Source organism: Dermacentor andersoni, chromosome 6, assembly GCF_023375885.2.
Source record: "Dermacentor andersoni chromosome 6, qqDerAnde1_hic_scaffold, whole genome shotgun sequence".
In the NCBI taxonomy this organism is placed as follows: domain Eukaryota; kingdom Metazoa; phylum Arthropoda; class Arachnida; order Ixodida; family Ixodidae; genus Dermacentor; species Dermacentor andersoni.
In genome coordinates, this window is record NC_092819.1 from 142,295,707 (window position 1) to 142,367,795 (window position 72,089).

A 72,089-nucleotide genomic window follows, 5' to 3' on the forward strand; every position below is an offset into this window, starting at 1 on the left:
AGACGTCCTCCAGTTCGAGCTGGAATGTTGTCGCTAGCGAGTACGTTCAGCTTGCTCATAACCGCTATAATGCAACAATACTGCGTTAGAGTTATACCAGTCACGGCCTAAAAAACGTTTACTATGGCGGCAGTTTCATTATAAGGAGAGCTTCATACAAGCTTACAGTGTAAACAGAAAATTGCTCTAAGCAAGCAAGAAGCATTTAAAAGCTAGTAAGAATGCTTAAAGCTTGAACCTAAGCTCGTTATGAGGATCTTTATTCTAAAGTTTGCGCATCTAAGTGAAATAGCCCGAATGGGAAACAGCAGTTTGCAGCGGTGGGCGATGGCGGTAATTCCTCAGAAAACTTCAGAACCTTAGTGATAGCTTGCACGTTAAACATGACCTAATGACATCAGCCAGTATGCGGATCACAAACGGATATTGGCGCATACCGGACCTTTTATTTAAGACCACTCATACTTTCTAAAGATTACCTATGAGAAATAGCACAATTCTAGAGGTTAAGTTCGGTACCTCAAAGAGGGGAACGCAACTTGAACGGGAAGTTCAAACTAATAATTGCAGGGTTATCTTAGTCCAAATCGAGCAAGAAAATAAATATAAATAAAAGTGTTTTAACGTACATGGTGCAATCAACGAATTTCAGCCAGTGTGTTCGCGGGTGAATTTGCTTAGAACAAAATGTCATGATGAGCCTAGATTCGAGAAACCATTTTCAAAGCGACCGGCGAAAATGCGTTCCAGTTATTTTCGTCCCTGAATGTATAAACAGATCTCTGTGCAAGGAGGAAGTTGAACAAACAAATTTACAGCAGCTGCAATGACGCATCTCTCGAAACACTTGCCTGCCTCAGAATTATTTCGCAGTCGACGTGCCTTGCAAGTACGATGGTACATTTCGTAAATTTTAATATCTGCTGTGAAGTAATCAGAAAACAATTCGCGAAATTTTGTAAATTGTCGAATACGTGCTTTCATTTTTGTGTACATAGAGCTGACCACCTTGAGAAATGCCACTCGAGGACTAAAATTGTGCTATCTGCGACTCCTTTATTTTAAAATTTCACATCAAAAAGAATTGAATTGTGTAATCACTGGCGCTCCAATGTGAAAAAAAAAAGAATTACAACCATTCCGCCCTGTGATTATGGAAAGGCTGCGAAAGCTGACGACAGTCAAAGCTCTCAAACGAAAAGCAAACTGCTTTCGCTGCCATTCCATCTTCACAAAGTGGAATGGTTGTAATTTTTTTTTTGCTTTGCGAGTATGGCGTCGTTGCGCATTCGGAGGTGAGCGGGCTCGCGATTGTCGTTTTCTTTCAGCATCGAGGGAACGTTCTTCGTCGGTGGGCGTTTCGCGCCGGTGCTATCTCGCACATTCTCTTTGCTGTTCCTTCCGGCGCTCCTCGTACGCATGTGCTTATTAGGGTGCACGAAACATACGTGTCCGCTCCATCGATAAGGCAGCTGTTTTTAGCCCCGACACCTCTCCTTCTTACTGCGATGACCCTTACGTCATGCTACTGTTCACGGCAAGCGTTCTAATACACCTTTCATTTTGACATCTGCGCCGCCGCCGTACTGCACCCGTATGGGTTTGTTATAAATCGTTAAGTTACTTTCTGTTCTCAGACTACGAAAATGCTACGGAAGGTGTCGTATATAGCTTTCGCTGTGGAAGACTCTCCAGAGCAATGAGATGTTATCGCGACAGACGAGGCGCTCAGCACGTCTCCCCAGACAAACTCTTCACAAAGTGTTTCTCATTTTCAAAGTGTTGACGCCACATTGCAATGCGCACAGTCTGCTCATTCACTGGCATTACATCTCGCAAGTGTTCCTTGGTTTAAACTTAAAGCAGTTGTTTTAGGCGAACCCCACCTTACTTTGCTGACTATGGCTGCTGTCTTCCCGAATAGCCCGCATGCAGGACAGCCCTAGCATAAAGAATCCGCTTATATGTGGCCCCATTTGTACTACCACTACAGAAGTGGCATTTGCCGGCTGTGTTGCGGTATTCGCAATGAAATACCAAAATATAACTAGATATCTTCACTGCAAAGAAATGTGCACCATAAAACACGCATTCCTTTTTTCAAGCGTAATTTTCTATACCAGCTTTTCTCGCGGTTTGGTGCATTTGGAACGTTAGCTATATATCTTCTTAAGTAGGCCGAGTTCAGACACAGTGCCTTAGTAAAACAGCCCGATCTCAGAAAAAGCATGATCAATAGCAGGTAATGCATGGTTGCCGGTATCATGTAGGTCACGTGGTCGTGGTTTCTGCGCCTTGATTTGCCGGAAACCAGTGCAATTATGCTGCAAAACGCATTGCAGAACATGAAATATTATGTCTTATTTATCACTTCACGAAAATTTCACTGCGAGTAGATTCAGAATTGTGCGTTGGTATTGCACAATTTTTGTTAACGTTTCTCCAATATTTAACTTGATATATTATGTGGCCTTATGAATCAATCTTATTGATTTTGATTGCGCTGTAAGAATTCTACAGAAACAATTCATAATAGTTGTCGATGTAAGAATATAGCCGAACGTTTATATCATGCATTTCACGGAACATGTGCCAAAATTAAAAAAAAAAGACATGGAAATGCCACATAGATGGACACAAATATGGTAATGTTCTTTTTTGCCGTAGTTTCAGGCATGTCAGGCCATTCCTTCTATTTCACGCAATTACATAGTTGTTATTATTTATTAAACTTCTCAAATATTATCCTCGGAGCTAAACTATCAATGAGAAATTTGCAGGCCAAACTGAAAATTTTGGATCCAGCTTCCTGTGGCCCCATACTACGTATGTAAAAGCTTTTTTTCCCAGCCTGAAAGAACCCCGCAAAACACGAAAAAGTGTTCCACTGGAGGGCTCAACTTTGCTTGCGCCATGTTCAGTAGATGCAAATTTGGTACAAACATCATTCAGGTATACAATAAGTGATGGGGGCAGTATATGTGGATTTGTCAAATCTTGGATCTCGTAATTTTGGATTTGGACGTTCTTCCGCCTTTATTTATTAGACTTTGTCTTCCTGAACTGCCAAAGAATATTTTTTTTTCAGCACGCATACAGAGAGTGTCTTTGCAGGTGGATAATAATAGCGAATGCTTGCATTTAAAACGCAACGTGCCATTATTTGTCTAAGCATCCTGGTTGCGGCTTCAAAATGTTCTTGTGGCATTATCTTTTATGCCTTAAATTTCTAAATTTCCAAGAAATAATTTTGCCTAATGGTGTAAAAGCAATAAGATATTTTTCGGCGCGCCCGTAACTGCGAACTGTTACAATTATAGAGCAATGTACCCTTGAATAGTAGAAATTTTCAAGTTGTCCAAGTAGTCTAAAGAACGGACAATATTTCGGATAATCCGTGTGCTACTTGTCATTGGCATGCTGAGTTAGCTGCCATACTTACACTTCCCATAAACACTGCAGCCATATTTCCCTCTAGTAATTTATGTACGGGAATGTATTGCTTACACCGCTATCCACGCAACGTTCTACTCATGCGCAGACACGGCTCGGAGCAGTGCGGCCTCTGCTGACGTCCAACACTGTCGACAGCGGCGGAGAAGGCGAGTTCACCCGCTGGGTGGTCGCCACGACCATAGCCCTGCTCCTCCTCGCTCTCATCACGGGCCTCGCCTTCCTCATCGACAGTATGTTGCGGCAGACGGGCAGCGACCGCTACCAGACTGACGTTCCGCTTCCGGTTCCAGCCGAGCACCTGCTCAGCTCGGTGGCCTGCAACTCGACGCTCTGCCGGCGCTACTCGGAGCTCATCGCGTCCTGCGCCGGACACGGCGGAGGTTCGCCCTGCGACGGTCTGTCCCACTTTGTGTGTGGCGAGGGAGTGTGCTATGGCCGGCCGTTCGAGGGCCTTCTCAGGGGCTACCTGCGGGCTCTAGCCGCAGACGCTCTGGCCTCGTGGCAAGGGGCGCAGCGCACTTCGCAGTGGCCCGCCGTGGATCGCGCCGCCGATCTGTACAAAGAATGCCGTGAAATTGCGGAGAACGATGACGGTGACTCGGCAACGAGCGTCCTCGAAAGCGTCAGCGCCAGCGAACTTAACTCCCTCATCGGTACAAACGAGACCGCGGGCGAACTGGCGACACGACTTGCAGCCCGGTATCAGGACGGCGCGTTCTTCTGGCTCGACACGTTGGCAGCTCGGCGCGGAGAATCGAAGTGGCGCCTACTAGTCAGGGAAAACGGACTTTTCGCTCGACACGCCGAGAACCGGGATTCGTCGGCAGGTCATCGAAGACGACGACGACACTCGGCAGCCCGCGGCCAAGGTGCCACCGATTCGTTAGACAACATCGACGCGACAGAGAACGTCTTGACCGGCATGGACAACGTGCACGCCTACTGGAAGCAAGCGGGAAACCTACTGGTTTACAACCCCGAGGTGGTCACAGTGGGGGAACTCGATCAGTACGGACTGAGCTCGGCGATTCTGGTTGCGGAACTGAACCGGGACGGCGGCACGGCTTTCGGCTCGAACACGATCGTCGAGTTAGCCAACAGGGCGTTGCTTCCATTCCTGAGAAAGGTGTTCGCACTGAAGAACGTCAAAGCGTACCTCGCCTGGGAGTTTCTCCGCCACCGACGGGCGTGCTCCGCTTCATCCCGCTTCCAGGAGAGGACGCTCGCCGACAGCTGCTTCGACTGCGTCGAGCGCGTGGCCGGACTGGCCGCACACGCGCCGTTTCTGCGCACCAGCAGTGAGGACGAGTCCCGGGCCAAGGTCAAAATCTTCCTTACCCAAGTGAAGACTTTCGTTGCGAGCGCAGTGGGAGAGGCCAAGTGGTTGTCGCCGGCAGAGCAAGTGCTTATGAACGACCGGCTCTTCAAGTTCGACTTCACGCGCGGGGTGCCGGCACGAAAGAACGGCATAGCGCTGCTCAACGACCACTACTCTTACCTGCCCGCCGTGTCAGGCGACTTCGCGCGCGACTTTGACGCGGCCGCACACGCCGCCTGGAACGCTTCGCTGGGGCGCACGTCGGACTCACTGTTGCCCATGCTCTCGGCATTCCCCAACGTGCTCACCGGTAATGACATGGCCTACATCCCCGCCGTGGTGCTGGTCCCGCCACTCTTCAGTTACAGAGACACCGAGCACCCCAACTTCGGGTTCCTAGGCGTGGCCCTCATGAGGTCCCTGGCCCACAACTTGGTTCTCACGGGTCTCCAGAAGCTTCCGGATCCCAAAAGTGCGGACAAGTTGGCGGGGTACCTGGATATCTTGGGTGGCTGTCTTCGGCTGAACCGATCCTCGACGCAGGCATATGCATCACGGATGGCGGATGTGTTGGCCCTGCGGGCAGCGGTGCGTGCTTTTTTTGAAGGTTACATGGTGAAACCCAGAGACAAAGCCGAGGCGTACAAAGTGTTCCTTGATGCCTGTATGCTGATGTGTACGGACAAAGACCCTCATCGATGCGACACTCCCGCCGGACAGGCCGATGAGTTCGAAGCTGCCTTCTCGTGTTCGTACCCGGCGGCAATGACGAAGGCAACCAAATGCCCGTTGTCGTGAACGCACGAGATGCGTTGAGGGATGGTCGCATTTAGCACGAAAAGCGGTGCCTTACGTGCTCAATGCTGTTCACTTTGTGTATTATTGACACTAGCTTCTTTTCTTACATTTGTTTTGCTTAGCGTAGTACACACGATGATGATGTTATTTTAGGTTGATGTTATGAAATCGAACTTAAACTTTATGTGCTAAAGCTGTAAATACGAAGCAGAACCAGTATCAGAAAAATACTGGTATGGACAACAACAACAGAGCCAGCAGATGTTCGGCCTGCTTCTCTAGCATCTTCTTATTTATGCTCTATGTCCTGTGAAATGTCGAGACCGAACGAATGAGCAGAATGATTTCAATACGACAATCGATGGACGTTGTCTAGTGTGAATTTATTGGCGCTACTTTTGAACAGTAATTTTTAAAAAGTTTTCACATACAGAAAACCGTGACAGCCATGGGCTATATTAATTCAGAGCAGTTCGTTTTCTCAGCATCCATTTCAAATGGGAAAGTCTCTGTGCTTCTGAATTCCACGAAATTTTGAGACGTTCGTTCACTTACATCACTTTGAGCTATGGACATCCTTAGAAGGAATCATTTAGCACTTTGCCGGAAGTAGTTTCTCGCGTAACAAGTGAAGCTTCAAAAACGAATAGCACACGTGTTTCAAGAGTACCTTCAAAAGTTATGCGAAATGCTCGTTGCGTCAAATTTGTAATACTTGCATGTAACTATTTATATGTATCGCGCACAATGCGTTTAGATTGGAGGAACAGTTTGGCACAAGAGCCTCAGTTGAAAAACATGTTAGCCGGACGAACTCTAAAAACCGCTATTTAACATGTCTCTCGTGTGGCCCGTTCAGTGTTTTGTTGCTCCAAGCGGACTCCCATAAGAACTGTGCCAGAATAATCAGTTGTACTGAATACACTTGTCTTTATATTCTTACATTTTTATGTATCTGTCATGTACCCGGGCAATAAAAAAAAAACTCGGAGGGTACGTTACGCGACAGTTTTAAAATGTACAAGAGGTTCGCCATTGTAAGTTTAAATTTACTGCGTACTGTCCAGGAATGTGCCAGTCTAACAGTTTTATTCCAAGGTACTGCACACTCCCTTGAAAGACAAAAACGTTATAAATATCTTTACTACGTGTCCTAGTGAGTGCTGGTAATTAAAGTAACTAAATTTGTTCATCATCGACAAAAATAAATGTCATCTTTTTTTTAATAAAGGAGTCTGAATCGCTGGTCCATACGTAAAAAACAATTGTTGGCTGCAGGCCACAAGGAGAACTCAAAAGAGCTGCTTCACCATTGCTGACGGAACGCGGCACATCCCCCATTCCACTCGCCATGGTTGCTTAGTAGGAATGGTTGTGGAGCAGGTAAGCACGATGTCGCGTGATGAAATTCTGATCATGGCTGCCGCATTCAAATGGGGGCGGAATGCGAACACACCCATGTACATAGGGGCACATTGAAGAACCCAAGGTGGTCAAAATTATTCATGAGTCTCCCAAAAAGGCGCACCTCATAATCAGATCGTGGTTTTGGCACGTAAAACACCATGTTTTTTTATCCACCGACCAGACATGGCATGATGCCATCTGTAAAGTGTTTTCTGCAGGCTGCTCAAACTGATGTATTAGTGGGTAGGCTGAGGAATTAGAACGGAACCGCAGCTCAGTTACCGCGGTTTTGCTTTGCCACTAGCGTAGAGAACTGGCAGCAAAAGGTGTGCAGATACAGCACATATGTTGGAACTATGTGAAGCTAAGTTTTGCGAAGTGGTTCATTGAATTGCGTACAACTAAGAACGATGCGTGCATATTTGTTTACTTTCATCGCATCCAGATTACATCGTCACGACACATTTGGAAAAGTTTGTTTATCCGTCAAGAAGGTCGCAATTTTATTCTAAAATAATTTTTATGTTTACGCATTACACTATTGGTAAGCTATGTAGCAATGCAAACACGAATGTCTGTTCTTGACTAAGCACACCGATATTCTCAGACTCATGAAAAACTTTCCATTCTCGTCTCTCAAGACACGTCTCGTTTATGTAGTGTGGGTGCCAGGCGACAGAAGCCTAGCAATAAACGAATATGCAGATACACTCGCAGTAGCAACCTACGATGGTCCTATAAACCCCATTCTTCCTTCGTCAGCTTTCATCACTGCTGCGCGATTGAGAAAATATACTGCTACAAATAAGGTCTGGCAATCATCATCCATGGCAACATGTGATTTTCCGCATCTCAGTTTTCCTTCGAATAACAAATGGTGCTCCTCTAGGAAAACAGAAGTAATGGTTACCAGATTACGGTGCCGAGTCCCGCGACCGAAGTTTTACCTCCACAGGTCTGGTCGGCTACATCGCCCTTGTGCCCTTTATGCAATGAGATTGAATCCATGGAACACTTCTTTTTGTCATGTCGCCGTTTCATTATTCAACGGAAAGGATTTTCGGAAGAATCCTTCCAAAACCTTGGCTTGAATTTGACTCTTCCTACAACTCTTTCCTTTGGGACTACCGTACTGGGTTAGAGCCGCAGTAACATTTGCGAAACCCTCTGCATCTTTTTGCATCATACAAAACGAATTGCATGTTAGAGTTCTTCAAAATTCTTTTAATGTTCACAAAACCACGAAAATATCTAGATAATTGACTATTCAAACCAGTAACAGTAGACACTTTAAATCCCAATTACAATATACTTATTTCATGTCACCCTAATTTATTCAGAAAACAAAGTGCTAACAATTCCTTCACCACCCGATTCATGGGCGATCGCCCATAGGGGGTTGCGCCATTTCACTAGAGAACAAGATAAATAACAATTCACGCGAAGGAGCACTGTAAGATGTCTATGCAGCCATGCCTCGAGGACGAAGATGATGTTGGACACTTCTCGAAGGAAGAATAGCGATTACAGGTGTATGCACAGAGACGGGTCACACATATATATCTACATTTAATGATCCAGCACTTGGGTCGCAGTGGCAGATAAACATCCCAGAGGAATGGCCAAGAACGCGTGCCCATATAGTGGTACATACCGGATCTATTATTTAAAAAAATAATAAATCAATATTTTATTATTGCATTAACAGGCCAACCTGCTTTAGAAGTACCTGTGAGCCGACATAATTTATTTGAATTTTATGAAGGATTATTTTTATTTTTCTGCTGCGCAGAACGCAGGTGTCCTTACTTGCACTACTTTGTCGGAGACTAGTCCTTTGACACTACATGTCAGGCGACGAAAATAAGGGCACAACCATGCCCTTACAACCATGGCCTTAGTAAGGGCACAACCATTTTTCACGTGTACGCGTTAAATGTGTCATAAGGGTCGGTCGTGAAGAGGATGGCGCATCAGGTCGTGTGGAAATTTCGGCTGCCACCGAAGCTAGAATATCGTACGACGCGTCGCCGGCGTCTACCCTAATCAGAGGTCGGGACGCCTTGGCTGCTATGCATGAGGATGGACATCGATGTGAAGACGCCGGCGCGAACGATCTTCCGCGTTCTTCGGACGCACGGCGCGCTCGACCATGTTTCTAAAACAAAAAAAAAAGGAAATATGTGCTCTCATACTTGGCCGACAATGAATCGACCGATGGCTGTGCGTGTTGGCAGTGCGACAAGGATGCGTGCCGAGTTCGAATGACGCCGACACGTACAACCTGCCGACTTACTACACGCGCTGGGACTTGTAAAATACTACGAGGCGTCCCTCATGAGCAGTCATGGCGTTGGGAAGTTCGCCCAACTTTCTGGTTTCTTGCGCACGAGCTACTCGAGATATACGAAAATGGGATAGTTGTAGCGCGGCATGCTTTCATGGATGGATTAATTTCAAGAATTTCCAACTAGTGTGAACTACTGTGTCGAGCGGATGCGACATGACAGCGTAGTATTCGACGTTTCAACGTCGCGCCACACGCGCGAATATTTAATTGCAGTCTGTACGCGTGTCGGCATTCACGCGTGTTTTTCCTGGCGAATTAGGTTTTCTTTCAAGGTTTGTTCACTTTTGCTGCGAAAGGCGCTTGCTTATAGAGCTTGTGAAGCGAACGTGCAAACTGTATATCGCAATGACTTTTTTTACGATAGCATATTTCACGTTCACCCACATATGTATAGATTACATGACATTAAAGTTGTGACCTGTGAAATTCATAAGAAAACACTGCCAAGCAGTCCCGTTTGCATCGAATGGAAATAAGGACAATTGTACACATTGCCATTACTTATTATAGAATGTAATTGACCTTGCGGGAAAGCTTTGCTTAGTGTCGATCTTGACAACACATTGGATCTGCAACATAATTGGCCATTACTTGGCGGCCACATTTCGTACATTCGAACACAAAGTTGAATAAATGACTGCGGTGCAATCTATAAAAAGATTGTGCTCATCCCACGGAATATGCCAATCGACGCTATGCGACAGGGGGCTGGATACATAGCACTGTTTGGGGTTCCACAATGCGCTACCAGTTTAACCAATGTTTTTGCGTAAATCCGGTACCTGTGTGTGGGACGCAAGTACAGTGAACTAGATGAATTGCGAGAGCGCGTGCATGTGACGACAACAGCAAGGCGATGACAGCAAGCAAGGCGATTTGAATGAAGGGCATGGAAGTGCGAAATGAGTAAGAAACACAGAAATAAAACGCTCACGGTCGTGGGGCGTGGTATTAATTAGCGGCTTTGCCAGGACGCGAAGAGACGTGAAAGTCGGGTACGAGCTTCAGGAGAAACGAGGAGGTGGCGCGTTGGCGCTTGGTAATCAACGCTTGTGGGAAACTTGCCTTTCAATCGTTGTTTAGACGGATGCAACCGAAACACGGTGTTCTTTTGCCGAGATGCCGGGATGTTATTATGCGTGCCATCTGGCTTGAGTGCAAATAGCACGCGTGAATCCGAAACGACAGCCGGATTACGAAGCTGTAATGACTATGCAAAGGCCACCAAGATCACGAGCATCGGCCCAAGTTAGTAGACCACTGCGCCAGCTGGGTGCGCGTAAGTTCTTGTGATGGCATTGACGTCATGCATAACATGAATGCATGGCATTCTTTTCATGCATGTCACCACATATTTTGGGAATCATGTCATGGCTTGATATACAGATATGCCGTGTTTTGCATCAATGCCAGTCATCTTATGGCATGCGTGTGACGGCTCGTTATTATCATCACACAGGCATTTCATGACATAGAATATATCCAGCTAAACGAATGCATGTCGCGTCATTCAAATAATTGGTTGTCATCTCATTTATGGCATTCATGTGGTGACATGAATGTCGTACATGTCAGGTAAATTTTCTAACAAGTAACGTATCAGAATATTCATGACATGAATGATGAATGAAATGTCAGGATGTGCATCACATGAAACGCATGCATGCCATGTATGTTTGGTCATGAATGACATAAATGACATTAGGCGATATTAGACTGTTAAGGCGCTCACGTCTTAAACGCGCAAAATTGGAGGCTAGGCGCACTGAATGTACAAGAAATTTCTGGGCTTGCCGTAATTCACTGTACGTCAAGCACTTGGTCGCAGGCGTAATTACCTGCTAATCCCTACCCATGAATGTGAAAGCGTACGCGTCGTCACCAAAGGTGGGAGAGGATGATGCCGCAAGCTCTTTTGTCGGCTTTAAAATGCCTACGACAAGGAACCCACAATGTCGAGCCCCTTTTACGCGGTCTATGAACTGCGCGGAGATGATGCCGAAGATTCCCCGATTGATTTGCGGCCCCAGTCACCGAAAGCTCATGGAGGTCAGCGCATTGGCAGGGTAGGATTCTACAATAACGCTTCTTTGGTGGAGTGCTTGTTAACTGCCAGTGCGCGTGCCATTTCTGGTATTCCTTGAGAGTGGGCCTGCGGACAAATTAATCAGAAACGTGTTGACAGAAATTAGAGGCACCCATGCAGCGAGAAATCGCTAAGAGCGTGAGAATAGACGCAAGAGAGAGAGTCATGATGGGGAAAAGAGCCAAATACTTGCCTAAAGCCTAGCAACTCCGCTAACGAGGTTAGGCACGGCCCAGTATGCGGTTCAAATTCAGTTGTAACCGCACATGTTTGGGGAATGTTGAGGCGGGCAAGCAGTTGCCAGCTTCCCTTTTTATTGTTTACTGAAGTGTATTTAAAGACTATCTGGAACCCGTTACTTCCAGCCTAGGCTGTAATCACTAAACTGATAGATCCACAAGGCTCCGTACGATGCAACGCTAGTATGGGCTGTAATCACTTGGTGGTCGAACATTGAGAGTCGTTCGTATGTCGGCGCAGTTGTCCTAGGCTCGAGCATAGCAAAAGTAGAAGAGTAAGGCGCTGTTTACTTCTGTGTTAATCATCAGCGTTCTGCTGCAATTCTTGCATTTCATTCTGTGAACATTTTCCCTGCAATATTTCACCAAGGTTGTTACCTTCAGGCCGCCACCTGCTTAATTAATCAATGACGATTATCACGTTGAATTCACTTCATCAACTTCAAGGAGAAAGAAAAAACTTACAGCGTCCTTGTCCTTTTTTTTTTCACTGGATATTGTCACGTGGTGGTGACGGTTAAGAAGCCAGCAAAACTGTGATTAACGAAACGAGCGTTTTATTGGGCGAACTTCTGCCCTCAAAAACAGGCTACACTCAAAGAACAACGGTAGCGGCGAGCACACTCGGCGATCGTCGAAAATCTAATCAGCGGGTCAAGCATAGAGAAAGAAAAAGACTAAGAGCGGACACTCCGAGAAATCTGGCCTCAGGAACTACGTCATGGCTACGTAACGAACTAGTGCTCTCACCAAACAACATAAGACGCAGGCGCAAGAAAATGTAATGAATTCCGCTCAATCGTTTTACTAAATAATAATTATACGCCCAAATTTGGCGTGTTTCTTATACATAAAAACAGAATTTATCGAAGACGCCTTCCGTGCTTTTTGTACTTCATTCGTACTGTCATCAACGCCAATCACCATTAGTCCATCGAGAAGAAATGAACGATTCGTGTACCAGCGGCGTGCCAGCGGGAAGGCTTCGTGAACGACAGCTGCGGCGGTGTTTTCGTGTGTCAGACAGGTGAGGCACGTTTTCAAGCGAAGCTTGGAGTAACTGACTTGTGAGGGCGATGAGGCTTGCTAAAAAAACAGTTTGCGGCTCTATATGAGGCGACTAGACGCGAGCAACGCGAAAAGCATGCCCCCTCAAGAAACGCCTAGCGAGAGGGCTGTACCATGTGCTTTCTTGCTACCCCCACCGAGAACGGAATAATCTGTGTTGGTTGCGTTCCGTGAAAATCATCAAACAACGCGAAGCTGCCATTAACTTGCACTGCTTCACGGCTGTGCACTGCACTGCGACTCGCAGCTTGTCAGACGCACTCGAGACGCTGCGCCTCGGTTTGCGAGGGTAAACCGTTCTTGCCCAGCGCTGTTTGCGATAACCACGGTATCGCCACTCCATTGAAATATTTCGTGTTGGCGGACTAAAAACGATCTGCTGGACAACGCTTAAGGTAAATATCAGGAATTGCACATTTCAGGAAAATTCCGGTCTCGAGAAAAGTGAATTCCTAACCCGCGTTTACATGATCGCGTGACGGTTGACGGTTCCTTCGTTGGCCCGTTCTAGAGGCTGACGAACGTCGGAAAGACCGTAAAAGATGCCACGCCCATTCAGACCGAGAACGGCGTTTCGGGAACGGGCGCGACCTAAATAAAGAAAAGCAGGAAGTTACGCACGCTGTAGCCAAGCTTTGCTTGCTCGTTTCCCCTATAGAGTGAGCGCTCCTGAATATTTTAATAATATTGCTTGCAAACAATGGCATGTGACATAAACAGCGAGCGTAGCTTATTGCGTATTGTACTGCGGCGAGGTGTGTAAATACGGCGCACGGACGGACGGTGGTGTATACGTCCGTACGGTTTGTTTATACAGAAAAGTAACGGTGCGGAAAAGTCCCCAATGACTACTGCATGTACTTATTGCGGCGGCCGTGTTGGGAAGTACTGCGCATTCTACAAACTTTCGGTTCCTTACCATATTTTGGTGGCGTAAATCATTGCACAACGTATTGTCGCGTAGGCGTGGCGTGGCACGCATTTGAACAAAGGCGTCGTATTTGGACGTTTCGGATTTATCTTTACCACGCTTATGTGAACTTCTATTTTGCCTATCATTGTACTCCTTATACTGAGTACGTACATGTGTGTCCAAAAGTTCACAGCACGTGATGCCATGGGATTACATTGGATGGCGGCCTGGGAACTTTTGAATACCCCTGTACGGGGTCTTAACGTTTATCCTTGTAAGTCCGAGTTTTATAGGTCAGAGGTCAGAATGTGTCGGTGGTTTTATATTGTGCATCGGTTCGCTATTCATTCAAAGCGGTTTCCTGGTACAGTTGGGACGTGTACATATGTTTTTGGTAATTTTGATGCCATGCCATCCGGCGGTCCAAGCTACGGCAGCTACTGCTGTGTGTCATGGTGCTTTAACAACGGCAGAACCCAGAAGAAGCCTATCTTGCCTTGAAATAAAAACATTGCGGAAACTCTGTCTCTTTGATACATATGACCGCTTGTACCAAAACACAGAAGACAAGCGCGATGGATAAAGCCGTAGCGAATTATGATTACCTCTATCTCCATCTGTTATAACTTAACCGAAATACAAATTGCGTCACAACCTCAATGCACACCAAATATTGAACTCTACAAAATACGGAATCGCTAACCCAAAACGACAAATAAAATCGTTGCCATTTGCGTGACGAAAAGTGGTCTGAAATGACAAGCTTCCGCTACAGCCTAACGTCGGTTACGCGGGGTAATCCAAATTTCGCTCCAGCGAAACCGAAAAGGAAGTGCAGGCCAGTTGCTCTCACCAACCGCCAGGCGCGCTAGGGTCGATTGGGCCGCTAGGGTGTATGGGAGTGTCCACTCTTTAACTTTTTTTTCTTTCTCTATGGGCCAAGCGCATCGGCTTTTATACAGCAGTCGTCGAACGTTCCTGACTAATCGTTGGGACCCGCGTGCCTTCCACAAAGTTGTACACCATTCGCGTCAGGCGAATAAATCAGATAACACGAGGTTTGGCGACAACAGACAGCGGATAGAAGCATCGATAACTTTCCAGAAACTTCGGATACATTCAGGCGCGTCCCGCGCTGTGCGATAACATTTGTTAAGCGGCGAAACGTGGTCGCCCGATAAAGATAAGTACACGTGTCAATATCTATCAGCATATGGGTAGCGAGACATACGTTCATGGCACGAGAAGGACATAGCAATTAAGTTATGCTCTCTATTGTTATAATCCGAGAAGAACAGATTTTTGAGAAGAACTTTGACTCGTGTCGGCCACGTCTACGTTCGCGCCGCCCTCTCTTTTTCAGCGTTCCAAGCACTGGCGTATCTCCTTTCCTTCCACTCTCCCGTGGTGGCTGTCTCGTAAGTGTGCTGCCCCCCATGACCGCGAGGAGGAAAGAAATGCGAACCTTCCGTGTTGCCTTGATGCCCCAAACTTGGAACGTTTCACCGGAGCAACGGCGAAGTTTCAGAGGGAGTTTGTGGGGAACCAATTTTGTGCGGCCTGCATTGTGCGTGACCGCTTGTGGTTTTCTAATAACCTCACAACCATTACTGCACTGCGAGATGTCGCCTAACGCACGACCACCTTGGCCAAGTGAAGCAGCGTGTGCCTTCGGAGTGCGGTGAGGTGTATGTCTGCATGTTCTACCTGCCGAGATTCGTTAGTAAATGGTGTCGTGCTTCCTTTGTTATTCTTGCGCATTCACCGCTTGATGGCAGGATCCACGAATTCTTCTTTTAGATTTTAACATGGCGGGGCTGGCGCGCACGCCGAGCCCCTCTACCAAAAATTACATGCCCCATCTGCCCTGGTTTGGGGTAGTGGCGTGCTTCAGCCAACCGTAGTGCAATGGCTGGCCTCGGCACGGAGCCCTGACCTGAATGATCATCAGGAACTCGACACCAGGTAAGTATGAATAACGATCCATGGGGTCGACAACCTATCCCGAGGGACCATACATGTGGCACTGGCTGCATAGAGCGCTTCGCGGCACATACTTAATGCATTACTAAATTACAAATGCATACAATGAGTTTTCGCGACAAACAAGCCTTGCGGCTAAAAACCTATAATTCTACGTTTAAAATCTTTCCAATTTATTGATAGCTTTTTTTTTCAGTAACATGGTGCGGAAATCAAGGACTAAGAGTCTGCACAACAGCGCGTGTTCCTTTGCATTTTTTACAGATCATTTAGGTCCTGCATGCACACTACTGCTACTACTACTATTACTACTACTACTACTACTAATATTAATGATAATAACAATAATAACAAAATACTGCGTATTGCTACCGAAAAACGCAAAACAACGCGAAAAGTCGGTGTAAGCCTCATTTGGTTTGTAGGACCGTGCCAATGAACATAATACACGGGGTGAAAGAAACAAATAAATCAATCAGAAAGAAATATATGACAAGAAATACAAATCAAGAACAAGATAACATTGGGCATTTCTACTTACAACTAAAGGAACTGAAGGAGTAAATATTACGATGCGAAAATGTTCTCAACATTATCTAATGTCATGTCAGCTTCTTCAATAATTCATTAGAGTGCGTTTCGAAGTCGCATTATTGATTTCACGCGGTAACTTGTTAACTATGTCTTGCACATATGCACAGCGTGTGGCCGCACCATACCTTTTGGCTGAAGGAGGAGCTACGTCACGGACGTGTTCTCGAAGTTCTCTCGCGGTAGCATTTTTAATTGGAATGAGCAATTCCAATACTGCTTGTCGACCACTGTTTCGATGAGCAATGATTGAAAATTTGTTATATCAAGTTAAAGGAAGATATTTGCAGCTGTTACTATTGGTGAATTATAGACGACGCTTTTGAGAATATTTTTTTATAATCCCGTCTACTCTTCATCTCCGACAACCTGAACAAAATTCGAAGACTGTAATGCCGTATCTCAAAACAGTGCCACACAATGTATGTACAGACATTTTTTTTTTGTTTCAGACAGAGGTGAAAAATTTTATTATTGAACAATAGCCAATCGACTGGCCTCACTTTTGAACAAATAAGTGACAACTGATGTTGTCAAGATATCTTACTATCGAAAGATATTCGAAGGTATTTCGCACAATGCAAGCATGGAATGGGCACACATTTACAAAAAACGAAGTTCGACTTCTGTAAGTAGAGAGGCATTTTAATTACACTAGTCTTAAGTGGAGAGCGGAAACAACCAAGTTGTGTTTTTGGGCACTGACATCGATTGCATTAGCAAAGCAGAGCATCGCATTGTACAGGTCAGTTTGCAACATTTGAGTAGACATTTTATAAGAAAGATATTTTGGCAGTAACACTGCGTCGTCAGCATATTGGGACACCGAACATTTGAACGTACCCAAAGGAAAGTCTTTAACGAAGCTGTTAAACAACAATGGCGATAAAATTTATCCTTCAGGAGCACCAGCATTCAGCAACAACTTAGAACTAAAACACTCTTAACATCAGTAGTGACTGCTTGAAATTGGTTGCTCAAGTAATTTTCAAGTATATTGTAAAAAGGACACCAAAATCACAACAAAAATAGCTTCCTTAAGAAGGTTGGGTCTTTCAGGGTGTCAAACGCTTTTGCTATATCTAAGAAGACAGCACAGGTAAACATTCTGATCGAATGCCCAGAGCAGTTCATCTAAAGAATAATTCAATTGTGCCACAGCACCACGCCAAGAAAGAATGCCAAACTGTCAATCAGTCCGGATAGAAAATGTGTTAAAATAAAAAACACCGATTTACTTATATTTAGGTGCACATTAAAGAATCCGAGGTGGTCCAAATTTCCGGAATCCGCTACTACTACAGAGGCCGCCTCATAATGCGATTGTGGTTTCGGCACGTATATATACAGCCCCTTAATTCTGCCGCCGCGATGGGATATGTCATGTGAGGCAATGACAATGCTCTACCTACTCATAGGTTATGCTTATGAGAGGCTTCAAGCAAACACTTCTCTGCGTATGTTTTGTGTACTACGCAGATAAACAACAGTGGTGCGCGCAAGGTAACATTTGTCATCAACTCACTACTTTCATATTGCACCAAACGATGTCCAAATGAAACATGCGCAGTCGCCATCAATGCTAAATATCATCAATGAAAGCAAACAGCACAGAGAGCTTCCCTTGCATCGATTCCCAGGGTGCGTGGGATCCGCATAATTTTCTAGACTGTGAAGTTATATGCTTAAGTATCGTGCTCATTAATGGAATAGCTGTATTCGAAGTGGGAAAACGCGGCTGTGTTGTCTACGGTAAACTTGATTTAAACGGCTTCAATGCAATGGCCATTGCATATTTGCCGACTCCATTGTGAATGTAGTTGTCAAAATGTGCTATAATAATAGTGAGTACATGGAGTTGACCGGCAAAACGTCAGAGGCTTGCACACGGCAGCACGAAAATAAAACGACTTTTTGACCATCATGGTCAGGGGGCCGTGTTTAAGTTTTAACCTCTATCAAAAATCCCCCAAAGTATGCACAGAGGCGGACAAGAATCGGGCATAATGGGAAAGGTGAAACCTATGGAAATCTCAGGACAGCACTAACTTAACTATAAAGATAACTTAAAGATACAAAGCCATAACATACGTTGGCAGGGTGGCCAAATTTCGGGAAAAATAAGTTGGCTGTTGAAGCAGTTCAGCTGGAACTTGATGGTACGAAAGAAAGGCGAGAATGTTGGCAAGTGTTGAAGAGAGGTCCAGTAGGTCCTATGGCGACGACTACACATATAAGCGAGATGCTGAGTCGTCAGTCTTACAGGGGGAGTCCTTCCAATGCGAGACATGGGTCTGAAATTCGGTGCGCGGACTCCATCACATTAATTGCAATACACTTCACGGTGTGATTTATCGGAGGCAGATACCGATTTTTGCGCAATGAGAATGCGGGCGAATGGTCTCTTACGCCGACTTTCACGTTCGTCGAACTGCCAACATTCCTTAATGATGTACTCGACAGCCGCACAACTCTTGAATACAAGTAAGTGTGAGCAGTTGTGCGCGAGGCCTTTGATTACCTGAAAATCCTTTTTGGCTTTTGATACCCGCTAGTCTGCATTGCGGCTTCATAAAGACAGACCGGCAACGTGGTTGACAATATGGAGAAAGACAAATCCTGCATGTATTACTGCACAATAATCTTAGATGTGCAATAATCTGAATTAGCACTCATCTTTCCCGTACGTGAATAATTATGGCAGGGCTGTGCTTTGACAACTAAATGCAAGTACACTATATGTCATGCCCAAAGGTGTACCTGGCCGCGTGACCAGCAAATGTGACGTGATATTGTGAGCAGGTTCGGCCATATGCTAATGGACGACGACAAACAAACAGTTCGCACAATTATTGTGTCATGCCGTTTTCACCAAGGTAAAAAACAAACTTGTACATGTGTTTGTCCTAATACATAAGAACATCTTGTCACAATTTGCAGCTGCTGCGGTAGCCCAAAAGTGCGGAGAGCGAAATTGCTTGTGAAATAATATTTCGTACCTTACCGAAACTGATAAGTGCAAATCAAAAGCCGTCTACGACGGCGTCTCTCGTAGGCGCCGCGAGACGTTGACAAAGCTTTAACTCGGGCTTCTTATCTAAATTCATGGACACTGAGAAATCATATATCTCGGCAACCACCGCACTAATTTTGATGACGTTTGTTGCTTTAAAAATTTTAAATATATTTACTGTGGGTCGGAAATTTTGGATTTAGGACGTCAATTGTTTAGTAGAATTGGCCAAAATCACACATTTTCATAAAACGAAACTATCTGAAATTGTGCAGTCAGAAAGGATGTCACAATTTTGTCAATTTGTCAACCCAATTGGAACATAAGGATCGGCTTCTCTGCGCAGTGATAATTTTGTACAGTGGCCCATCATCTTTTATAGGAGCTCACGTGGGCCGTCTAAGCGCTTGTTATTGCGTTTCGATACGTGAGAGGCGCGCTGCCTTTCAAGGTATTTAGGCAGGCACTACGAGCCTAGGAGAACGGCGACAAATAATCGCGCAGCAGGTGTGCAGCTGTGCTACGCTTGTACCGCACTCGTACCGGAAGGCAGTGTTGCACTTCACGCTTACGCATTTCGTAACTATGGCGGCCGCCGTGGCAATTTGGGGCTCGAGTTCGTGGATACGATCCCTGCAACGGCCGCATTCCAAAGGAGTGGAATGCAAAAACGGTCGTGCATTGTATGCAGGTAAAAAATTCTAGGAAGTCAAATGTAATACGGAGCTCCCATCTACGACCTGCCTCATAATCAGATCGGTGGTTTGGCACGTAGGACATCAGAATTATTTTTTTTTTAAATCCGTAGTGGCTCATCGTATACCATACGGTTAGCGTGATCACCTTTTGTGCCGTAGCGGTTAAGTGCGCCTCGTTTTAGGTTGCGGCTAATGATGCGGCGCACCGCAAAATATATTTCGCCTCTTTGGCATTTGCGGAGAATGGCCAACCGATTAGTCAGAGCTTCCGCACGGTGACTGTACACGGATACATAGGGCAAATGAACAGAGGTGTGGTGACGACGTCGGCAAAGAACACAGCCGCCGACGGGCTCGCCTTGTCGCCTATCACCGTAAAAACTACCGCTGTAAACATCTTTACCTAGCGTGGCGGGTTGCCGTTGAAGGCGTACTGTACAATTTTAATAGGCGATAACCGAAACATGCCACAGTTCTCTGCTGCCTCCTTGAGTTGGACCGATCCGTATGTGCGTTGCTTGCAGGAGCGACAGGAGCGCCAATGGGCGCGTTGTCGCCTCAAGCTAAGCGTCGCACTCGAGCTCCGTTTGCGCGGCGAAGAATGACGCGTGCATGAAGCTAGCTCACTGCGCAGACGCTACCGCGCAAAACGCGCAAGGGCGTGTACGCGACGTTTTGCACACAAATCGCTTCGGTTGATCGGAGCCACGTCGGAGCGGCTAGCTTCAAAGTAGCGGTGCATGTTCTCACTCGTACAGGTACGCTCACGCTCGCATCGCTCTCGGCGTATCTTTAGGTCATTCCTTCTGCTGGACTTATACCCAAAGATTCGATATCTGCTTGGTATCGGCTATGCATTGTCGCGTGTTCTTTGGTTCTGCCAGAGAGCCGGGAATACTTTTCCCCGCTGTCAAACATCGCTGTGCGTGTTTTAGCTAACATTTACCGTAGCAACCCATTTCTTCCTTTTCTCGATGGCCCTCGTAAAGAGTCGCAAATTCTTACTTGCCAGTATATTGTGTACTTCTATTTCGTGCGTAGTTATGTGCAGTGTGTGGCAGATTGTTAATCCGCGTAATCTCATTTTCTGTCCGCATTCCCTTCTCGCACAATACGCATGCAGCTAATTCCCAGGTGCTAAAGTGTTCTACGTCCAGAGCACCTTGGCGTCGTGCAAGAGACACCCATTCATATGTGACGGATTCACTAGCAAGCTCGCATCTCTGTTTCCACTCTCCATCAAGTGGAATTTTCAACTATTTTTTGTGCTGCTCTGTGGTATACTAGCTGCCGCATGGACACTGTGAAGGCTTACTTTCGATTTGCTCTGGCGTTTAGTACTAAAGGATGGGCTACATTTTGAGGGGAGGCGTTTACTTTTGTTTGTGAGAATGTTTAGCAGCCTAACCAAGTGACACGTGGGTACTGTAAACAGCAGCACGAACAGAGGTGGACGACGAAATACGTAGGAGCACACACGAGCGCAAGCTCAACTAATCGTCTATTTTTGATGACAGACGTATTAAAGACACTGGTCAACTTGACAAAGGTAAAAAGTCGTGCATGCGTGGTAGAAACAGCCACGTGCGACAAGAGAAAAATATGAAAAAGCCATATCATGTAGAATAAACGTGCGTGAAAAACGAGAACTATCGGACAAATCTTTCCAAAAAGTGAAAGATTTGTCGGATAAGTGATACTACCCAACGAGAAATACTCTTTTGAGAACTGCAACTTTTTCCTACTAAGGGCAATAGATCACTTGGTTATGCATTTGTTTCGTTTGTGGTCAATAAATATTGCTGCTGGAACTCCTCTGGTGTTGCGGTATAGAGCAGAAAGAACGATTGTTTCATCACAAAGACCAGAGCACAAGAGGACTTATGGAAGCATTATTTATTGATCACGAAGAAAAATTCATAAGCAAGATTTCTGTGACCCTTAGTAGGAAAGAGTTGCTGCAGTACTCGTTAATATCAGTTAGAGGACAAATCTTTCAGTTTTCATGTTCTTGTTAGGGTTTGACGCACATGTTTATTCTACAGGGCGTCTTTCGGTCCTTTTTTGTTGTGCTGGGCCGTTTCTGCTGCGCATCCATGGCTTTTTGTTTGTGAAGTTGGCCAATGTGTTTAAAATCTTTGTCTTCACGAATAAACTTCTAGTTGAGTCTGCGTTCATGTGTGTTCCTACCTTAATTCATCCTTCTCGTCTCTGTTTGGGTGGTTGTCAAATATAAATGTACACCGAATTGGTGAAGTGTCCATAGAATTGATACATGAAGTTATCTTTTTTTAAATTATGGGATTTTACGTGCCAAAACCACTTTCTGATTATGAGGCACGCCGTAGTGGAGGACTCCGGAAATTTCGACCACCTGGGGTGCTTTAACGTGCACCTAAATCTAAGTACACGGCTGTTTTCGCATTTCGACCCCATCGAAATGCGGCCGCCGTGGCCGGGATTGGATCCCGCGACCTCGTGCTCAGCAGCCCAACACCATAGCCACTGAGCAACCACGGCGGGTATGAAGTTATTTGCGCTGTTTATTTCAGGAAGAACGCTATAGGGTCTTATCTTCTCTTTGTTTTTAACACTGATGTACATTTTCTAGTTCAACTTCAAGGAGTCCCCTGAGGAAGACAATAAGAGGGATGGTAACTTCGTTTGTGTGTAAAATTTATTAATTTCATCCATTCAAGGCATGACATGTCACATGCCTGATTGTAGGTATGCAAGCATTCGTATTTTTTAAACATACTAAGCTCTACTTTTCGGTTTACATGACGCTGCTTTGTAGTGTGCTGCATTCTGCAGGCGCAGGAACCTCTTTTATGCGGTAAGTGCATGTGTTCTTGTATATATTGGAGAAAAAATTGTCGTGAGCTTAAATATGCATGTATATATGTTGTAATTTTTTTCAACACTTCTGCTGTGTCTCCCTCCGTCTTTGTTACTGCTTTGTCCCACCTTTTATGCAACTTTTATGTATTTTATGCAGTAAAATTCTGGTAGCATTTTAATAACATTTTACCGGCGCAATTGAGGTCATTGGTGTTTTGTATGCGCATTTATTTGCGTTTTTCACTGTCTCACCAATCTGGCGTACCAGTCATTGAAACCATTTCTCATCCTTTATGACTATCTCTGGGGTACTTGATACTGCAAGTGCAAGTGACCATCAATTTGGCTGTTTAGAATTGTGCTAGCCATGTGTTACTACCAATTTTCTGTGCTAAATAATTTTTTCTCTTATTGGTCAAGCTATTAGCCTTGCCTTATCTCTTTATTGACTGAGGTACCACTTAGTTCCTGGGTGTAGGGAAAAAGGCCCCAAAAAGTGCTCTAATTAGCTTTGTGCAAGTCCAGAAAAATTACCTGAGAATGAGCTCACTAAATTGAGGAAATGCCACCAACAAACTCTTCTGTACCCCAAATTAACATAATCGAATGGTGTACTGTTTCTTCTTGACTTATGCCAGGGAGATAACCTGCATTCATTACACAAAAGTTGGACAAGTTTATTTCGGAAGAAAGCAAACCTGGCTCGTCAGAAACATGGTTCAGGTGTTCACCATGCCCGACAGCTTTATAAATGATGTCTCGTCAAATAATAGCTAAGTTGAGTGATGTTATTTTATAAAATAATTGGGCAACATGAAAATATATACATCTCGAAGACAATAAGCTCAGGAAAATCCACTTTGGTACTTCATTAAATTTTATTAGCGGTGAAAGACGTGTGCTAAAGCTTGTATATATTTACGTGAAGTCATTTGTTTCAAGTCTGTTATTTTGCCTTCTCACAGTCAGCCGTATCTCTTCCTGTGATGTGTTAGTGTGCGAAACATTTTAATGTAAGATATTCAGATGTCTTGTGTATTCACACGCAAGTATCTTCAAGTGTTCATGTGCTCAAAGTTGGTTTTACAAGGGTATGCCTAAGCCCCGCCTTTTGAGTCGCTTTGCCTTCTAGTCATAAACTTAAGTCGAAAGTGAGGACCACGATGATCGTTTTGATTGAATTCATATGTATAGGTTTTTTCAGATGTATTTACACTGCTAGAGCGCTGTAGGTACTAGCCTATGTCTCCAGGTTCGATGTAATGGTGCCTTATGTAGTGTAATAATGTTTCATGTGCATGCTTCTTTAGCGTAAATAAAGGTACTTCAAATTGATCAGTCTCTCCTTTGCTTTTGTTTGGGTTAGGGAAGTTATGAGCAGGCATCGGGGCATGCAAGTGTGAACAACAAAGCAATTTCAATATATGAATAAAAATCCACTAGCCCAACGAAACGTCAATCATATTTCAATGACCACTTCTGAAATCTCAACGCCATCTCAATGGGCCACAATGTACTTTTCAGTGATGTTGCAATAATAATTTGACAACAGGTCAACAGAACCGCCACAACGTCAGTTCAACGCCGAATCAAAGCTAACCCAACAACCATTGAACAAAGCGAACACAACAGGCCGTCTAAGCACAATGGACTTTCAATGGTAACTTAACAATTATTCAACATTGAGATACCCAATGGTGTTTCAATGAAATTTCAGTGGCCAATATTCAAGAGCCCTCAACACTCGACCCAACAATTCTCCAACACATTCTCAATAATTCCTCAATGAAAAAATCAACATTGACCAAAGATATTTCAATGCCTTCTCAATAATTTTTTTGTACGGGGTAGTCCCTATTTCGCCGCATTTGGAAATACACCGGTTCTCCCTAGTGAACAACAGCTAGGTATTGCTGACCGCCTGCAATTCTGCGAGAAGCGGAAAACTGCAGAAGCCTACCAGCGATATCCCGTAGATATGAAGAGGCAGTTCAACCACCGCCACAACACGCGGATACCCCATATACAGCTGAACGATTTAGTACTTGTCAGAAAAGGTCTTCCGCGTACAAAGCAGGTGAACATGGGACCATATCGCGTGGTGCAAACTTCAGTGCAAAAAGGTGTTCTCGAGAGAGCTGGTTCCGTCAACGATGATGCCATGCTCGAGTGTGCAATCATTAGCAAAGTATTTACGTAACATCCCAGGAGGGATGAGTCTTCAAAGAGGGGGAGTGTGCGTGGACGTTGTGAAGAAGTTACAGGATGTCTTAACGAAGGGACAAGAGGGAAGAATAAAGAAGATGACTAACACCACAGCCTAGCCCTACTGTGTATTATTGCATGCTGCAGTGGCAAAGTCGAGTCCTGTTGAAGGTGCAGGGCCGCCTCCAAAGACTATCTGACGCGTAGCGCCAGCTGTCGCTCAGAACATGTTGCAGGTCTCCAGGGACGTTACATTCAGAGCACATTGGTGAGTCCGTGAATTGAAGTTTACACTTCAAGTAGTTTATGTAAGCCATGTTGAGTCTTATGCGGTGAAAGCATGCTTGCTCTCATGGCATGTAAAAATCACACAATAGATCTATCTATAGGCGTCCGCAGGGGTAGCTGGCATCTGTCTAGAGGGATCTCTGGAGACTCCAAGCGTGTCCAGATACCAGTGCTACCGTGAAGTTTCTCGTGAAAGGCATCCCATCCATTTCTGTCGAACTCGGCTATCCAGCTTTGGCAGCATGACTAACCTGGGCGTCGCCTTGTATTCTGCAGTGGGCTCGTAACCACTGCAGCACAATGCTGTGATGCAGCTCGCAGGATTTATTATATAGGCGTCTGATGTTATTACAAGTTGTTCCTGCATGCGTGGCGATTTGAAGGACTTCAGGGCCGTTATTGACTCGGTGAAGATGGGCCAAGACACAACGTGCTGGTCGATGATGTAAATGAAAGCGGCCTGCACTGCAGCTACTTCAGCGGCTGTAGTTGATGTGCGGCGGCTGAGAGCGGCAGAGATGGTAACACTCGCAGACGGAATCCACACACCAATGGCAGATGATGTAGGCGTAACGGAGCCATCAGTGTAAATATGACGGTGCGTACTGTAGATGGTGTTAACATGGTTTAGAGCAAAATATGTCAGCGCTGGACCAGGAGTATTTCTCTTGCTCTTGAACCCATACCCGAAAGTTACAATAGGCCACGATGCAAATTTTCCGCGATGATTCCGTCAGCACAGAAGGGCTTTGATAATTTAGGGAGAGCAAGCTGCGCAATGCAGGACCGCTGTCTGAAGCAATTGGATGACCCGGCACGGTGGCGACAAAGCGCATGGGTACTCGGAGAAACTCCTGCTGCAGTAGCACTCGAATCAATAAACGTCTGCTTTCTGCCAATAAGTGAATATCAATAAAAAGTAAGGATTGTAGTCTTATGGACCGTATAAACCTGTAAAAATAATGATGACACATAAATTAACAAGCAAAGTGTCACGCGCGCACAAGTAAACGTGAAACCAGTGAGGGAGGTGTAATTGGACTGCCATGCTGTGTTAATATCGCGATAGCAATTATATGGGCACTCCAAGCGCATTATTGCCGTCACCGTGAGTCTTGCCGTCGCCGTGATGTTCTATATCAAGCGAAAGGCCAATAACACCATCGGCGCGCGTCATATGTTGTATTTGCCAGTGAGAGTACGCGAGAGAAGCCGACGATCGCGGCTCAATATGGCACCCTATCGTCGTGCCCTTTTCCGTCGCGTGAAAGGCTATGGGGAGGTAGGCGGATGGGTTAGGGGGGCGGCGTTGTGCTCCGGCAGCAACTGTGCGTATCGAGACAAGGTGCAACGGGGAAATGATGATGGCGCCTCAATCTCACGCTACTTTTTGAATATTCGCGGAGCGTAGCAAGTGTTTTGTATAACTGTTTTTTTCTTTCTTTTTTACAGCTGTTTTAAGCTACGCCAATACGGGGCGAGCCTGCGTACAGGCACTCCGCGTACTGCTCTTTCCTTGCTTTACGAATCACTGTGTGTAGCTCAAAGTATTCATTCATAATTTTTTTACAGCGCAGCTGTTTATGGCTATAGGCTTCTGTCCACTGCTAAACTGTGTAAGCAAAAATATTAACCGATCCCGGCGATAGTGCACAAAAGGTCCAACTGCAGTGGCACCTACCCCTGTGGACTCCGGGTGGTGGGTTCTGGCACCTGCAACGCGTCCTTGAACTACCCTCATATCTGGAATCCAAATGGTTCCAGCCACAAGGGTAACAACAGAGGTCTTTATTCGAATGGAAAAGATAGCATTAGGGGAAGAGCGAAACCACCCCAGAAAAATGAAGTGTAAACGTAAACACAAAATGACAAGTTTTCACTGTTCAGATCGGATCTGAGCTCAAAATGCAAACAAGCGTTCACCATGTCTGCGCTCTTTCTCGGCGTTCCGAGCGGTTCCGTATCTAGTTTCCTTTCCTTCCGCTCTCCCACAGTACAGTCCGGACTCAGTTCTCCCGTGGGAGTCCGGACTGTAGGGAATATGATGGAATTACCATAATAACAAGAGAGGTGATAGAATAATGTGTGTGCGTACCTATCGTCGCGATGACCACCGGTCAGGACAATAAATGTGTGCGTAGCTTTGTTGGGCCTAGACTCTGTGCAGCAGATAACGCGTGCAGTTTGCTAACGAAGTCGCCGTTTGCCGGCGGAAGGGGAACGACAAGCGCTTTGCCAAGGGTTGCCATGCTGCTAACGTGGACTGACTGGAAACCGTGCCATTCATAAAAGATTGTGTCGACACCATCGGCGATGATTGCGAAAGCAAGCAAATAACCCGAATGAAGGAACGCATGAGCAGGCGAACTTAACAAACAAACGAGCGAGTGATCAAACAGCCACTTCACCCCCCCCCCCCCCCTGCAGGCCTGCCAGTCCACCCCCTCTGCCAAGCCATTTATTGCAACTTGGTTTTGCTAAAGCACATGCACTTCCACACAGCGTCTTTATATCACAAGTTCAAGCAGCGACCATCTACCACCATCTGCTATAGACCACGTACTACCACAAATAAATAAAACCATGTTAAATAGCCCAACAAAGCTACACCTTCTAAAATAATACTAGAAACTAAGAACTGTAGGAGTCACCAACAAAAGAACTGCGTGGAGAGGAGGGTCAAGAGAACAAAATCGTGCTGGAGCGTGTATCGAGAGAAGAGCATTCAGCTACGGTCGATTTAATGAGTCGGTAAAGAAAGATAGAATTCGGCTATATATGATAAATAACTAGTGAATACATTAGGGTAAGCGTTAAAAAAGGTATTCGGTTACCAGCGTTACACGTTCATGCGATCCGCAGTTTTTTGATTGTCTGATATTTTAACTTCCGGAGTAATGTAAGGCGACGATGCTGCTGTTCATGTAATGATGTGGAAAATAAATGTCTACTACGAGTAGAATTGCAAGACAATTCAAACCATAACGCGAAATATTTTAAGAAAGAAAGGCTCATTTGAAATTCGACGAAGGAACAGAATAAGAAATATACGCACAGCAGCGCATAAGAGCGATTACACGAACGAAAATAAACAAAAAGTGGCATTCGGCATAAAAGGGAAAGTTTGTCTCCAATGATGTGTAATTGTTTATTCATTCCAGGCCAATTTTTGCTTCATTCATTTTATTCAGTTACGAAGCAGGCGCCGTCAATGGAACGCAGATCGCCCACACTCTATCGCCAACACTGGCGCTTCGCTACTCGTCATTTTCTTCATTTCGTCCAATGGCCTTTGCAAGAGCGTCCGTGATAAAGCTTGGAATTGCCTCAGCTTCGTTTGGGCCCATAATCAGTGCAGCTGCAAAGTGACACATCAAAGGCAGTGGTTCATTTGTATGACCCAACAGGTGAGATCCAACGATATGTCTTGATATTTAGAGCCATCATTTTTTTAATTTTGACAGTTCAAGTATAAAGCAGAGTCATTTATTCCCCCAAAATTAGAACAAACTGTCTTTCTTCAGTGTCATTTCAAATTCTGGATTTCTGGGAACACCGAAAGTCATCTTGTAAAGACAGCACCTACAACATACCACTTTTGTTACGGGTTTGATAGGCTTCGAAAGACAGATAAACTGAATGACACATCGTAGTCAAGAAAGAACGTGCAAGAGGTTTCACAATGGACAAGGAAAACTTATGTTCTTTTCATTTTATATGATGGCATTGTCCCTGATTGAAAATTCGCTTGTTCCCCGATCGCCAAGAAGAAGAAATCAAAGTGATGCGGGGAACCAAAAGCTGACAGATCCAGTCACTAAATATTGACTGCTCGAACGTAACAACTAACACTTATGCATATACTTATGTCAGGGTGCACCCTCGTGGGCACAAAGCGTGCTCGGCTGGCGACCCTTGTCACTGTCACCGCAGGCATGGCGCCTGAGTGAGCGCATAAAGGCCTGTGTGCATCAAGGTGGTCGGCAGTTCGGGATATCTCAGTAAGAAAGGTCACGTTCTTCGTGTGTCTGATCTGCCCCGCTTTACGCAACTGAGAGGTACAGAACAAGCTTTAGCAATAATATGTAATCAAAATAATTAGTGTCCAGGTATAGCCTTTTAGTCGCATCAAGCTAAGGTTTTATATATGCAATTTGTTTTGAATAGCGTATGTTTGTTTAGACATAGCAGGGTGATTACTTATTGTTATGGCAACCCATTTCAGCCAAAGGTGAATGTTTTCGAAATGCACTTACAGCATAACTTCACTGAATTGCCAAAAAATTATACGTAAAGGAACAGCTCAAGCTATTGCAACTCAATCATGCAGAGCATCTAGAGAAAAGGCTACTGGCAGCGTCAAATAGATTCTTTTTTGCAACCCCCCCATTTGACTGCCAAATAGCAAATTTATTTTGATTTCACTAAGAGTACCAAAATAATAGTTGCCGAGGTATTAATTTGAAAACCCTTCAAAGGTTTCAAATGCGTTACATCGATACCAAACTGCAGTAAAAGATAGTGAACACCTGAGCAGTGCATTGCAATAGAGGGAATGAGACACCAAGAAGTGGCATTCTTCTTGGCCACCTCAAGAGATTATAATTTTTCATTTCTTTATTCCTATATCGCCATGAACGCATAAGAAATGAAGATTTTTGAGGACAATTTTTGCAAACTCTGTCGCCATCTCCTTTCGAGTGGGTACCCACCCAAGTCAAGTGTAAATAATACCCTCTTTGGCTGCGTAATCTTACCGAGTGTGGCAGCAACCACCACGAAGAGGTGTTTCCCAAGCAAGCTGTCCATGTCCTCGACTAGAAAGCTGGGCAGAAAAATGTATCGATATTTTTTTAAATATTATTCGTGCAACAATAATAGACTGATGCCTTATCACTACCTTTATCTACTCCTCTGCTTTCGTATTTGAATTTAGGTTCTAAAATATATGGGATAATTATATATACAACATATATAAATAATTTTGCTAGTATTTGTGAATTTGCAACAACTAATTAGGAACTCTTCGCGAAGAGTTCTAAAAATTTTGCCCGGAAACGCAATTGAATACAACCATAATGTGCTTACAGTGTGACAACGCTGGCACAAAGATTAGGCTGCATATTCGAAGTATTTTACAAGTGTTTATATAACAAATGATATAATTACAATTATAATTAATCAGATAAATATGTCCCAAGAGCTTAACGAAAGTCGTTTTCTAAAATACAACATAAGTGTTGGGCATTTAGTCCTAAACGAATTTTGCATTATTTTTGCGTTTTGCGCCCCAGGCTTCACAAGTTTTCAGCTCTAACTAAAATCAAGTTGAAGAGTTCTATGTTGCAGTTGAACTTGTAGTTGGTTGAAGGCTAACGCCATTCTTTCTTTATTTAAGAGCAAATGAGGTTATCCCATGGCAATATATTCTAAAGACCACCATATTAACGCATACGTAAAACACATTCCAATTTCCTTATGGCAGTACAAGAAAAAAAAAACATCCACCACAGAAACATGAACAAATGATAACAGTGAAACATGGCAACTTTTTTCCCCAAGATTCTTCTCCACGTTAGCTTCAGCCGATTCTAAATGTAAGCTATGTTTTTTAATCTATCATATTTTTAACCCGATTATCATTGTTACGCAGTCATCGTTCGACACAAGCTGTTGGCTTCTGTAGAGCGATGACTGCCTTTTTTCCAAGCGTCTTGGATGTTCTTGCCGAATCTACTACTCATCAGTCTTATTTAATCATGCTGCGAGTGTGAAGCCAATACTTCGTCTGCGCGAAGAGTCCGCCTCTCATCCTCGACCCCGAGTCGCAATAGTTGACTGAAGGTATGGGATTGGCGAACCAGTATCTCAACAACAGATAGAAAGCTGTGCGGTAGGAGACTCGAAGACGCCCGTTACACCGCTAGATTGCCGCTACGATACCAAATCAAATTTATGTGGATCTGGGCATTTCCACTGGCTCCGCAAAAGCAGGAAATCGACTGTAGACGCTCGAGCACATGACAAGTGATTACGGATATATCTATACAGAAAACACCATACCCATTTATGGGTAGCGCTTGGTGTATGCTAGTTACTCATCTACTCATAGCACGTCTTTTGCCGGCTTCTGAAGCTTAGAGAGACGGAACAAGTTTTTGCTGTGTTTTTATGGATGGTGCTTCACTGGCAGCCGTGCCGGGCGCAGGCGAAGCCAGGGAAGTGTGGCGTGAGGCGGTTTCGTGCGGCAGCTTCTCCTTGATTTCAGGCACATGGTGCGCTTATTGGCGTACTTGCTTTTCAAATATATCTGCCGTAGCACTATTTCTTATTGGTTTGCCTCTTATGGTGTGTTGTCTCTTGATATCCGGGGTTGCGCCACACTGCATGGCTATCAGCGAAGCAACGAGTGAACCCCCCGCACCCCCTGTCTCGTTTTTCTGAAGTAGTTGGCCTTGTGACTCCTAACCTACAAAGTTTCGCGAACTGCCGACTCCTTCACGTTTGCCGAACGGAGGAATCCGGTGGCAGGCCACGACAGGACTGCTGCCTCGACGAAAGGTGAATGCGACATGGACGGCGTCAGTACCCGCCCCGCTTCGTTGCTCCCGATGTCGGATCACGAAAGAGATTTAAGGCAGAACCAACCCAATATTAGAAGAGAGAGTCCTTACCAGGCGCCCTGCAAGTTTGGTGCACTCTTCAGCACTGCTATCTCTACGCTATTACCTCCTATATATGTACATATTGTATAAAGCGTTTCGTCTCCTCTTCATCTGCCCCAAGAGTCCGTCTCTCATCCTCAACCTCGAGTTGCTGTATTGGATTAAGGCTATGGGATTGGCGAACCTGTATCTCAACAACGGATAGAAAGCTGTGCGGTATGAGGCTCGAAGACACCCGCTACATCACTCGATTGCCGCAACAATACCGACCGGTGCCAGCTACTTTAGCTGGGTTAGTGCCTGATGTTTGCTTTATATGTCTCTAGACTTCTCTAGCACAGGCAGATGTTAGGATAGTGATTTGTATTTCGGTGACCTATGACTTATAAATTTACTTTCTTTAAACAGTCGATTCTATCTTGACGTAAGGGAAAATGTAGTGGACAAGCAACACGAGGAACGAGGTCACGATGGAGGGATTCCACGTTCAGGACGTCAGTCAAATTTGCGAGGAGTTGAGCTTTTCCACCGGCTCCGCAAAAGCAAGGAAATCGACTGTAGACGTGATCCAGGCAGAGGACGTGACGATCGAGGAAGCTGACGAGGCTTGGGAAATGATTGTTGAGTGAAAGTTGCAGGCAAAGGGACGAGGTGGATGTGAGAGGCGTCAGCATGAAGAAGTAGAAAAGCGCAGGAGGCGCGAGCGAGAGGCAGAAGAGCCAGCATAGCAGCACGCTCTATGGATGGAGGGACTTCAACAGGAAATTCAAGAAATTAAATGAGAAAGAGTCCGAGGCTATTTCTACGCCTTCAAGGCCAGCGATGATATTGTTATGATTTCTGATTTTGAACGAGTGTCTAAAGAAGTAAGTGTCAGCCCTGACTTCTGGTCTGAGAGCGTGATCTTGTTGCTCCCTTCTACGTCCCGTGTATTTTTAAAGCCCTGCGTGGTACGGAGAATAGGGACTACGATGAATGCTAAGGATGATTGCGTTCAGCTAGGCCAACTGCGAAGGCCAAGATGATAGCGAGAATGCCGAGTCTGTCGAGGACAGACCGCCTATGAGGATGGCTACTAGCTCAGGAAGCATTGGAAATCCTGTGGTGCTGGTGCGCACGCTGTGTGACGAACGCGAACACGACGTTCTTTCGTCGTCTGGAGAGGCCACCATGGAAACAGTGGCTCACAGTGGCACTTTTAATTACGATGGAAGCGATAAAATCTAGTCTGCGGAGCATTGACCGCAGCATAGATCGCATAGACCGCAGGGCGAGACGGCTAGCTGAGATCGCGTCAGATGCAGTCATGTTCTTTCAGAAGTACAGACATCTAGCAACGACCACGAGCCTACCTTGGCGTTGTCGCTCGGAGTGGTATTGTTGAAACAAAAACGCAGAATACTAGGGAGTAACAGTGCCAACATCGCAAGCTTCGCCAGCCACGTCTAGGGCAAGCGCCGAAAACACAAACCGAGAAACTTGCGCTCGGGTGGCGATACGAGCCGGGTCAAGAGCACCAACCGACAAGACGTTAGAAAAAATCCGGTTACCCACTACGGCATGCCTCATAATCAGATGGTAGTTTTTGGGACGTAAAACCCCATAAACTAATTTAAGTGTGACAGACCGTGATGCTTCAGAGGCTCAGTCGTTATACTGGAGAGCACGAGGTTGTGGGTTCGAGAACCGGCCAACGGTGCCGCATTCGGAGGAAGGAGAAAGTCAAAATTGGCTGCCGCTTAGCTCAGCTATTGGATCGGATCGGAAAACATTTATTGGGCTCTAGAAAAGAGATCTTCGCGGCTTCAGACGGCCTCTTCCATCTTCTGATGGATTCTTGTGTCTGCAGTCATAGGGTTGGTGCCCTAGTCCAAGGCTCCACTGAGTATGGCCAACCCGCGAGCTCGCTCTACTAGGCGCTTTTGGCCATTCAAGCTTACGCTGGAAAGCATACTCTACCACTGTTCCGCACTCGGGTTTTTAATTTTATAGATAGTTGGGGACTCAATATTTTGACAGGCCCATGATATGTGGTACAGATCTGGTTTCTCTCCGCACCATGGGCACTTAGCCTCATATTGTGTAGGGAAAATTTTATTCAGAAGGTTTAGATTCGGGAAAGTACCCGTCTGCAGTTGTCGCCATGCAACAGCATCCTCTCCGCTTAGATCAGCTAACTCCGGATATGCAAAGCTAAAGCTTCGTTTGGTTAGCCTGGTTAAGCCTTGGTTTCACTCGGTTAACTTTTCATTTAGCTGCAGTTATTATACTTAGGTGTGGAATTTTCGCTAAGCCAGGTATGACGGCTTGCCTAGCTCGGTGTATAGACACGACTGTGGTTAGGCTTGGGTAGACGCCGGTTGCGCCACAGGGAAAGCGCAAGTGCTAGACATGGGAAGAGACACCGAAAACTTGGGCAGCGTGGGAACTCAAACGGAGAGAGCCCGAACGCGGTGGCCATATTGATTTCGCTGGTGCGACGCCTGTTGCACAGCTCGCCTGCCGACATTCGCTGGGTGGTCAGACACCGCTCGGTGGCGACGGCTGAAAGCTTCCCGCTCCCCCGCAACGCTCAGAGAAGACGCTTCGGTCTCACTCTAATCCATGGCCGAACTCGCACTGAATAGCCGATCGCGGCCCTCCTCTTGCTACGTTCACACTTGGTCTCGTAGCAGGCGGGAGCGGAAAAAAACACGACAAAACCCGCCCGTCGAGGCAGAAAAACGGGCAGAAAGCCAGGCTGGGAAAAAGTGGTCTCGGACCGATTTTTTCGCCTCGGCGAAGCGGGAAGCCGTTCCGCTTGACCGGAAGCTGTGCTAGCATGTAAACATGCGGGCGTAAAATTTAACATTTTCCGTTGTTCATTGTCTATCTTTAGGAAAAGCAACTAGCTAAATCTATCGAAACTATGTCTTGTTTATCTTCCATGGTAGGTGAAAGTTAAAAACGACACGCGCAGTTGCGCGATATGATAGCTTTTAGTAACCGATGGGTCAATGAATGAACGTATGTCTTGAAATAGTGGGATGAACAGCGCCACCACGTGAACAAACGTGCGCAAACTAGATGGATGTGGGCGAAAGCGGTAGTGGTTTCCGCTGCAGCGGCGATAGAAATGTGAACATATTGTACATGCGCGGAAAAAATTTTCGGGCCGCTTTGACTTTTCCTCCCGCTTGCCGTTTCTCAAGTGTGTACGTAGCATTAGCTAGGCGCGCGGTGAGTCGCGTGGTCAGGCGGCGACTCAGTTGCGGAGAGCGCATGCGCCAAGCTGGTGGCGGCGGCAGAGAACAGCGCGGCGCGTTGCCAAGGCTACGGCGTAGGTGGGGTCAGATGAAGGTCAAAGTGCTGGCTAATGGGGAAACTCGGCTCGACGCGGTTAGTAAAGCTGACGCCTGAAAACCCGAGTGGTCTAAATCCGAAGCTTAGGCGGTTGTCAAAATGTAGAATAGGCGTGACGCATGTCGGCCAATAAATGATTTCACTGAAATTGGGAGGCCGCGAATGCAGCCTGTTCCCAGTGCTGTCAAGGCATTGTAACCATACGAACGTAGTGAAGCGTCGGGCAAGTTCGAAATTCTGCTTCAATGGCCGCTCCCTTCCTGGGTGAAAGAAAGGGCCTTCCGAACAAATGGACAGCGCTCACGTGGTTGCGTGAATGGGCGCCATCCCAGAATTGTGAGCCCACTGGTCGAATGTCGCAGCTGCTTCGGTAAACTCAGTTTTGTACTTCTCTCGCGATTGGACAGTGCACAGACTCACGATTGGTCGGCCCACTCGAGCCCTTGTGAAGTAGTGAAGATGTGAAGAAGAGCGCATTGGTTTTAATCTGTCGGTCTTTTCTGGTCACGATAAACAGAAATGTCGTTTGTTTGTTGCTATTTTTTTTACTTAAATCCGATTGTAAAGAGAACGTCAGCGTTTCCGTTTGTTTGTTGTATTTACGTGCATATAGGCTAGGAGCAGCATAAATGCCTCATTTTTTGTGACTTCATTCGTGTACCATACGCAGTAGTAGTGACAGGGTAGAATCTTGATTCACCTTTGTTTCTATAGTTCGTGTGGGTTAGTGTATTTCTTTGTTAGTTTGTTAGGACTGTTTTTGTTCTTAAAAACGTGGTATTAGTTTTGGTGAGTGCATTAAGATAAAACTAAGGGGAGGGCAAAATCAGTTGGCATTTGCGGTGGTCGGATGTCATTCTGTTCTTTTGCGAATTGGCGCCCGATTGCAGCGCTAAGCCATTGTGCTAAGCCATTGCGGCCAGCCTTTCGGGGGGAAAATTAAGTCATCTGCGGCAACTTTGGTCTTTAGTAACCTACCTGCATTGCAGTCGATAATCGCTTACCAAACAATTCTGATTTGATTACTAGTTCCATGCGTTGACAATTGGGGAAAGCTCCGTATCTCTAATTTTCTCTCACATACCTGTCTAGTGTTGTTCGGAAACCTTTTTCTTTGTTTTGCTTAGCGTAGCCAGATCTCAGAAAGAGCTTTTTCGGTGACATTGGTCTGGTGGTTTGAAGAGCCTATCGGAGGGTGCTTGCTTTGTTCGCAGTTGTCTGACGTTGTTGATTCTCAGTGGTTCCAGTGGACCTTCTAAGCGCCAAGCATTAGTGACGACCACTGTCGGAAAAACGCGGCAATGCCTGTCCCTCCAGTAAATGAACGACGTCACTCAACTAGGGCATCCAATCGTGTGAGCTTCGTCGAACAGCTATACTTCTGATAGCATTTAGTGGTGGAGGCGGTGCTGTTGTGCCACACTGCGTGCCTATCATCGAGTTAACGGTCGCTCTCATTCCTCCCCTCGTTATTCTGGAGTGGTCGCCCTTGTGACTGACAACCTGCAAAGCTCTACGAACTGGCAACACCTTCCCATGGGTCTAAATGTGGAATCCGATGGCTCGCCGCACCAAGACTGCTGCCGCGACGAAAGGATAATGTGATACGGTTAGCACATACCCCCGCCTCATTCCTGCGGACGATGGATGGCCAAAGGGATTTAAGGCAGAACCGGTGCATTGTAAGAGAGAGTCACTAGCAGCCACCCCGTCGGACTAGTGCGCTCTTCGTTAGCGCTATCTGTACGCTATTACCTGCTGTAGCTGCACATATTCCATAAAGCTTCTCGTCTCCTCTCCGCCTGCCTCAAGAGTCCGTCTCTCGTGCCCGACCCTGAGTCGCAATACCCGTGAGGGCTTTTAAGGTAGTCTGAACCCGTTTGCGATAGTTGTTTTTCTCATAGGTAATGTGTTTTCTCAATCGCCAGCGTTTCCAATCCTCGCCACTAAGGTAAGCGAGGCTGTCGGCACGGCATTGTACAACTTATGTCTACCAAATGCACTGCTCCGGCCTGCTCGCATAGTGTCTGGCATCGAGCAGATAGATTAGAAGAACAAAAAATGGTGCCGAATACACGTGTACTCGAAGTGCTGCTGCAAAGTAACAATGCGCCAAATTCCACAACAAGGCAGCTTAGTTCTAGGCGTTTTAGTCGATAGCGCTTTGTACGCCGTACATCCTCCTAAAGAAAACGTCAGTGCTTTCCACGCACGGCAACAGCGTCGATCGCCTTTCTCGCAGGCGGATCGCACATAAATTTTGGCGTCCTATCTCGTGGAAGTTGCTCGGCGCCCATTGGCGTGGGTGCACCTGCTTCTGGCATTTGCGTTTGAACGAAAAAAAATTGTCACCCATTCATCCCGCAGGCTAAGAAGACAAATTTTGTGCTTGTTGAACGCCAATATAGCCTAGAAAACACAAAACAAGCCCACATGACTTACTCAGGAATATTATGTTCTAAACGTACTATCCATGTCAAAGATTTACTGCAGGAGTTAAGGATGATGGAGAAGTACTTTTGGCTTAAATTTATATGTAGATCAGAAAAGGTTCATCCCGTAGACGCATGTCAGAAAACGGCTGGATAGATTGGACATAACGGTCGAGGTCTAGTACAAGAAAGTGAAACGGTCTCACATTTGAGCAAGGTATGCAAAGCGGGATATGCTTTAACAAAAGAACCACAAAGATGCTAATTTTCTCACCTCCTTTTCTTTGTTACAAAGCTCTAAGGTAGCCATACGAAGGAGACAGGATTCTCTATGCAAACAAGTAGCACACGAGCCCGTAACAAGGCATGAGCTGACTCCTACTTTTTACGCAATATTCCTCACTATTTTTTTATACCCTTGGTCAATTTCGGCTCGGGGTTCACGCACGTAAATGCAAGGAACAGCTTCATGAGCAATGAAAGCCCATCATCTCTACTTTGAATACCTCTCACTTTGAGCGTATCAATTGGAGCTTAATGGATGAAAATTTGCCACGCGAAATATTTCTCGTGTCTTCTGTGTTTTACAACGCGAAACAAGTGTTTGATTGTGCAGAACATACTTATAAAACCACTAAAATGCCGTCCTGTAGATAAACATCACTGTTATGCAGTCTAGAAGTAAGGCATTTATATTCTAAGGTAGAAATGTGTGTGCGGGGGGGGGGGGGGCGCTACCCTGCACAGAGTTATCTCTTCCTCATCGTAACGGTACCGCTGTCTGTTCAAGCTTTGAAATTTTAGAACCATATTTTCGAAGGCTCATGGAGAGTTGTCCCACAAATATGTCCTCCAATGTGGTGCTTCTCTATAATCAGATGTAGCATGTTTTCTTAATATGTAATTTGTGCTTAATTGCGTGTAATGTGTATTTGGGCTGATTTGTACTACCTATCGTAAACTGCTGTTCGCTTAACAGTCTCGGAAGAGAACAACAGTTTACGATAGGTAGCGAGACACTGGAAGTGGTAAGGGAATACATCTACTTAAGGCAGGTAGTGACCGCGGATCCGGATAATGAGACTGAAATAATCAGAAGAATAAGAATGTGCTGGGGTGCGTTTGGCAGGCATTCTCAGATCATGAACAGCAGGCTTCCATTATCCCTCAAGAGGAAAGTGTATGACAGCTTTGCCTTTCCAGTACTCACGTACGGGGAGAAACCTGGAGGCTTACGAAAAGGTTTCTACTTAAATTGAGGACGATGCAGCAAGCTATGGAAAGATGAATGATGGGTGTAACGTTAAGGGATAAGAAAAAGCAGATTGGGTGACGTAACAAACATGAGTTAAAGACATCTGAGTTGAAATCAAGAAAAAGAAATGGGTATGGCCAGGACATGTAATGATGGCCATTAAGGGTTATAGAATGGATTCTAATGGAAGGGAAGCGTAGCAGGGGGCGGCCGAAAGTTACGTGGGCGGATGAGATTAAGAAGTTTGCAGGGACAATATGGCCACAATTAGTACATGAACGGGGTAGTTAAAGAAGTATGGGAGAGACCCTGCAGTGGGGGGGGGGGGGCGTAACCAGACTGATGATGATGATGATGATGATGATGATTATGATGCTGATGGTTTCTATTCCCCAGTGTTCGGTAGCCAACCATTTCTTGTTAACACCCCTGCCTTCCCTCTTTATTTCCTTCGCCTCCTCTTGATGTAGTCAATTTGTGTTAAGTGGAGAAGGGGCGCGCAATGCCGGCGAAAACTTTCGACAAGAAGTTACGACGATGGTAACTGTCTCGGGGTGACATGAACAGATATTGTGTCAAACAAGAGAAAGACTGCGACGTCAGTGGCAAAACTGGTCCGGCGAACCCGCGTGATACCGTATTAGGTGGCGTAACCCGCCGCAACGGCTACCAATTTATTCCAAGAGGATGATGTGGGAAAGGGGCCGAGGAGGTCTAATGCGACACGGTTCCACAAGGACGGTGTTCAGCTGGCGCTGATCGGTTGGTAGCAGCTGAGGTGTTTTCCGGTGCTGGCAGGAATCACTGACCGCAACATAGTGTCGGATGGAGCGAACGAGGCCGAGCCAGTAGAACTGGGGGCGGACACGGTCTTATGTCTGAGTTACCGCAATGTTTGCTGCATTGTGTCAGCCATGGAGCTCGAAGAGCACAGTCTGTCGTCGATGTTTGGGGAAGGCCAGAAGAAGATTAGATGCAATAGCAGAAATATCGAAAATGCCGCTGGCGGTACTACCGTCGGCGTCTTGAGGCTCGTCGACTGGGTAGGGAGACAGTAAATCAGCTTTCTTGCGGAGACGGCGGGATTTGTAGATCACAAACTACGAATATTCTTGGAGGCGTAAATCCCAGCGACCAGGTCTTCCTGTAGGATCTTTGAGTGAGAGTAATCAGCAACGCGCGTGATGGTGCGTGACGACTGAAAAGGGTCAGCCTTATATGTTCGGGCGGAATTTCGCAACCGCCGAAACTAGGCCCAGGCACTCGCACTCAGTGGTGGAAAAGTTGCGCTCAGAGGATGAGAGGAGCCTGATGGGGTAAGCGATAACACGGTCGGTGCCGCGCTGGCGTTGTGTGAGTACAGCGCCGATTTTGTGGCCGCTGTCATCAGTACGGACTTCGGTAGGCTCAGAAATATCGAAATTGGCGAGAATGGGCGGCGTTGTGAGAAGGTCGATTAGATTCGAGAACGCAGAGGCCTCGTTATGGCCTTACTTTCTTCAAAAGCTAGGTTAATGGTCGTGCAATGGTGGCGAAATTTTTCACGAAGCGGCGGCAGTAAGAGCAAAGACCGATGAAACTGTGCATGTCCTTGACACAATTCCCAACAGGGACGTGCGTAACAGCATGAATTTTGAATGTCCCCGGTTGCACTTAGTTAACATGAACGAGATGTCCAAAGACGGTAATCTAGGGACGTCGAAACTGACATTTAGATGCGTTGAGTTGCATACCGGTTTGACAAAAAACGTCGAGGACCCGTGAGAGGTGCTCTAGGTTCATAAAGAATGTTGGGGAGAATACTATAAAGTCGTCTAAGTAGCACATGCAGGTGGAACATTTGAAACCATGAAGAAGGAAGTCCGTCACGCGTTGAAATGTTGTAAGAGCGTCACATAGACCGAACAGCATCAGTTTGCATTGGAAAAGACCGTCTGGTGTTACAAGGGCAGTCTTCTCGTGGTCTGGATCATCCACGGCAATCTGCGAGTAGCCGGAGCGAAGGCGAATTGATGAGAAATTGCCAGCACTAGGGTGGCAGTCAAGGGCGTCGTCAATGCGATGTAGGGGATACACGTTCTTTTTTTGACCCTGTGAAGGTGTCGATAATCCAAGCAAAATCGCCATGAGTCATATTTCTTTTTCCTCAGAGCAACAGGTGATGCCCATTGACTAGTCGATGGTTCAGTAATGTTCTTGTCAAGCGTTTCGCGAAAATTCTGCATGAATAACTTGACGGTCAGCCGGTGACACTCGATACGGGCGGCGATGAACAGGAGTTGCATCGCCGGTGTTTATGCGAAGTTGAGCAGCTGTAGTTTGGACCAAACGAAGATCGGTAAAGCCATATATATCATGGTAAGAAAACACAACGCGGTAGAGCTCATGAGCCTGCTCGGATGGTATGTCGGGCGAAATGATTCTCTGTAAGCCGTCTATTTTACAAGTTACAGACAGTGATGGTAGAGGAGAGTTAGTTGAATTTTAGTCTACTGCAATAGAAACTGCTGAGTGATTCTCAAATGAGCAAAGATGGGCCAGAGACATTCCGCGTGGCAGTGTTTCTGTGGTCAAGAAAAAATTGACCACTGGCAGGCAGACGCTATTCGCCGTAACAGATAAAACTGTACGAGGTAGTGTGATAGCGTGTGTAAGGATGACGTCTTCCATGTGAACTTGCTATTTAGTGACCGTTGGGCACAGGTGGGGATGACACAAAGTCCATGTAAGTCGGTGCCGAAAGTGGCAAGAGAACGACGTATGCAGAACTGATGCGTCGGGGGTGGTTCTGCGGGATCCACAACAGGCAGGTCAAGGCGCAGAGTATTGGCCGAGCAATCTATGAGAGCAGAATACGCGGAGAGGACGTCCAGGACGAGGAGTTCTGGATAAACACACACAAAATTGCCGCGCGACTGGCCGCTCAACGCACTTTGCGCGCATTCGCGGGTTTCTTTCATGCTCGGAAAAACACTTTCATATAGCTGGTATCGATGAACAGAAAGCTGCATCGGGAGTTTCTCATGTTGCTCAACAATTTTATTTTCTTATTGGCACTTTTCATATAATTTCATTAATTGAGAATCTGATTATACTTAAGACTAATTGTCTAATTAGAGGGTATGAAAAGAAACCTTAGTATCTCGAAGCGACGGCAAATAACATCACCTCCCATATGACTAGCTACGTAGCATTTGCACGTTTCGAAAGTTTAGTGAAGTGAAACACCCTCTGGACAAATAATACTAGTTGGATTAAAATGCATTATTTGCTGAAATACACTGCCATATATAATTATTCTTTCAATACACTGAAGGCTGAGGACATCTATGTTCAGCCCTATATCAAACTGTATATGTGTGCTTCTCTCACCTCTGGAATGGATGCAACAAAAGCAGATGCGACGGAGACCACGAGGATGCTGAAGTGATAAACGTTCTTACCACCGCTTTATACATCCGCTCTCAGATGTCACGTGCTCTACCTACTGGCAAAAGGAATCAAGGCGATGCACAATTTTCTTGCTGGAGAAGTGAACAAAAATTACTTTACAGTTGATTACACATCAAACTTGACATTTTCATTAGCCAGTTTCCACGTTCTCTTCAAAAGTCCTCCAAACAGGTGTCCATTGCCCTCATGAACTCTCGACAGAAAAATTTATGAACAAAGCTTTTTTCCTGAGTGGTATGTCGTGTACACAGGCTGATGGAATACTTAGACATCGAGCACTACCATGCGCTCATACCCCTACTGTCATACCTGATACCGCCGGAATCGCTTTTCTGGCTCTTTCTTTCTGCTTTACGATTTATTACTGGCATCTGATTGCTTTTTGCGCATACATACATATTCAGCTTCAAGTATGCGTGGGAATATAGGACTACGTTTTTAACAAACACTAAATATTTAGATGCGGTGGCATTTAGAAACCTTGCTTTACAATGGGCCTCCTAAGTACTATCACAAATTGACTATGCGGATGGCACTTGAGAGACGTCTTCAATTTCTCGGCTAAACGATTACTTCTGAGTCAGAGACTTCAAGAAACTCCAATATCTTGCACTATACATATTAAATTGGTAAATCGTCAAGTGAAGTTATCAGTAACTCAGTGACATATAATTAAACAAAAAAGGCCCACCAGAAATCCAGGTGTAACCAGATGACCGTAGCAGTGGTGGCTGCCCCCCCCCCCTCCCACAAATATAAATTTTTCATGATTATTCAGGTGTGTTGCAATCCAAGATTAAAACTGTACATGAAGATCAAGTTTTCTTAGCTTCTTGACTACCTTTTATCAGGGACCTTATGGAATGGTCTGCGAAATTTAAAAAGGTAAAAATTGATTTAAACATAATTTCCAAAAATGAAGAAGCAAACCACCTCAAATGCATAAGCGAAACAAGCTGAGCCCCCTATAGCAAATACCTTTCTGACGCCATCTCGCAAGCTTGCACAGATCAAGCTCTGCTCACGGAATTCAGTATTGCATTTCGAAATTTATGTTCTTAGTCTGTTTATTACATTTAAATGTGAAATAAATTGACCTTTTTTTCGCTGACATCCCATTGTCCTTTTTGATTACTGCCTCGACTCGTGCGGTCTTTGAGTTGTATGGGGAATTTGCAGATACAAGCGAAGCACGAACTACAAATACCGCAAACAGTGCAGGATACTTGGCGTATCCTCGTAGGAAGGCATTCAGTCTTTTATAAGAACCGAAAGGTGTTTTAGTTGAATTGTATGTATCATAGACACAACTCTATGAAAGCAGGAATGGCAGCGGAGAATAGACTAATTGCACAGCAATATATGTTTGATCTGTGATAATCGCATCGTCAGCTCAAACTTCCTAAACCTACCTTCCTGTTTCGCTGAGATAGTGCCAGAAACTATTCGGGGACATTTTAGCGAAGTTGGGTAGCGTTACTCTAAAGCAATGTGCTTTGACCGATGTAGTGCGCGCGAAAGGCGGCTTTGTACTTCGGCTGTTACTGCAGATGATGCTTATTTTCGTTTAAATCTAGCAGTTTTGCACTTGAGATGAACGATATCGGGGTTCATACAAGGGATATGCTTGCGCAGTTTCTTTCCCTGATTAGATGCAAAATTGTCGACACCATAACAGCACAAGTTCTTAACATGATTTCAAAAAGAAAATACACTGACACCAGAAATGTCGGTTTATACAGGGCTCCTGGTACTCACTTATGAAAGCGTCATCGTCACGCGAATTATATTTTGGACAATTTCCCGGGATGATTGTTATCTGGGCATTGTAGGCCCAAATGGATAAGAGAACGCTCACAATATTGCGACTCAACATAAAAAAAATAAGCAATAACGGTATATTCAATAAAACTGCGAAGAATAAGGAACATGGCTTGCAGAAAGATAGAACAGCCTTGAATGTAAGTTGGATTATTTACGATTTAAATATGATCAAGTGACAATATAATATTAAATATTATTTTCTTCATTCCATGTATACTGTTCCGATTTGTTTTCGTTCTCAATGGAGCCTGGATAATACGATGGTGAAATAAAAGCACTTTAGTTTTCGCGTAGTGGTGCATGTGTGCTTGCAAACCAAATAATTGTGTGACACATGTGGTGATCTGTACATCGCATATAACACGTCTTTGACACCGATATGCGCTGCAGAGGAACAAGCGCTGCTTTCGCGCCCCACTTGTTGCTTCGTAGCACAATCGCCGATGAGCTCTCTTTAAATAATTTGTCATTATTAGACTGCCGAGGGCTATGTGGAATAACAACCAGGGGGCTTCAATCTGGCGAAAGATGCCGCCCACGGATACGCCGAGATTGGCGTCTTTTCCTCCCTTGCTGCGTCTCAGCCCCTGAACATCACACAGAAACACTAGGGAAAGGCGATAGGGTGATAACCTAAACTTCCCGAGTCTGGTCAATGCGACACTGAAGCATTTCATATGCTAAGAGAAAGCCAAACTTTCGTTCCCTGATATTTGTGCCTCTCCGAAGACGGGATATCAGGGTTCACTGGGACAAAAGAAAGAGTTGTTTGAAGTGACAGAAATTGTTCTTGAATGAAGACTTCACAACTCATGTAATAAAGCACGCCCACTTCGTATGTATAGATTGTTTTCGTCCCCAGTGGAGCCTGGATAATACAACAGTGAAATAAAAGCACTTTACTATTCGCTTACCGATGCACGTGTGCTTGCAAACCAAATAATTGTGCGGCACATGTGGTGGTCTGTACGTCGAATATAACACGTCTTTGACAACGATATGCGCTATAGAGCAACAAGAGCTGTCTTAGCGCAACCCTTTGTTTCGTAGCACATTCGCCGATGAACTGTCTATAACTAATACGTCACTATTAGAATACACAGGGCGCAGTGGAATAACAACCAGGGGGCTTCCATCCGGAGAAGGATGCCGCCCACGGATACCCCAGATTAGCCTCTATTGCTCCCCCCCCCCCCCCCCTCGCGGCACGCTCTCAGAAATAAATTCTATAATCGCCGCAAGTAGAAATCTTTGGTGATAATGTAATAAGAACATGTACAGACCACTTCTGCACTAAGCCACGTTACGTTAATACGATGAGATTCGTAATTATATAAAGGTACTGTCTATTATGTAATTGGTTTGGCTGCACAAGGACAGACAGATAAGTTAATTGAAAGAAAGACAGAGTATAAAATGATAATAAGCAGCCGTAAATTAGAAAATTAGAAAATCACAGCTGTAGCGTCAACAATTTCAGTTCCACTGGCACACATTTGCAACTGCATTCTGAAAGACTGGTACTTTCCCGATGAATTAAAAGTAGCACGCGTAACTCCTGTACACAAAGGTGGAAAAAAAGATGACTTAGGAAACTATCGTCCTATCTCTGTTGTGAATGTGTTCACGAAAGTAACTGAACGCGTTAAATTTAGAACTATAACTGACTTTCTAGGAAAACACAAATTGATAGTACCCCAGCAGTTTGGATTTCAAAAAAAGAAAAAAAGTACACTGAGCTAGCGCTACTAGGCATTAAAGAAAAATTAGTGTGAGAATATTGAAAACAAACAGTTTACGGTGGGATTTTTTAGATATTAAGAAAGCGTTTGACTCAGTTACTCACTCTATATTATTAAAAAAAACTACCCGGTTACGGCTTAAGGGGCCAGGCTTATCAATTAATCAAAAGTTATCTCGAAAATCGCAAGCAGTACGTAATATTAAACAGCTGTTCTTCAGATCACAACATAATCTCAATGGGAGTACCACAAGGCTCGATATTAGGTCCCCTTTTATTTCTTTTATATGTTAATGACATCTGCAACATGCCCCATACTGAGGAGATAGTACTTTTCGCCGACGATACAAATGTATTTTTCATAGTAAAAATTTGGAGCAGGCCGAGTTAAAAACAAATACATGGCTAAGAGAACTATCACTATGGTTAGATGCAAATGAGTTACAGTTAAATACATGTAAAACGAAATATGTCATCTTCAGAGCTCGAAACTCGCATATAAAATGTAGTTTCAACCTGCGTTTTGAAGACGCAGTGCTTGAAAAGACGGGCAGTGTAAAATTCCTAGGTGTAATTTTTCAGGAGTATTTATCGTAGCATGACCGCATATCCCACCTCCTAAGTAAGCTACCTCAAACAATTGGCGCACTAGCGAAATTAGTTATTTAATTCCAAACAGATTAAAACCGGTTATATATCATGCGCTAACTCAGTCTTATCTACAATACTGCTTACTGATATGGGGCTCCAGAGCGACGGCAAATTTAAGTAAACTAGTGGTTTTACAAAAGAGAGCTGTTTGTGCTCTTGAACGCGTCCGCTTGAATGATACCACATCTCAATATAAAATGAGGTATAAATTAGTTCCACCAGATCTTCTTTATACACAGAAGCTCTCACTTTATATGTTCACGCAAATTAAAGAAAACTAGGGAAATTTTGAGTCTATCTATCTTCAAACGTCCACAGGCCGCAACTTTCGTGTAATTAACTATAAAGTACCTAAGATTAGAACTAATTATGGAATGCAAAGCTTGAGGTATAAAATTCAAAAGCTCCTAAATGAAAACAAGGAAGTGTTAGACCTAATAAAGCAATCGCCTTCAATAAATTTGTATAAAAGAAATATATGTAACCGAACATAGCTCGTTGCTGTGATGTGTGCTTTTCGTGCGAACTCTGTGTGTTTTAACGAAGCGAGTTTTAAATGCTATTCATGTAAGTCTGAGCCAAATGAATACTGTAGCGTTCTTATATGTAAGACGTAGCTAACTACTATGTCTGTTTTTGTTTCCTGATTCCTATGTTTGTTACTGAATGCGTACTGCAGAAAATCGTGACGTTTTTTATTGTTTGCCCAAACTGTGCTGCTCATGCTGTTTTTTTGGTTGCACATCGTGTGCTTGTTTTTCTTAGCTTGTAGTGTATAAGTATTTTCTCAATCTTGACTCATGAATTCCTTCTTCAGACCCCCCCTCTTCTTTTTCCCTTTTCTCTTTCTTACGCTGTCCCAATCGCTTCGCTGGAGCTTAGATTGTACAGGGGTCAGGGCCTCAGTCAGGCACATGCTAGCGCCTTTAGTCCTGACCCCTCTGGTTTTCTGTAAGCAAACTGGAAAACTTGTGAATAAAAAAAAAGGTAATCATAATGTTTAGTAAGTAACCATCATTCCGTAGACTACGAAATGCTTGCTCCTAAGTTTAACGACGTACATCAGGAAAAATAAGTAAATTCATGGGCTTTCCATGCTGAGGTGCAATGCCTGCCGTCGGATGCGCTCCTTCTTTTCGAGAGTGGGGAGGAATGAACTCGTCGAGAACCCAATAGCGACTTATTCACCGACCGACCCACGCTCACGGGATCGTAGGCAAAGAAAGCTTCGCCAGAGGAAATAATAGCCATCAAGAGGCTCTGCTGGGTTCACTCGAATTCACGGGTTCAAGGACTCCAGACTAGCCGAATCACCGAATCACAGCCCCTGTCAGACAGGAACCTCGCCCGTCCAGGCAATGAAACTTTCATTGAACAGGGCGCAGTTAGTGGCGGTGAAGCATTGAGCATGCACTTTCCTTTGTTATTAGGTTTTTAAGCTTCTTGAACAAACAGCCAAGAGTTGTTTGCTCGTTCACCACCACAGTATTAGGAAAACAAGAGCTTGTGATGAACAATGCGTGAACGAACACTGGCGTAGCTAGGGGCGACTGAACGCCCTATATGTCACCGCAGGGAGTTTCTCAAGGATTGACATCAAATGTCAGCTGGGTGTACATCATGAAGGGTGATTGCGGTGACACGAGCAGTATTTATTCAAAAGCAAGTCCATGAAAGAGTGGGTTCATAACGTAGCGAGATAAACCATTGCATTAATAAACGGTGGCAAGACGAGATTACGAGACTGGTACTAACTTCCACCTTAGGCGTACTGAGATCATCACATTTGAACACTATCGCATAACCAACATGGAATAGAACATGTTGATGAAGCAACTAGTTCATCAAACAGACGAAGTGGGCGAAAAAAACCATACCGCAACCCTACAATATTCCAGAACTTTGCACAATGTCATTACATCGGTGACAAAAAAAGTCATGTTAAAGCGTAAGAATATTAACCCTTGAGAAAATAAAGCCAACATTCAAGTCTACACGCGCTGATTAATCAATTTATAGAGGATGCATGATGAAAAAATAAATAAAGGCAAAGCAAACCGTTGACACAAGACCCGAAAAAGAGAAACCAGGTGGTGCTGTTTTTCTCCCAGGTTTTCGTTTGGACACAGTGCGTATTTTAGGAGATGCTTTCGCATGTCATTTTTTGGATGTTTGGTCAGCGCAGGCGCATTTTCCCCCAGCCTTTTGCAGAAGGCTGTTGACTGCAATCACGATTTTTTAGAGCACAGGTTTTGGGCGCTTGTTCCTGCGGCGAGCGAAGGCGTTGTCCTTCGTCATCGAGTGAACGAAAACAGCGAAAGATGATAGCGAACGCAGAGCGCAGCGGGAAATGGAACTTTGGGATAGCGAAGAGGGCGAGAGGAGAAAAGCGGAGGAGGACGGCACGGTGAAGGCAAGGGAAGAAAAGCTTATTGCCGCGCAAGACCCGCGTTGCGGTGACGATTGCTACGAGATGTCGCCAGATAAGCGCTCGTTTTCTCTATAGAAACAAAGCGCTGCATACGAGGAGGTCTGACTGCGGCAGTTGCTGTGAATCGTGCCCACGCGTCAGCCACGCGGCGCCTTTGGCGATCGTCCGATTAGCGAGGAAATTTAGACGCACATCACTCCGTTTGCAACGTGCTTAACGAGATAGGTAGTCTGCTCCAGCCAACATATCCCGAAATGAAAACACGTACAAATTTTGCATCAGGGAGTATGGTAGTTGTACTTATGACTGCCTCTGCATTTGTTGTCCGCACGGTTCTGCTGTGGTGTACGGTAAATGTGGTGTTTTCTGGGGGTTTGATCGATTTGTACAACATGCTGTTTCACCAAGAACGGCATAATACATACTGGTCATGTGCCTGTAGTTATACGTCGCGTTTTTTACGAAGCAGTAATTGCAAGCCAGCAATAGACTTGTGCTCTCGTCCTCCCCTCCTTTTTTGCTCTACAGTTTACCTACACTTTTGCGTAAAACTAGATTCCCCTGTTCATTGAGTCGTAGCGTGGGTCGTACGGATGAAAAAGTCCATTTGATAGCATTCCGGTCGTGCTAGTGTGGAGACTGACTCACTCCCACATATTATATATATATATATACAGTCATACCACAAGAAGCCAGCAAACACTGACACCAAGGACAACATAGGGAAATTACTTGTGATTAATAATGAAATAAAGATATGCACCGCAATATGCACCCTGAACACCATCCGGAGCTACGTGCAGAAAGAGCTAAACAACTACAAAAGCGCTACGACCAAGCCGCTGACGTAACCTGCGTGGACGCAGCAGAGTACCCCAACCAAAACGCCATGGCGGTCGTCGCAGTCGCGGGTTCGCAGTACCACCTCTCCGCGGCCGCATCAATATTCGCCACGCAACCCGAAGTAGGAGAAGAAACGGCCATCGCTTTGGCCTACGCGGCTACCAATGCACACTGCATCATCAGCGATTCAAAAACGGCCATTCGTAACTACGCAAGAGGACTCATAGCACCCCAAGCGCAGAAGATTCTCTCTGGCACTCCTCCCCCAAGGCAACGCCGCGTGCAGATCATCTGGGCCCCTGGTCACTCGGGTCTGGCTGGAAACGAAGCCGCCCACGATGTCGCCCGAGCTCTCGCACACCGGGCGCATCATCCTTCTCCTGCGTCTTCCGATCCCGACCAGCCCTCTGTTCTGCATCGCGGTCACGCGCGGGACCGAATGGTCACGTTGAGAGAAATTCTCCTGCACTACCGCAGAGAGCGGTTACGCTACCCCCCAGCACACAAAACACTGAATAAGTCTCAATCCACCACTTGGCGACTCCTTCAGACACGAACTTTTCCGAACCCCGTGCTTTACAACCGCATGTACCCCGATGCATACTCACCACTCTGCAAAGCGTGCAAGGCCCGCGCCGGCCTCAATCATATTATCTGGCAATGCCCCAAAGCCTCACCCACCAACACCTCCCGCACTAACACACGCATCATTAGTACGGCCGAGCAGTGGGAGATATTGCTGCTCAGCTTGGACCCAGAGGAGCAGCTCTGGGCCGTCCGGATGGCCGAAGACGCCGCCAGAAAGCAAGGACTGGCCGCCGTCTGAAGAAGGGGTGGATTGGGGGTTAGTCTCCCGACCCCCGCCACCCCTTAACCCCATCAAGGACACAATAAAGTTTTATCTCTCTCTCTTGGGAATGTTTCACCCGTGTCCTGTGGGTGTGCGCAAACGGTGCTCGGCTCGGAGTTTGCGGACGGCGGGACGGTTAGATACGTCTGTAAAAGCCGTCTTGTACATAGGTCACGTTCGGAAGTCCACCTCATGGTTCTTGAACCATAAATGGGACACGCCCGCGAGACGACGTTGGTTAGCTTGGTCGAGCCATCCCATTTGTTATGAGCTAATTTTCAACGTCGTTGTCGTCCGTCCCGCTAAATATGGTAGGCTCCCGTTGACGAAATGAGCAAGGGTACAAAGCAGGCTGTGACGGGAGCGTCTACTCGTCGGCGTCTGGCATTGCGGAAGGTAGCGTCCGGATTAGGAGTTCCAATTTGGTAGAGTTTAAAAGTACCCTGCACCTCCACCTATTATAAAAGAGGTTTATTGCACCACGGGCAGATGACGGCCAGATCATTTACCCGGGCACTGTCTATGGGTTGGAGCGCATACGGCAGACATTGCCAGCTCCTGAAAATGTCTGCCGTTATCATTATCTAACATTATCTTACCATTATCATTCAACGGCAAGGTGTAAAATCAGTCCATTTTACCGGTGCTGACATATGAGGAAAAAATTTGTACACTGACAAAGAGGCTTCAGAGCAAGCTCAGGACCACACAATGAGGGATGGAACAAAAAATACTAGGCATAACCTTAAGAGACAGAAGGATAGCGGTTTGCATCAGAGAGCAAACGGGTATAGCCGATATTCTAATTGACATTGAGAAAAATAAATGGAGCTGGGCGCAAAATGTAAAGCGCAGGTGGACAATTAGGGTTGCATAATGGGTGCCAAGAGAAATGAAGCCCAGTTGAGCACGGCAGATGACTAGGTCGGACGATAAAATTAGGAAATTCGCGGGCGCTAGCTGGAATTGGTTGGCGCAGAGCAGGGGTAATTGGAGATCGCAGGGAGATGCTTTTGTCTTGCAGTGGACATAAAATAGTTTGATGATGATAGTAGTGATCATGATGCTGACCGCGCTATTTCTGGGCATCAGTTCTTGAGCAGTTGCACGACGCACCATTGCGCTTCACTTTGTGCGCCAATGAATGGAACAAATTCCATACGCCCGGGACATACCGTACCTACTCGTCCCACCCGAGAATATGAAAACACTATTTCATCGTTCGCGTGCGACGGGATTATGCGCGGAATGTGCAAATCTTGCTATCCTGTTTACGACGCTTAAGCACTCTACACCAAGGAGTGATATCCCTCCCGTGCTCCTCTGAGGGGGCTGACCGGACCTGTCCTACGCTCAATTCCTTTATTCCAAGGAATGGATTCCCTCCCGTGCGCCTATGTGTGGGTTGCTCGGACGTGACCTGACAAGGCCATCTACCAGGGGGCAGCAGAGAATCAGGATGCCCGCATCGGGGACGGTACAGGAAGGCAGCGAGCCGCCACGTTTGGTCGGATGTTCACTGCCCTTGCGTGTAGGTGTACACATGCTGAACGTTTTTGTGCTTTCCTTGGAGTGCACCGCAACGCATTTTTTATGCTCACCATTTTTCGTGTAGTCAACTACGGGTGTCACGACCGCCAGTCTTTTGGTAAGTAGTATATATATATATATATACACAGACCTCATAATGGAACAGTATGTGACAGTGAAGAGCGTATTTGATTTTCGGAATTAGATGGCCTTCCTATTCAAAAGTGTGATGCCTCATTGCATGACCTAGCTTATCAATGAAAAAAGTTTGCACAAAACCTAGTGCCTGTGAACACAACTACCTTCGTTGCTGTTAAACAATAAATAACGATAAAACTTGATAGTATGAAATTGTCTCATCCGTATGACGCTTTCCAAAGCGCCACATTCCTTAGCGCTCGATACCCAGAGGCTTTTTTAAAAATTTTTCTTCGAACATTTTGTGAGGTGAAAATTATTTTTGTTTGGGAGGGGGGGGGGCGACGGGGATATCTGTGACAGTGATACAAGTGGCACACAACTCTGAATGTATTCATACAGCTGCAAAATGCCGCTACCATACTCCTCTATAATATTATGTCAGCAAAGATGAAACACCGCATTATTCTTCCCGACATGTCTGCGTCGAGGTATCACATGGTGCATCTACATAAGCAGCCTTTCGCCATTCGGCTTTGATTCTGACCGCTTTACTGCATAAACGTAAACACCGGGCTTTAGGGCGTAGTGCATCTGGCGTTGCGCTACTAAGTGCGACGGCATGGGTACAAATCCGGGCTTGATGCAGCCCTGGCGCGCTGCAATCAACATCATTGTATTTGTTGAAGACTCTGGTGCTGACTTTTTCCCTACCGTAAGAAACAAAGGCATTTTAGGGTCCTATACATTTTTGTGTTGTAAACATATTGCGACGAAATCCTTATCAAAAAATAAAAAAAACAACCGGCGACTGTCGTGCAGAGGTGGACGGTGTGTTCAGCCGAGGACGCCGTGATCCCTTGGCTCTCATCGTGCTCGGTCCACCAGTCGAAGCTAGTCTTCAGGGCGCGAACTTGTATCAGGTGCTTATACTGCTCAGGGGTAGGCAGATCAGCAGCGGTGTCAAGTTTTGCGTGCACTCCCTTACCACACGGTTGAGAGTGCATGTCGCTGAGCGTCCCTTGCAAGCTTAGTCATAGCAGGTAGGATACATCGCTTGTAACAGCGTGCAGTGCCGAAAGGCGTTTGTTTTTCTGTAGCCTCCTCCGCGCAACGCGGTGCTCTCGTCAATTGGGGCTGCGGGGAAGGATACCTTCTGCAGAATTTGCCTATTCCTGTACTTATAGCCGCACAACCAATTGTTGGTAAATAAATGCGTTTTCCATCGTTAAATAAATAAAGTCAACGTTTTCTTTTGTGTTAATCATGCAGCACAATGGGCTAACTTCTTCCTTTTCATGTAAACACACCCGGTAAACGTTCATATGTATTGGTGCTAAGTGAGAGTAAGAAATGTTCAGAAAATACACTCAGCCTATGCCTGAGTGATCGGGGGCAGCCATCTTTTATTCCTTTCGGAACGGGAAGCCTGTGGCTATTCAGAAGAAAATTCAGTTTTGTTCGGCATATTAATGCATCTTCAATGTGTACACGTCACTTTGACGCATTGAGTTTTCGCGGTTTTGTGACGTCACGTGACAGGCAGGTGAAGTGGCTGCAGCCCGAAAACCTTTGACCAATAGCCGGGACCTAATGGCGAAAAGGCGTCGAATCAGAAATAACTGTTTTTCTTTTTCCGGTCAAATCATGCATAATCAGTGTGTACGCATCATATCAGATGGGGAGGTATCGTAGTTTTCGTGACGTCACTTGACATACAGGTGAAGTGGGGGTAGCCCAAAAAAGTCTTTCACCAATCGCGAAGGGCTGATAGCGAAAAGGGAATAGAAAAGTTTCGAATAGTTTTACGTTAAAGCGCCCATGGTGCATATTTAACGCGTCATTGTGCTCGTGAAGTTGCGCTGCCGCCGACGGAATCAAGCAGGTGGACAGCATAAGTGCTTCTCAGTGGGCCGAGCCGGTCAAGGGTGTCAATACGGACGTTATAGGAACTTTCTGTTTTTGTATATTTGGCTTTCTAAAAGAGATAATGTTTTAAAAGCGTTACCCTTCGTTCTTCACTCGTGGGCCTTAATAAGGGTTTGTATGATCTCTACTCTTGTTTTCAAGGGTAGGTGTAAGCCAGAAAGTGTTCGCTCACACCCACAAACACACATAGACGAATTCTTATCTCTCCTTCGTACACAGGTGCTTACACATGCACATTATATGCACGCACGTATATCCATGCGCATGGAAACACGCACACATTTGTCCACGCGCGCGCATGCTGAAGCACGGACAAGCACGTTCGCACACGTACGCATTCGCAACTGCCCGTGCAGGCACCACAAGCACGTAAACACACGCACACATGCACTGACACGCGCACGTACTTGCAAATGTAGGCTTGCACACATGCATACACGAAGTCGCGTTCATGCAAATGCAAATACGGAGGCACTCGGATGCGCACACTCTCTTCTCCCTCACACACACAAACACACACACTTTCTCTCCGTCGAACACACATACACCCTCCCTCCCTCTTACACTCGCAAACATATACTCACAAACACATCTCTTCCTCGCATACACACTCCCTCTTCCTCGCACGCATATAGACTCTCTCTCATTCACACACACAAAGATTCCCACACTCGCTCTTTCTCACTGACGCTCTTGCTCTCTTGCACGCACACACACACTCTCTCTCTCCCTCGCACGCACACACAGACACCGCACGCACGCATAGACATCCATGCACTTACAACCAGACATTTCTGCGCACGCGTGCATACCGAATCACGAACACACCTTGGCACACATATACATTCACACGCGCCTACGCATACACCGCAAGTGAACGTACACGTACACTAACACGCGCGTACACGCAAATGCAGGCATGCACACTCGGCTGTAACCCTCACACGCACATACACACACTCATGCACACGCAAACGCAAATACGGAGGCACACGCACGAGCACCCATACGCGTGCACTCACGTGCATACAACCACGCATAGCAACGCTCAAGACGCGCCCACGCATTGCCGCCTCGGCTGCCTCTCAAAAACCTGCGCATATAAACAGACTCCGTAACCCTCCCTCTGCCATTACCATTCAAATGGCAGCTATAATACATTGCATCAAGGAATAAATATGGCGCTTTTTCAAGTCAATGTGCCCTCTGCTGAGAGTGCGAAACGATTTACTCCTGTCGTGTGACTTCATCGCCCATCCCTGATGGAACGGGCAGAGCTCTGATAACAGAGCTCTAATATTGGGGCTATAAGTTGGATGAATGCGCATGTTGTAAGAAGGAACTAATCTCGCGTAGTAGACAGTTGAAACTTTTTGATCATCGGCCAGCATTCTGAAACATAATTAAAAAACAAGTTCCATTGACTTACACTTGTGCATTGCCGTGAGGTTTCGAAGGATAATTTCCAGAATTCTTGGACTTGATTACTATGGTGCTCGTGCTGTGCTTGTCTTGCTCAATGTGGCAATGAAGAAAAAAATTCCACGCGCATACCTAAATATGTATATATAAAACGACAGCGAACATTCTCGGGGAGTGTACATATAATTGCTGTTACAAAAAAAATACCTAATGATACCTCGATCACTATTCTGTGATTTTACCCAGGCCATTTTTCAATGACTGCTGAACAAGACTTCAACGAAATATCAATGAAATTTCTGCATTTTGTGTCGCAAGAATTTTCAATGGAAAATATAATTTGAACAACGTTTCTTTATTATTGGTGAAGCTGTGGCGATACCGAATTGTAGATATAGCGACAACTCCTCTATAACTGACTTGCCAAGCCGCCGTGTACCTGCTTCGAAAATGGGCGATGGACCCAGACTCTGAGCAGCAGAGAATGCGCGCCGTTTGCTAACAAAGTCGCCGTTTGCCGGCGGACTGGGAACGGCAAGCGCTTTGTGAAGGGTTGCCATGCTGCCTATTTATAAACCGTGCCATTTATAAAAGATTGTGTGGGAGCCATCGACGATGATTGCGAAAGCAAGCGAATAACCCGAATGAACGAACGAATGAGCGAGCGAACTAACAAAAAAACGAGCAAGTGATCAAACTGCAACTCCTTCCCCGCCGCCCGCTGGCTTGTCAGTCCACCCACTCTGCCTAGCCATATAAAGCACACGCACTTCCACACAGCGTCTTTCTATAAGTTCAATAAGCGACCATCAACCAATCTCTACAATAGACAGCATAGCACCATGAATAAAAAAAATCGCACGAGATAGCCTTACAAAGCCACTCGTTTTAAAATTGTACTAGAAACGAATAACTGAAGGAGTCACCAACAAAAGAACTGCGTGGGGAGGAGGGTCAAGAGAACGAAATAGTACTGGAGCGTGTATTGAGATGAGAGCGTTCAGGTACCGACGAGTTAAGAAGTCGGTAAAGAAAGATAGAATTTGGCTATATATGATCAGTAAATAGCGAATACATTTACGCAACCATTAAAAAAAATATTCGCCTACAAGCGTTACGTGTGCATGCGATCCGCAGACTTTCTTGCTGGTCCAATATTTTAACTTGGGGTGTTATGCAACGAGACGACGCTGTTGTTCATGTAATAATGTAAATAATAATAAATATCTGCTATTCATGTAATAATAATATATATCTACTAGGAGTAGAATTGCAAGCCAATTGAAACCATAAGACGAAATCTTTTAAGAAAGGAAGGCTCATAAGAAGGAACAAAATCAGAAATGTGTGCATAGCAGCGCTTAAGAGCGATTACAAGTGCGCAAATTAAAAAAAAAAAAGTAGCATTCGCCACAAAAGAGAAAGTTTGTCTTCAATCTTGTGCAGTTGTTTCTTCATTCCAGGCCATTTTTCGGTCATTTATTTTATTAAGTTGCGAAGCAGGCGTCGTCAATGAAACGCAGATCCACCATATTTTATCACAACGACTGATGCTTGGCTACTCAAAATTTTCTACATTTCGTCCAAGGCCCTTTGTAATAGCGTCCACGACAAAGGTTCGAATTGCCTCAGCTTCATTTGGGGCAATAATCAGTGCAGCTGCAAAGTGACAAATCAAAGATTCGCTTGCATGATCTAACAGGTGAGAACAAAACAAAGATCAAGCGCTGGAATAGATGTTTCTTGATAGTTAGATCCATCATTTTTGAATTTGTGCAGTTCAAGTGTCATGCAGAGTCATTTATTCTCAAAAATTAGAACAAAATGTATTTAATCAGTCTCATTTGAAATTACGCATTTGTACGAAGAAAGAAAATCATCTTGTAAAGACAGCTCCTACAAGTTGTCACTTTTGTCACGTGTGTAATGGGCTCCGAAAGACAGATACACTGAGCGACGAATCGCAGTCAAGAAAAAACGCGACTCATGTGTTTTTTAAATTTTATATGATGACGATCTCTCCCCCTTGACGATGCCTAGGACGATCTCTCCCCCTTGACGAACGCATAGGAAATAAAGCTTTCCTTCGACTAATTTCCGCAAATCCTGTCGCCATCTTTTTCGAGTGGGTGCCAACCAACGTCAAGTATAGGTAATACCCTCTATTGCTACGTAATCTTAGCGAGTGTGGCAGCAACCACCTCGTGGAGGTGTTTACCAAGCAAGCCATTCATGTCCTCGACTAGAGAGCTGGGCAGAGAAAAGGTATCAATATTGACACGTGTACTTATATTTATCGGGCGACCACGTTTCGCCACCTAACAAATCTTATCGCACAGCGCGGGACGCGCCTGCATGTATCCGAAGTTTCTGGAAAGTTATTGATGCTTCTATCCGCTGTCTGTTGTTGCTGAACCTTGTGTTCTCTGATTTCATCGCGTGACGCGAATGGCGTAGAACTTTGTGGAAGGCACGCGGGTCCCAACGATTAGTCTGACACATTCGATGACTACTGTATAAAAGCCGACGCGCTGGACCCGCGGATGAGATTTTCGAAGATCACCGACTGTGTTCGCCGCTCTCGTTGTTCTTTAAGTATAGCCTGTTTTGTGGGCACAGGTTCGCCCAATAAATGCTAGTTTTGTCTTTCACAGTATTGCTACTGTGTTCGTTAACGTCACTATCACGTGACGTCTGGTGGAGGTGCTTTTGGTTCATGTACCGGACGCCCCCGACAAGCCGTGACCCAAGCCCGGGCCGCAAAGAGAACACCAACGTAGTCCCGGACCATCGAGCAAGCCGCCGTCTTCAACAGCTGCCCCTGGAGCACGGACTTCTACCTGAGAAGACCAAGAAGATTGTGGCCAAGGCAACCCCAATGACAGCCCCAGCGTACCCCATCGTGCTGCAGCAGCCCAGGGAACCACCGACGTTCCGCGGTTCCACATTTGAGGACTTGGAATACTGGCAGAAAACGTATGAGAGGGTCGCCACGTTTAACAGCTGGGCAAGCGACGACAAGCTGCGACATGTCTATTTCGCATTGGAGGACGCCGCCAGGACGTGGTTCGAGAATCCAGAAGCCACATTGACGACGTGGGACCTGTTCCGAAGCGGCTTCCTGCAAAAATTTACAAGCGTCGTGCGAAACGAGCGAGCCCAAGCTCTACTGGAGACCAGTGCGCAGCTGCCGAATGAGACGATCGCGATCTTCACTGAGGAAATGAGCCGTCTGTTCCGCCACGCCGACCCGGAAATGTCCGAGGAGAAGAAAGTCCGCCTACTGATGCGTGGTGTCAAGGAGGAACTTCTCGACGGAATGGTAAGAAGCCCACCGAAGACCGTCGACGAGTTTCTTCGTGAGGTGATGAGCATTGAGAAGACACTGGAATTGCGGAACAGGCAATTCGACCGACGCACCAAGCCAACAAGCTACGCCGGAGTTCAATCAATGGCCACTGACGACCTGCGCTAGACCATCCGGGCAGTAGTACGAGACGAGCTTCAAAGAATCTTCCCTTCATCGTAACCTCAAGTGGCCTCAATCGCCGAAATTGTCAAAGAAGAAGTCCAGCGATCGCTAGGAGTTCCCGAGGTTCAACCACAATCATCGCAGCCCCAGCCAGAAGCGATGACCTACGCCACCGTCACCCGCCGTCAAGGTCGCCCACCGCCGCCCTCCACGACCGCGCCAGGGCCCTGTGACGCCGCGATTCCGTCGTCCGCCGCCAGCACGACCACCCGTCGCCCAGCGCACCTACGCGAGGAAGAGGGACATTTGGCGCGCCCCCGACCACCGCCCGCTCTGCTACCACTGCGGCGAAGCCGGCCATGTGTACCACCGATGCCCATACCGCAACCTGGGATTGCGAGGCTTCGCCGTCAACGCACAGCGCCCGAGGGAAGGAGAACGCCCTCGTGACATCACCGACTACCTCGCCGACTACCTCGCCGCTACTCAGTGGAGCCCTCGACGATCGTCCTGTTCGCCGTCACAAGGCCGCTACCTGTCGCCGCAGCGCCGACCATACACTGTCCCAGCCCGGGGCCAGTCCGTCAGCCCATATCCGGAAAACTGAAAGCAGCAACCGATGGAGGTGCGGTTGCTGTTCGTCGAACTGACGAAGATCCTCCGCCGCCGACGAAGACGCCGAAAGGACTATCTCGACGACATAAGAACGACGGCACACCGCCGTCCCAACGAAGTCTGGCAGGAAAGAACACGCTGACGAAAGACCACCTGATGACGCCACGTACCAAGCACAACGTTCGGCGACAACAGACAGCGGATAACTTTCCAGAAACTTCGGATACATGCAGGCGCTTCCCGCGCTGTGCGATAAGATTTGTTAGGCGGCGAAACATGGTCGCCCGATAAATATAAGTACGCGTGTCAATCGTTATTGTACACGTGTCCAGCATTGTTATTTCGGTCGGCACCGAAACAACCGCTGACGTAGAAGGCGTCATCTAAGGCGACGAATGTCTACTGCTCGACCGTAAAATTTGCGTCGCAAGGGGGATCGCTCGACTGCACGGAGAAAACACGAAAGTGTTGCTGACAAACTTCAGCCAGGAGTTCAAGCACATCAACAAGGGCACGACGATCGCATACATCAAGGAAATTCAGGAAACCAGCGGTGCGTTTGTCCTCTCGGATTCTGTCGCATCTACCCCGACGCCCGTAGTTCCCGAGCAAGACTTCGACATAAATCCAAGTCTCCCCGTGATTAAGCAGCAACAGCTCAGAAGTCTGCTTCGACGATAAAAAGACTGCTTTTTGACGTTATCGAGGATTCGACAAGCACCAGTCGCAAAGCATCCCATAATAACCAAAGAGTGTGCTCGACCACGCCGCCGGAGCCCTTATCGAGTTTCTACGCGAAGACGTGAAGCTATAAGGTACCAAGTCGACGAAATGCTGCGCGACGACATCATCCAGCCATCGAAAAGCCCGTGGGCATCTCCTGCAGTCCTGGTGAAGAAAAAGGACGGAACCCTACGTTTCTGCGTCGATTATCGTCGTCTGAACAAGATCACGAAGAAGGACGTATACCCCCCCACGGATAGACGACGCATTGGATCGGCTCTACAACGCTAAATACTTCTCGTCGATGGACCTCAAAATCGGCTATTGGCAAATAGAAGTCGACGAAAGAGATCGCGAAAAGACCACCTTCATCACCCCAGACGGCCTCTACGAGTTCAAGGTTATGGCATTTGGACTGTGCTCGCCGCCTGCAACGTTACAGCGCGTGATGGATACGGTTTTAGCAGGATTGAAGTGGCAAACGTGTCTTGTTTACTTGGATGACGTCGTTGTCTTCGCCAGAAATTTCGACGATTACCTTAGGCGGCTTGCAACAGCACTAAAGGCCATCAGGTCGTCAGGGCTCACTCTGAAGCCGGAAAAGTGCCGCTTCGCTTACGGCGAGCTTCTGTTTCTAGGCCACGTCATCAGCAAATCTGGACTCCGCCCCGACCCGCAGAAGACAGCTGCCATCGCAAAGTTCCCGCAGCCCATCGACAAGAAAGCAGTGCGTAGACTCCTTGGCATGTGTGCCTACTACAGGCGCTTTGTCAAGGACTTTTCACGCATCGCAGAGCCGCTAACGCATCTAACCAAATGTGATGTCGAGTTCAAGTGGGAAACTCCGCAGGCCGATGCATTTCAAGAACTCAAACGACGCATGCAGTCGCCGCCGGTACTTGCACACTTCGACGAGAACGCCGATTCCGAAATCCACACTGACGCCAGTAGCTTAGGCCCCGGTGCCGTCCTAGTCCAGATGAAAGACGGACTTTAACGGGTGATATCTTATGCTAGCCGGTCGCAGTCAAAAGCGGACGGCAATTATTGTACGACTGAAAAGGAATGCCTCGCCATCATTTGAGCTACAGCAAAACTCCGCCCTTACCTATATGGGAGGCCATTGAAAGTGGTCAGCGACCACCACGCATTGTGTTTGCTAGCTAACTTAAAGGACCCTTCAGGACGGCTGGCACGGTGGAGCCTCAGACTACAAGAATACGACATCACTGTAACCTACAAGTCCGGACGAAAGCACTCAGATGTCGATTGCCTATCACGCGCCCCCTTTGACCCGCCACCACAAAATGACAAGGATGACGACGCCTTCCTTGGAATAATGAGCGCGGAAAACTTCGCCGAAAAGCAACGAGGAGACCCGGAGCTAAAAGCCCTAGCGAGTATTTGGAAGGGCACACCGACGTTGTCCCTAGGGTATTTAAGCGTGGATTGTCTTCGTTCGCGCTTGAAAACAACCTACTCGTGAAGAAGAACTTCTCACCAGTCCGCGCCAACTACCTTCTTGTTGTTCCGTCGGCGCTGCGTCCAGAAGTACTGCACGCCCTACATGACCATCCGACCGCTGGGCACCTCGGCTTCTCCCAGACGCTATCGAGGATACAAGATCGCTTTTACTGGCCGCACCTAACCACCGATGTCGCCCGTTATGTCAAGACATGCCGAGACTGTCAGCGACGCAAGACACCACCGACAAGGCCAGGGGGATTACTACAGCCGATCAAGCCTCCTTGCCAACCTTTTCAGCAGATCGGGATGGACTTGTTGGGACCGCTTCCGACATCAACTTCAGCAAATAAGTGGATCGTCGTAGCGACGGACAATCTCACCCGCTTCGCTGAAACTAAAGCTCTACCGAAAGGCAGCGCAGCCGAAGTGGCGAAATTTTTCGTCGAGCACATGCTGCTGCGACATGGCGCCCCAGAAGTCCTCATCACCGACAGAGGAACGGATTTTAAAGCAGAGCTCACCCAAGCCATTCTGCAATACAGCCAGACAAGCCACAGGAGGACAACTGCCTACCACCCGCAGACGAATGGTCTCACGGAGCGCCTGAACAAGACCCTCGCCGACATGCTAGCACGGTACGTCGACGTCGAACACAAGACCTCGGATGCCGTCCTGCCGTACGTAACATTCGCTTACAATACGGCGGTGCAAGAAGCAACACAGATCACGCCGTTTAAGCTGGTTTACGGCAGGAACCCGACGACGACGCTCGACGCCATGCTCCCGCACGTCACTGACAAGGAGAATCTTGACGTCGCTACCTATCTCCAGCGTGCCGAAGAAGCCCGACAGCTCGCCCACCTACGGATGAAGACCCAGCAGTGTACCGACAGCCGACACTACAACCTCCGACGACGCTTCGCCGACTACCAGCCCGGCGACCGTGTTTGGGTATGGACCCCGACACACCGACGAGGACTGAGTGAGAAATTATTGCCACGCTATTTCGGACCCTACAAGGTCATCCGACGTATTGGCGCGCTGGACTATGAGGTTGTGCCAGACAGCATTTCGCCTTCACAGCGGTGCCGCGCGCGATCTGAAGTGATCCACGTGGTGCTCCTTAAACCCTTTTACGTACGCAGACGAACTTCCTTATTTTGTTGTTTTCTTTGCTACTAGTGCGTTCCTTTATTGCTTTCGTTTGTTTGCTGCATCGGGTCGATGCTTTTTAAGAGGGGGGTATTGACACGTGTACTTATATTTATCGGGCGACCACGTTTCGCCGCCTAACAAATCTTATCGCACAGCGCGGGACGCGGCTGCATGCATGCGAAGTTTCTGGAAAGTTATCGATGCGTCTATCCGCTGTCTCTTGTCGCCGAACCTTGTGCTATCTGATTTCTTCGCATGACGCGAATGGTGTAGAACTTTGGGGAAGGCACGCGGGTCCCAACGATTAGTCTGGAACATTCGATGACTACTGTATAAAAGCCGACGCGCTGGACCCGCTGATGAGATTTTCGACGATCGCCGACTGTGTTCGCTGCTCTCGTTGTCCTTTAAGTGTAGCCTGTTCTGTGGGCACAGGTTCGCCTAACAAAAGCTAGTTTTGTCTTTCACAGTATTGCTACTGTGTTGGTTAACGTCACTGACACGGTACAATATTTTCCTAAATAATATTCTTGTGATAAGAATAGACTCATGTTTTCTCCCTACCTTTACCTACTCCTCTTCTTTCGCATTTGAATTTAGGTTGTAAAATATATGAGTGAGGTTTAAATATTTCGAAGTTCCAAATGAATTATCTTGCTAGTATTTATGCATTTTCTAGAAGAAATTAAGGACTCTTCACGAAGAGTTCTAAATATTCGGCACGAAAACATAATTGAACCACGATATGCTTGCAGTCTGACGGCGCTGTGACAAAGATTAGGCTGAATATTCGAAGTATTTGAGAATTGTTTATATCCTAGTGATATAATTACAATTATAAGAGCTCAACGAAAGTCGTTCTCTGAAACACAACGTGAGTGTTGGCCATTTAGTCCTAAAAAAATATTTGCATTATTTGTGAGTTCTGCGCCCCAGGCTCCAAGCATCGACGCTCGCTTGCTCCACATGTGGGAAGCCCGGCGTAGCCTGCTGAAGCGTTGGAAAAGGCAAAGATTAAATCGCAAGCTCAAGAGGCGAATAGCACTACTCACACAAGAGGCTGCGGAATACGCTACCACGCTATGCCGAGAGAATTGGCTATCCCTCTGCGACAGCTTGAGAGGAAGACTGAGTACTTCCAAGACGTGGAAGTTATTGAGGTATTTAATCAACCCGGCCAGCAGCAAAACGGAATCCCACCACAATATTGCCCGAGTAATTCACCAATTTCCTGGAAACGAGGCGGACCTCCTTTTGGCTCTCAAAGCCCAGTACTTCCCCACACAGACATCGGAGCCTCTGCCACCCTACACCGGCACCCCTAACGAGCTCCTAGATGAGGACATTCATCTACATGAGGTAACAGCGGCGATAATGGGCTTGAGACGCCACACAGCCCCGGGAATGGACCAAATTACCAATAAGGCACTTATAAATCTTGACAGCCCCTCGCTAGTAGACCTTACCGCTCATCTTAACGAAGTATGGAGGAAAGGAAACCTTCCCGAGGACTGGAAAATAGCCGAGGTTCGTCTGATACCGAAGCCAGGCAAGCCACCAGCCATTGAGAACCTACGACCGATCTCCCTCACTTCGTGTGTAGGAAAGCTCCTAGAGCACATCGTTCTCAACCGGCTACAACCATTCCTGGAGGATTCGGGGAAACTTCCAACAACGATGATAGGATTCCGTCCACACCTCTCAACTCAAGACATCCTACTTCAGCTGAAAGAGGAGGTGATTGTACCAGCGACACGCAACTCCCCCACGGCTATCCTCGCCTTAGATCTTAAAGGGGCGTTCGATAACGTCAAGCACACAGCAATCTTACAGAGGCTAAACGCGCTGGGCTGTGGAGCCAGGACGTACTCCTATATCAGAGATTTCCTCTCAGATAGAAAAGCCATCCTAAAGGTCGGGGACAAAGCCACAAACCCCTTCCTACTGGGCGGGCGCGGCACACCACAGGGCGCAGTGTTATCCCCTCTCCTTTTCAATATCGCCCTAATAGGCCTACCGCCGCTCCTCGATAACATCCCAGGGATCCGGCATGGCCTATATGCCGACGACATTACCATCTGGTCGTCCACAGGGTTCATCGGGGAAATTGAGAACCGCTTGCAGGAAGCTGCAGACGTGGTGAGTGACTATGCTAAGTCATGCGGGCTCAGCTGCGCCCCCCAAAAGTCGGAGCTACTCCTGGTCTCACCGTGAAAGAAGCACACATCCGACTCGCCCACTATCAACATACAACTGGAGGGACACACCATCGTTCCGTCTCAGAGCGTAAAGATATTGGGAATGGTTTTCCAGTCGGATCGCACCAATACAATATTAATTCAAAAGCTTAAAAATACAACAGCCCAAGTTACGCACATGATCCGGCGAATAACAACCAAGACAAGAGGTATGGGGGAGGCGGACACGCTTCGGCTTGTCCAAGCCTTCGTCGTGTCTCGAATAACTTACGCTATTCCATACGCACTACTCAACGAGACGGAACTGAAGAAAATCAACACAATGATCAGAAAGGCATATAAGCAGGCGATGGGCCTGCCAACCAGTACGTCCACAGAACGCCTACTACGACTAGGTGTGCACAACACGGCTGAGGAGCTGATCGAGGCACATTTATCCAGTCAGCGAACAAGGCTGGCGGTTACGGAACCAGGGAGGTCCATTCTTTTACGCCTGGGGCTCTCTGCCCCTCTGAGCCATCCGCCGCCTCAGACTGTGAGCTTACCCCATGCCATCCGGAGAAACATCACCGTACGTCCTCTACCTCGCAATATGCACCCAGTGCACCACGCAGAGCGAAGGGAGGCCCGCGCCCTGGCCATACACAAGCGATACGGGACTTTACCCTCTACAGCCTACACGGACGCGGCTTCTTACTCCAGACGCGCAGCCACAACAGCCACCGTAGTCGTTAACACAGAACATCGGAGCAGCATTTCGCTCACACGAAACAATCCCCTCCAAGCCGAGGAAGCGGCCATAGCCCTCGCGCTCTCCCAAATAGAGGTTGAAGTCATAGTGACCCACTCCCAACAGGCGTGCCGCAACTTTGCTAGTGGCAGAATTCATACCACTACGCTCCGGATCATCAATCAAAAGCCGCCAACGAGATGAGTCATGATCATCTGGGCGCCAGCTCATCAAGGCATTCCTGGCAACGAGGTCGCCAACCACGTGGCTCGAGATCTGACCCACCGAGCCGACGCCGAGGAATCGGAACCCGAGCGCATGCACCCTCTAGTCTCTTACCAAGACATCACACAACACTACAAGCTAACCCGCAGAACATATGCACCCCCACACAAGTCACTACCTAGAGAGCAGGAGCGATTCCTCCGAGCTCTACAGGTTAATACACTCCCCCACCTAACCAGAAATCACCTCATAGACCCTACAAAACTCTCTCCGCAATGCCGCTTCTGCGCAGAGCCCGGGTCCCTCTGGCACATAGTAGGGGGTTGCAGAGCGGCACCATTAAATCCTCCTAACCCTTACCCCACTAACGAGCTTTGGGAGAGAGCCTTGGCCAGCTCCGACCTCGAGGATCAGCAACGGCTGATTGCGAGGGACCAGGACGCGGCCCGAGCTCAAGGCATTCTGGAATGAGGACGCCTCTCCGAAGCTTCATTCACCGAATAAAAATGTTTATTCTCTCTCTCTCAAGCGTTTCCTCCTATAACTAGACTATACCTATAACTAGAGTTGCCGTTGAACTTCTCGTTTGTAGAAGGCGCACGCCATTCTATCTTTAAGAGCAAATCAAATTATCCCATGGCAATATATCCTAAGACCACCCTATTAACGCGTGCGTACAACATATTCCTGTTACCTTATGACAGCACAAGAAAAAACAACATCCACGACAGAAACCTGAACAAATGATAACAGCCAAAGAATGTGATCTTTTTTCCAAAATTTCCTCTCCACGTGAGCTTCAGCCTATTCTAAAGGCAAGCTACATTCTGTAATCTGCCATCTTTTTGAACTGGAGTGACATTTTTATGCAGTGGTCGTTGGACACAAAGTGTGCCTGCTTTATTCCAAGCTTCTTGGATGCTGTTGCCGAATCTGATGCAGATCAGTCTTATGTTATGATACTGCGGGTATGAAGCGGATACTGTTCTGCATGACAAGTGATTACGGATATTTCTATGCTGAAAACATCATATCTATTTATGGGTAGCGTTTGGCATATGATGCTTGTTACTCATGAACTCATAGCACATCTTTTGCCCAGCCAGGAAAGTGTGGCGTCATGCGGTTTCGCGCGGCAGTTTCTCCCGGATTTCTGACGTATGCTGCGCTGAGTGGCGCACTTGCGTTTCAGATATCTTGGCCGTAACGCTATTTATTAATGGTTTGCGTGTTATGGGGTGTTGCCTCTAGATACCCGAGGGTGTGCCACACTGCGTGCCTCTCATCGAAACAACGAGCATTCTCCCCCTCCCCCCCTCTTTCGTTCTTCTGAAGTAGCTGGCTTTGTGCCTCTCAACCTACAAAGTTTCGCGAACTGCCCACCCCTTCCCTTAGGTAGAACGTTCGAATCCGGTGCCATGCTACAACAAGACTGCTGCCCCAATAAAAAAAAAAAATGCAACGTGAGTGACGTCAGCACCCGCCCCGATTCGTTCCCCATTGTTAGAAGAGAGACTCGCTACCGGCCGCCCTGCCGGTTCGGTACTCTCTTCAGCACCGCTACCGATCCGCTATTACCTGCTATATCTGTACACATTGTATAAAGCGCTTCGTCCCCTCTTCGTCTGCTCCAAGAGTGCGTCTCTTATCCTCAACCCCGAGTCGCTATAGTGGATTCAAGCTATGGGATTGGCCAACCAGCATCTCAACAACCGATAGAAAGCAACGAGGTAGGAGGCTCGAAGACGGCCGCTACACCGCTCGACTGGCACTACGAGACCGGCCGGTGTCAGTCACTTTAGCTGGGTTAGTGCCTGATGTTTGCTTTTCATGTCTCGCGACTTCTCCGGCACAGGCAAATGTTAGGTGAGTCATCTGTATTTCACACTTGACTCTGTCTTGAAGTAAGGAAAAATTTAGTAGGCAAGTAACACGAGGAACGAGATCGCGATGGAGAGATTCCAAGTTCAGGACATCAATCAACATTGCGAGGAATTGGGCATTCCCGCTGGCCCCGCAAAACAATAAAAGCGACTCTCGACGTGATCCAGGCAGAAGACGTGACGGTCGACGAAGCTGACGAGGCTTGGGAAATGATTGTTGAGAAAAAGCTGGAGGGCAAACGAGCGCGGGAGACGTGAGAGACGTCAGTGTCAAGAAGCAGACAAGCACAGGAAGCGCGAGCGAGACGCAAAAGAGCCAGCATGACTGCGGGCTCTTTAGGTGAAGGGGCTTGAGCAGGAAATTAAGGAACTTACATGGGAAAGAGCCCGAGGCTATCTCCACGCCTTCAAGACTAGCGAAAATATTGTTATAGTTTTCCCTGATCTTGAACGAGCTTGTGAAGTAAGTATCAACTGGGACTTCCGATCTGAGAGCGTGATGTTGTTGCTCCTTTGTAACGTGGCGTGTGTTTTAGAAGTCCTGCTTGGTGAGGAGAATATGGACTACGCTGACGCTAACAAGGCTTTGTCGAGGCATTTTGATGTGTTATGTCAGGCGAACTGCGAAGGCGAAGATGATAGCGACAATGCCGAGCCTGTCGACGACAGACCGCCTATGAAGATGGCCACCAGCTCAGGATGCATAGGAAATGCTGTGGTGCATGTGGGCACGCTGTGTGACGAGCGCGAAGAAAAAGTTCTTTCGTCGTCTAGCGAAGCCACCTTGAAAACATTGGCTCATTGTGGCCTTTTTAATTTCGATGGCAGCGATAAAACCTAGCCTTCGGAGGGGAGACCGCAGGGTAAGTCGGCTAGCTGAGATGGCGTCAGATGCAGTCATGTTCTGCCAGAAGTGCAGACATGTAGCGATGACAACGAGCCTAGCATGGTCTCGTCGCCCGGAGTGGTATTGTTGGAACGAAAAGGCACAGTACCTGGGTGTGAAAGTGCCGAAATCGCCAGCTTTGCCAGCCGCGCCGAGGTCAAGCGATGAAAGCACAAGCCGAGAAAACTGGACTCGGGAAGCGATACAAGCCGGGTCAAGCGCCCCAACCGACAAGACGTTATGAACAATCCGAAGTCACCCACTACGGCATGCCTGCTAATCAGATCGCAGTTCTGGGCCAGTAATACACTCGTAACTTGACTTAAGTGTGACGGACCGGGATGCATCAGTGGCTAAGTCACTCTACTGGAGAGCGCGATGTTGCGTGTTCGATTACCGGCCAACGATGGCCGCATTCGGAGGAAGGAGAAAGGCAAAATTGGCTGCAGCTTGCCTCAGCTAACACAGAATGTGACAAGCGAAAGCTTGCCTTAGTTAGCCTGGTTAAATCTTGTTTTCACTTGGTTAACCCTTGATTTAGCTGTAGATATTATACTTAGGTATACAATTATCGCTAAGCCAGGTATGACGGCTGTGCCTAGGTCGGTGACTAGACATGTCTGTGATGGCTGTGATTAGGTTTGCATAGACGCGCATCGTTGAGTGGTGCGACGTCTCTTGTGCCACAAGGAAAGTGCAAGTGCTAGACATTGAAAGAGACGCCGCAAACATCCGCCTCGTCGAAGCACAAAAGGAGAGGGCGCGAACGCGGTCGCTATACTGATCTCCAGGTGCGACGCCTGTTGCATTCCGGACCCTTTACATTGAAACAGCAAGCGCGGCGATATTCGCGGGGTGGTCACACGCTGCACTGCTACGTCGGCTCAAAGCCTCCCGCTCCCGTGCAACGCTCAGAGAAGACGGTCCGTAGTCACTTTCATCTACGGCGAAACCCGCACTGACTAGGTGAACGCGGCGCTCCTATTAGCCAGGCGCGCGGCGAGTCACGTGGTCAGGCGGTGACCCAGCTGCGGAGAGCGCATGCGCCAAACCGGCGGTGGTGGCAGAGATCAACACGGCGCGTTGCTAAGGCTACGGCGTAGGTGCGGTCAGATATAGGTCAAAGTGCTGGCGAATAGCGATACTCAGCTCGACGCGGCAATCTGCCAGTGGCCGGACCGAAGATCAATAGATGAGCAATTACGAGCAGTAAGGAAGCCGTCAAGGGCCTCATCAATGAGGGTTAGGTCACACACGTCTTTTTTTTTTGTAACCCTGCTAAGGGGCCGATAGTCTACGCAAACTTGTCATGAGCCATCTTACTTTTTCAGCAGTACAACAGGTGACGCCCATGGACTACACTACAATTCAATAATTTTCTTGGTAAGCATTTCGCGAACTTCTGCGTCAATAACTTGACGCTCAGCCGCTGATACTCGGTAGGCGTAGCGATGAGCAGAAGGAGCATCGCCGGCATTTATACTACGTTTAACTGCTGTAGTTTGGACCTAACGACGATCGTTAAAGTCAAATACACTTTTCTAGGAAAACAGAACGTGGTAGAGCTCACGGGCCTGGTCGGGCAACATGTCGGGCGCAATTATTGTCTTAAGTCGGCAATCGTACAAGTTGCGGACTGCGCATGGAAAAGGTGAATCAGTTGAATTTTCGTCTACTGCAGTAGATGCTACTGAGTGACCCTCGAATGAGCAAAGCTGGGCCTCAAATATCCCGCTTGGCAGCATTTCTGTGGCAAAAAAAATGATCACTGGCAGGCAGACGCTGTTCGCCGTAACAGATAAAACTATATGAGGTATTTGATTCTGTGTGTAAGGAGGACGTCTTGCATGGGAGCCGCGATGTACTGACCTTCGGACACAGGTGGGGTGACACAAAATCAAGCTAAGTCAGTGCCGAAAGTGGCAAGAGCTCGAAGTATACATAACTGAGGCGTCGGGGGTGGTTCTGCGGGATCGAAAACAGGCAGGTCAAGGCGGACAGTATTGGCTGAACAGACTATGAGAGCACAATACGCGGTGAGGATGTTCAGGCCTAGTAAGTGTGGATAAATACTGGCAAAATTGCCGCGCGGCTGGCCGCTCGACGCAATTCGCGCCTATTCGCGGGCTCCTTTCGCGCCCGGAAAAACACTTTTAAATAGAACGTATTGAGCAAAGCAAAGCTGTATCGCGAGTTTCGCATGTTGCTCTACAATTTTCTCATTGATACTCTTCATATAATTTCAATAACTCAGAATTTAATGATATTTAAGACTAATTGTCTAATTAGAAAAAATGAAATAAAAATCTGAGTATCTCGAAGCGATAGCAAACAAAATTACTTTGATTATGTCTAGCTGCGTAGCATTTGCATGTTTTAAGGCTTAACTCTAGTGAAACACCCTGTGGCCCAATAATGCTAGACGGATTGAAATGTATTATTTGTTGGAATACTGAGCTATATATAATTATTCTTTCCGTATCCTCAAGGCTGAGGACATCTATCCTCAGTCCTATATCAAACTGTATGTGTGGTTCTCTCACGTCTGGAATGGATGCAAACAAAGCAGGTGCGACGGAGACGACGAGAGTCCTGGAGTGATAAACGTTCTTACCACCATTTTATATATCCGCTCTCAAACGCCCCGTGCTCAATATACTCGACTAAAAAAATAAATATGATGCACATTTTTTTCCTGGAAAAGTATAGAAAAGATTACTTTATTCTTGATTACACTTCAAACTTGACATTTCCATTAACCTATTTCCACGTCCTCTGCAAAATTCCTCCAAACATGACCATTGCACTCACGAACTGCTTGACAGAAAAATTTATGAACAAAACTGCTTTCTGAGACTGGTCTCTCATGTACATAGGCTGATGGAATGCTTCAACATCGAGCACTAGACAGACAGCGCTCATGCCCATAATGTCATACCTGACAGCGCCGGAACCGCTTTTTTTGGCTCTGTATT

General features: G+C 46.6%; 1 long non-coding RNA gene and 1 other non-coding gene across 2 annotated transcripts; both read right to left on the bottom strand.

Moving 5' to 3' along the window:
* Positions 1 to 15,446: 15,446 nt before the first annotated feature.
* On the bottom strand, positions 15,447 to 15,608 carry LOC126531420 (U1 spliceosomal RNA). The gene has a single exon (XR_007597612.2). It is a non-coding gene; the product is annotated as a U1 spliceosomal RNA (small nuclear RNA).
* Positions 15,609 to 28,398: 12,790 nt separating this feature from the next.
* LOC129384681 (uncharacterized) lies at positions 28,399 to 42,365 on the bottom strand. The gene is made up of 3 exons (XR_008612355.1): positions 42,321 to 42,365; positions 30,012 to 30,079; positions 28,399 to 28,612 (listed from the first exon to the last, which is right to left on the bottom strand). It is a non-coding gene; the product is annotated as an uncharacterized lncRNA (long non-coding RNA).
* Positions 42,366 to 72,089: the final 29,724 nt, after the last annotated feature.